The sequence below is a fragment of the Thamnophis elegans genome, chromosome 2 (genome assembly GCF_009769535.1).
Source record: "Thamnophis elegans isolate rThaEle1 chromosome 2, rThaEle1.pri, whole genome shotgun sequence".
NCBI lineage: Eukaryota > Metazoa > Chordata > Lepidosauria > Squamata > Colubridae > Thamnophis > Thamnophis elegans.
In genome coordinates, this window is record NC_045542.1 from 158,944,600 (window position 1) to 159,005,547 (window position 60,948).

Here is a 60,948-nt window from a genome sequence, read left to right on the forward strand (position 1 = left end):
GTGCAGTATAGCTGGTATGTTCCTCAACAGTAGTGTGAAAGGGATCTTGGAGTCCTAGTGGACAACCATTTAAATATGAGCCAGCAGTGTGCAGCAGCTGCCAAAAAAGCCAACAGTTCTAGGCTGCATAAACAGAGGGATAGAATCAAGATCATGTGAAGTGTTAATACCACTTTATAATGCCTTGGTAAGGCCACACTTGGAATACTGCATTCAGTTTTGATCACCATGATGTAGAAAAGATGTGGAGACTCTCAAAAGAGTGCAGAGAAGAGAAACAAAGATGATTAGGGGACTGGAGACTAAAACATGAAGAACAGTTGCAGGAAGTGGGTATGTCTAGTTTAATAGAAGGACTAGGGGAGGCATGATAGCAGTGTTCCAGTATCTCAGGGGTTGCCACAAAAAAGGAGTCAAACTATTTTCCAAGGCACCTGAGGGTAGAACAAGAAGCAATGGGTAGAAACTAATCAAGGAGAGAAGCAACTTAGAACTGAGGAGAAATTTGCTGACAGTTAGAACAATTAATCAGTGGAACAGTTTGCCTCCAGAAGTTGGGAATGCCCCAACAATGGAAGTCTTTAAGAAGATGTTGGATAGCCATTTGTCTGAAACGGTATAGGGTTTCCTGCCTCGGAAGCGGGTTGGACTAGAAGACCTCCAAGGTCCCTTCCAACTCTGCTATTGTATTGTATTGTATTATATTGTAATGTATTGTATTGTATTGTATAATCATGGGGGACAAGGGAGAAACTGATTTTTTGTATCTTAACACTTTAGACCACATTAAGGAATTGTGGGTGCACTGAAAATGTTGGCTGCCTCCAGGAGATCTTCAACAGGTGGGAGAGGTGAAAGGTGTGTGGTTAGTAGGCCCAAGGCCTAGGTAAAAAAGCAATGTAAAATTTCATATGTAAAGGGTGTTTCACCTTGCAGATCAATCTGATGGAGATGACCTCACTATTGAGTTGAGGAGAAAAGGGATCTTGGTTTTGATCACAGGGTTTCCAGCTTTATTAGCAACTCCTGTGTGCTCTTGATGATAACAAGACTAAGATGCTGGAATATTTGTGGCATCTCCCTGGTGGCGGCAATGTGAGGAAAGCAATATACAGTGGAAAATGCTTCATTTTTAAAAACACATTGTGTAAGAACCATCAATAACTTTCTACAAGGAAAAAATGAGTATTGTCAGGGTTGCTGTGATCATTATGGCAAGGCACAGTTGCCTCAAACTGTGTTTGAGCATATAGGTTTATTGATAATACTGCAATAATAAAAATTGTGCGCACTCTGAAACGGCAGTAATGCCGGCAGCAACCCACCCCTGCCCTGGGTATGTGTAATTCAATGCAGAGAACGGCTAGGAGATAGCAGTCTTTCATTAACTGAGGGTCTGACACAGAAAAGGGGTCGACCTATTCCCCAAAGTGCCTGGAATTAGGACAAACATTAACGGAGAATTACATATTTTTAAAAAATCCTTCCTAGAATTGAGAGGGTCCCTGTGGGTGAATCCAATCAATCAGTGGAACAGCTTTGCCTCCAGGAATTGTGGGAGCTCCAACAATGGGATTTTCTAAAGAGGAGACTGCACAGCTGTTTGTCCAGAACCGTATCGGGTCTCCTGCTTGGAGAGGTGGTCCTTCCAACTCCCATTCCGTAATTCTGTCCGAACTTCAGGATCCTTTAAGACTCCGCACGTAGCGAAACTTCACGTGCTAAATAGTTTTACATTGCATGTAATCAGTGGAAACATCTGGCAGATGCCTGAGGCAGAGACAGGACAAGCCTGTTTTTCGACCTCCGAGGACGAGACGGTGGCCAGATAGGCAGCATCCGCGATTAGAAAGCCAACACAAGAGCGGCATCTGTCGGAGCTAAAAGGAACTGAAACCATCGAGTACTGTGTTGCTAGACAGGATGGGGGGGAGAGGAAAGGAGACGCGCAGAGGAACTTCCTCTTCCGGATCTCTCATGGGAGGAAGGTGGCGTGCAGAGGGTTATTTCTGCTCTTCCAAGGATCAAAGCATCAGCTGGAAGGTGAGTTGAGCACAAGTCGGAGCAGAGTCCGGGGGAAAGTTGGCCTGTTTGGTTCGGGTGCTGCCAACCGGTGAACATTTATGATGGTCGCAGCATCTCACCATCATGACCCCCATTTGTGACCCTCCCATCTAGTTTCTCATAGGCAAAGTCAGTGGGGATACTGGCAAGAAGTCGTAGCCATGTGAAATTGCCTTTAACAACCCACGGGGATTCGCTTAACAACTGCAAAGGGACAGATGTAAGTTGGGACTGTCATGTGACATCATGCTTCCTCATCAGGCTGCTTAGTGAGACAAATGCCAGTCCCAAGCGTGAGGACTACTTTAATGGGGATGTCACCAGAGGGATTGTGGACAGTAGGACAGTATTTTCTGCCCTTATTTGGAGCTGAGGACTTCCATGGGTAAAACTGGTGCTTCAAATCTTGCAGATGTTTTAGGCATCATTTCATTAGTTAAAGCCCCCACATCTCTAAAGTTAGCTCAGAATGTTTGACTTTAACCATTTGGGGACATTTTTCAGGCTAAAAACATGGATTTTTCCACATATATACCTTTGTAGATCTGGGTAGAGCTGCAGATATCCCCTCTGTATGCTTATAGATATATAATTATCTATAATTTTACAATCATAGATATTCCAAAATATCCCCAGCACATCCAGATATGTTGTCATGTGAAAACAAAAGTCCACCCTCTTTGAGTTATATGGTTTTACATACAAAAATACAATAAAAATCATCTGGTCCTTAGAGGTAAATACAACCTCAAATGAACATATGACATATTATATCATGTCACCATTTATTCTACAAAAGAAAAGCCAAAATTGAGAAAAGTGTGAAAAGCTAACACTTTCTGATGTGATGTAAGGTTTCCTACCTAAGAAGGGGCGTTGCACTTGAAGACCTCCAAGGTCCCTTCCAACTCCTATTCTATTCTATTCTATTCTATTCTCACCTTTAGTAGCAGTAACTTTTCAGTAATTGTTTTCTGTATGACTTCATCAGTTTCTTGCTTGTTGTGGAGGGATTTTGGCCCACCCTTTACAACATGGCTTCAGTTCATTGAGGTTTGTGGGCATTTGTTTATGCGCAGATCTCTTGAGATCCCACTACAGCATTTCAATCAGATTGAGGTCTGGACTTTGACTGCCATTGCAACACCTTGATTCTTTCCTTTTCCAGCCATTCTGTTGTGGATTTGCTGTTGAGCTTGCAATCATTGTCCTATTGCATAATCCGATGTTGGCCAAGCTTTAGCTGTTGTTTAGCTGTTGGACAGATGGCCTCACAATTGGCTCTAGAATACTGTAGTATAGAGAAGAGTTTATAGTCAACCAGAAAACTCCTACAACTTTGGCTTTTATAGATGTAGTCACACTTGCTGATGATAATTTATCAAGAGCACTTGATTAGCAGCATTTGGCTGCTACTTCGCCTTTTCATACCTATGGAAGCAATAAGAGTGTCCTTAGTTTTTTATAGTTTTTCACTTCTCCATTTTGGCTTTCTTTTTGTAAACAAAAAAAATGACAGGTGTAATTTGCTGTTCATTTGAGATTACATTTACCCATTTTTAAGAACTGCTAAGGACCAGGTGATTTTTCCTATGTGATGATATGTAAAATCATAGAATCCGAAGAGGGTGTTCCTTCTTTTTCACCTGACCGTATTTGATGATAACCCTTTACAGGGCTCAGAATTTGTGACTGACCCAAGTCAACAAGTGAATTTAATGATTGAACAAATATTTGAATTTGGATCTTGGTAGTCAAATGAATCATAATTAATGTAAGAGGTTATTCTAGCATTGTGGCATTTTTACTTTTCATTCATACTTTTTTCTTTTTTCATACATTTTGCAACTGTTTATAAAGTTATATTTTCTTTGAAACTTATAGACAAAGAGGATGGCTATAACAGCACTCCGGATGACTGAGAATAACAAGCAACATTGAAAAGGAAAGCAAATCAAGCCAGAAATCAAAGTATTTTCCATTTCCAACTGATTAGGGGCAAAAGGCAGTTCCTCTTCCTCCCCACTGACTGGCTGCAGCTTCATGCTTTCCCCAAGCAAAGCCTCAGGACTCCTGCTGCAGCTGTGCTTCAGCCAAATCCTTGTCAGACAACTGACTGGAGCCATTGATCAACTCCCCTACAGATGTGCCAGGAAGTGGTTCATCTTCCTCTGAACTGACATCTGAAGAGTGATCTGGGAAAGCATCTGAAGGAGTCATAACAGGCAGACAGTAATACAGGTCTTGAACTGGGAGGAAGAAAACGGCTGCAATCAAAGCAAACTAAAGGGGATCACACACATTTTTGATCTCCTCAATAATTTCAGTGGTGGAAAAGCTCCATAGATGTGCCTGTTGTGTGGAAAGCACAGATTGCAAATCACAACTGATAATGCATAAGATGATCCACACTGGAAAAAAGCCATATTAATGCTACAAATGTGACAAAAGCTTTTGTCAGAATAGTTTTCTTGTGGTTCCTAGAAAGACCCATAGAGGACAGATGCCCTACATCTGCTCTCAATGTGGTAAATACTTTCACAAGCATGGCAATCTGGTGGTACATCAGAGGACTCACAACAGGGAGAAATCATGTGAGTGTCCAGTTTGTGGAAAATGTTTCATTGCAAATTCCCACCTGGTGAGACACCAGAGGACTCACACAGGAGACAAACCCTTTAAATGTCCTGATTGTGCAAAACATTTTTGTGACAATTATACCTTGGTGAGACACCAGAGAACTCACTCAGGAGAGAAACCCTTTGAATGTCCTGATTGTGCGAAACGTTTCAGTCAGAATTCCTACCTGGTGATACACCAGCGGATTCACACAGGAGAGAAACCTTATGAGTGTCCAGTTTGTGGAAAAAGTTTCCTTGAAAATTCCCACCTGGTGAGACACCAGAGGACTCACACAGGAGAGAAACCATATGAGTGTCCTGATTGTGGGAAACGTTTCCTTACAAATTTCCACCTGGTGATCCACCAGAGGACTCACACAGGAGAGAAACCATATGAGTGTCCACAGTGTGGGAAACGTTTCAGTCAGAATTCTGACCTGGTGATCCACCAGAGGACTCACACAGGAGAGAAACCATATGAGTGTCTGGAGTGTGGAAAAAGTTTCAATCAGAATTCCAACCTGGTGAGACACCAGAGGACTCACACAGGAGAGAAACCATATGAGTGTTCACAGTGTGGGAAATGTTTCAGTACCAATTCCAGTCTAGTAATACACCAGAGGACTCACACAGGAGAGAAACCTTATGAGTGTCCAGTTTGTGGAAGAAGTTTCATTTCAAATTCCCAATTGGTGAAACACCAGAGGACTCACACGGGAGAGAAACCATATGAGTGTCCACAGTGTGGGAAAAGTTTCAGTCAGAATTCCAACCTGGTGGACCACCAGAGAACTCACACTGGAGAGAAACCCTTTGAATGTCTTGATTGTGGGAAAAGTTTCAGTTACCAATCTAATCTTCTGATACATCAAAGGACTCATACTGGAGAGAAACCCTTTGAATGTCCTGATTGTGGGAAAAGTTTCAGTCACAATTCCAGTCTAGTAATACACCAGAGGACACACACTGGAGAGAAACCCTTTGAATGTCCTGACTGTGGGAAATGTTTCATTCAGTGTTACAGCCTGGTGATACATCAAAAGTATCACATTGGAGAGAAGCCATTTGAATGTCCTGAATGTGGGAAAAGTTTCATTCAGAATTCACACTTGTTGAGACACCAGAGGACTCATACTGGAGAGAAACCCTTTGAATGTCCTGATTGTGGGAAATGTTTCAGTCAGAATTTTGACCTGGTGAACCACCAGAGGACTCACACAGGAGAGAAACCTTACGAGTGTTCAGTTTGTGGAAGAAGTTTCATTTCAAATTCCGCCCTGGTGAAACACCAGAGGACTCACACAGGAGAGAAATCATATGAGTGTTCATAGTGTGGGAAAAGTTTCAGTCATAATTCCAACCTGATGAACCACCAGATGACTCATATTGGAGAGAAACCCTTTGAATGTCCTGATTGTGGGAAACGTTTCAGTCTCAATTCCAGTCTAGTAATACACCAGAGGACACACACTGGAGAGAAACCCTTTGAATGTCCTGACTGTGGGAAAAGTTTCATTCAGAATTCACACTTGGTGAAACACCAGAGGACTCACACAGGAGAGAAACCGTATGAATGTCCATAGTGTAAGAAAAGTTTCAGTTACTCTTCTGTGCTTGTGAAAAACTGGAGGACAGATGCAGGAGAGAAACTAACAAAGGATCCAGATTGTGGGAATGATTATAACATTATAAGCCATGTACCTTTATACACAAGGGAGAATTTTCAAATGTCCGTCTATAGTGTTTCAGAAGTAAATAGCAGTAGCAGTAGCAGTAGTAGACTTATATACCGCTTCATAGGCCTTTCAGGCCTCTCTAAGCGGTTTACAGAGAGTCAGCATATTGCCCCCAACAATCTGGGTCCTCATTTTACCCACCTCGGAAGGATGGAAGGCTGAGTCAACCCTGAGCCGGTGAGATTTGAACCGCTGACCTGCTGATCTAGCAGTAGCCTGCAGTGCTGCATTTAACCACTGCGCCACCTTGGCTCAGGGGTGGGTTCCTGCCAGTTCTAACCTCTTCTATAGAACAGGTTCCACAAATCTACCGTGCCGTTTAGAACCGGTTCCAGCTCCCTCCCCCTGCCCGTCTGCACCACTCTTGTCCCGCCCGTCTCTCACTGAATGGCTGCCCCGCCCGCCTCTAAGAGTCCTATCTAAACCTTAAAGTCTTAAAGCTGTCAAGTTTGAACATCCCTGTGATTTTTTTTCCAAAGGGTTAGAGGTGCCAGGATCTTGTAACTTGACAGCTTTAAGACTTGCATGCTTCAAATGCTAGAGTTTCTGAGCCAACATTTTGGTTGCTTAGCAAGAGCATTGTTAAATGAGTTTCACCACATTTTACAAGTTGGCCACGCCCACCCAGTCACATGATTGCCAAGCCACTCCCACTCAGTCACATGGCTCTCAAGCCTCTCCCACCCAGTCACATGGCAGGCAAGCCATTCCCACAGAGCATGCCACACCTACAGAAGAGGTTCTAAACAAATTTGAAACCCAGCACTGCTCTTATTGCACACATGAGGCAAAGGTTGATGAGGTTAGAGAAGGCTTGAATTTCATCTTTTTTTAAAATATATTTTATTATTTACATATCAGTGTGACTGTCCTGGTGTTTCATCCGCCATAGAAACTAAAGTGAAAGACAAATAACATATATACTACTTACCCAATGCTCGTCTTCTAAAATTATTATTGATCAATGAATTCATTCTAATAGATAAATATACATATATTTCAGGTCTACTTAGTCTATTTTTTTCATGTTCTGACTTTCACTTCATGTTTCCAGCCATTGATAAAATCTATTCCATGTGTCATAATATTCTGTCCCTCCTTTGTTTTTTTTAATTCTAACGTTAGTCTTATCCATTTCTGTGCATGTAAATATCTTCCTTATTATCCCCTTTTCTGAAGGGGTATTTTTCCTTTTCATTGCTGTGCATAGACCATTCTCGCTGCTCTTAGGACATGAAGTATTAGGTATATTGACTCTTTGCTATAGCCTTCTGTTATAATACTTAATAGAAATAATTCTGGCTTGAATTCCATGCGTTGTCCAACTATTTTTTCTAGCCACATCTGAATTTGTAACCAAAATCTTGCTTTTTTACAGGTCCAACACATGTGGTACTATGTGCCCGGTGATTGTTTACATTTCCAACATTTTGGAAATGTATTGCTAAACATTTTAGCCAATCTTGCCCGGGGAGGGGGGGGAGATGCCACCCATAGAACATTTTATAAAGATTCTCTTTGTATGATGTGGCTAATGTCAATTTCCGATTTCTTTCCCAGAGTTTTTGCCAAGGCACAAGGCAAGGCTGCCCAATATCTCCACTTTTGTTTATTCTAACGTTGTAAGGTGGAAAATGGTAGGCTGTTAAAAGCTAACTACCTGTTTCTGCTTATCAGCAGATGTTTCTTGGTATTTCCTTTTGTGAAATTACTGCAAAGAGGCTTTTGGGTGGTGTTTTTTGTACGTCGATTATGGAATTTCCACATTTCAGCCTTCTACCGTGGTGTCCTTGGATTTTGAGCCCCAAATTCCCTAGCCAGCATACAAGTAGTTCTTGAGATACAACTTCAATGGGGCCTTCCAGTGCCGGTTGAGATCCTGCTTTGCTTAATTAACCCCACCCCCTGCTCTTACTGATGTACTTACATGAATAGGCGAGTTATGAAGTGGAACACTGGCTACCTCAGGTGTGGGGAAACCCTTGGAGGAGGGACGCAGGGCCAGGCTTGCCGTCCAAAGGCCTCCTGTACACCAAGCCTTGGGTCCCTCCCTGACAGAGTCCCTTTAGGCCTATTATTCCCACACAGTGTACCCCAGGCTTTCCCAAATAGGACTCTCCAGCCCTCACCCACAGGGTCCCCACAGGCTTTTTCCTCTCCTCCTGGGTCCCTGCAGTCCTTACGAGTTTAATAAAATTTGTATGCCGCCCACTCCCATTGGGACTCTGGGCGGCTCACAGCAAGACAAAGGAAACATTTAAAATTTAAGAATAAAAAAATACAATTAAAAGTCCACATCATCTATTCCATCTAAGCAGGGCTGGATATCAATCAAGAGCCCCAGGCCTGCTGCAACAGCCAGGTCTTGACGGCTTTACGGAAGGCCGGAAGAGTGGTAAGGGTCCGGATCTCTACGGGTAGATCGTTCCACAGGGCCGGCGCAGCAACAGAGAAGGCTCTCCCCCGGGGGGCCGCCAGCTGGCATTGTCCATTTGACGGCACCTAGAGGAGGCCCAACCTGTGCGATCTTGTTGGTTATTGGGAGGTAAGTGGCAGGAGGCGGTCTCTCAGGTAGCCAGGTCCTAAACCATGCAGGGCTTTAAAAGTAACGACTAGCACCTTGAAGCGTGTCCGGAGACCAACGGGGAGCCAGTGCAGCTTGCGGAGGATAGGTGTAACATGGGTGTATCTAGATACACCCCATATCGCTCGTGCGGCTGCATTCTGGACCAACTGTAGTCTTCAAACACTCTTCAGGGGCAGCCCCATGTAGAGCACGTTACAGTAATCCAGTCTTGAGGTGATGAGGACATGAGTGACTATTTGAAGTGCCTCCCAGTCCAGGTAGGGCCACAACTGTTGCACCAGGCGAACCTGGGCGAAAGCCCCCCTGGTCACAGCCGACAGATGGTGCTCTAACGTTAGCTGTGGGTCCAGGAGGACACCCAAATTGCGTGCCCTCTCTGAGGGGTGTATAATTTCACCCCCCAGGTAAGAGGTGGAATGTCTGGACTAACCTTGGGAGGCAACATCAATAGCCACTCGGTCTTGTCTGGATTGAGTGCAAGCTTGTTCGCTCCCATCCAGACCCTGACAGCCTCCAGGCACTGGCACATCACTTCCAGTGCTTCGCTGAGTTGGCACAGGGCGGACTGATACAATTGAGTATCGTCCGCATATTGATAATATTTGATCCCGTGCCGGCGTATGATCTCACCCAGCGGCTTCATGTAGATGTTAAATAGGAGGGGGGACAGGACCGAACCCTGTGGCATCCCATATTTGAGGGGCCTAGGGGTCGACCTCTGTCCTCCAACCAACACCGACTGTGACCTGTCCGAGAGGTAGGAGGAGAACCACCTTAAGACGGTGCCTCCCACTCCCACCTCCTGTAACCATCGCAGAAGGATACCATGGTTGATGGTATTGAAGGCCGCTAAGAGGTCAAGGAGCACTAGGATAGAGGAATGTCCTCTATCCCTGGCCCGCCAGAGATCATCGATCAGCGCGACTACAGCAGTTTCTGTGCCGTAACCAGGCCTGAAACCCGACTGAAAGGGATCCAGATAATCTGCTTCATCCAAGGTCCACCGGAGTTGAAAGGCCACCACCTTCTCAACAACCTTCCTTACGAACGGGAGGTTGGAGACTAGGTGATAGTTGTTTAAAATGGCTGGATCCAGGGATGGTTTCTTAAGGAGGGGTCTCACCACCGCATCCTTTAGAGGATGCGTGAAGGATCCCTCCAGAAGAGAGGTGTTAACAATCCTCTGGAGCCAGCCACGTGTCCCCTCCCTGCTGGTCGAGACCAGCCAGGAGGGACATGGGTCCAGTAAACAGGTGGAGGCACTCACCGCTCCCATGGCCTTGTCCACTTCCTCAGGAGCGACAAGTTGAAACTCGCTCCATAAAATCCGATCAGGATCTTCCCCCGGCACCTCGGCTGGTACCGTCCAAGTGGAGTCCAGTCCGTCCAGATCCGAGCGATTTTATCCGACAGAAACTGAACAAATTCCTCAGCTCTACCCTGTAAGGGTTCGTCCGCATCCCTCCCTTTCAAGAGGGAATGGGCTATCCTAAACAGGGCAGCTAGGTGAGATTCTGCGGATGCAATAAGAGCAGAAAAATGCACACATTTTGCCGCCCGTATCGCCACTAGATAAGTCCTAATAAAGGCTCTTAATTGTGTTCGCTCGGATTCGGAGTTACTGGCCCTCCAGCATCGCTCTAGGCATCTCTTTTGGCACTTCATCTCCCGGAGTTCCTCGGTGAACCAAGGAGCCCTCCTGAATCCACTGCCGTGGAGAGGCCGTAAAGGCGCAATCCGGTTTAGAGCCTCCGCCACCACTATATTCCAAGCAGCGACCAAGGACTCCGCCGGACTGTGGGCCAGAGAGTCAGGCATCTCACCAAGTGCCGTCTGAAATCCCATAGGGTCCATCAGGTGCCTGGGGCGGAACCACCTAATTGGTCCCCCTCCCTACAATGGGGGATTGGTTTCCGAAAGTCGAGCCTCAGTAGGAAGTGATCTGACCATGACAAGGGCAAGATCTTAATGCCCTTCAAATCTAGATCACATCTCCACTGCTCCGAGAGAAACACGAGGTCGAGTGTGTGCCCTGCTGTATGAGTCGGACCCTGAATTACCTGGGTCAAGTCCATGGCTGTCATGGAAGCCATGAACTCCTGTGCTCCATCAGAGCGTTCACCGAGCGACAGCAGGTTGAAATCCCCCAGCACTATAAGCCTGGGGAACTCAACCGCCAGCTCGGCTACTGACTCAAGGAGCACAGGCAGGGCTGTTGTAATGCTGTTGGGAGGTAGGTATGTTAGCAACAAACCCATTTGACCCCCAAGGTCCAACTTCACCAGCAGGGACTCACACCCGACAATCTCCGGAGCAGGGATCCTATGAGGAGCTAGGGACTATCGGATAATGACTGCCACTCCCCCACCCCTTTTTCTGGTATTGCGGCTGATGTAGCACCTGAAACCCTTCTGGGCACATTTCAGTGAGGGGGACTCCTCCCTCATGGCCCAGCCAGCTCTCAGTAATACATGCCAGGTCTGCCCCCTCGTCTAATATTAGGTCCCGGACAAGGGGAGCTTTGTGAACCACAGACCTGGCATTTAGCAACAGCAGCCTGAGACCAGGGCCCTGACAACTCTCGCCATCTGGTCCTGGAGTGGAGCTAACAGGACCGGAAGGGAGGATCACTGTGACGTAGCGAACCCTCCTTCCCCGGTAATGGCTAGCACTATAACTCCCGTCAAACCTGCCTCTCCCAACTATGACCGGGATGCACCGGTCCATCCCCGCACCTGTAGGCCCCACTTCCCCTTCCATGGCTTCCGTTCTCCCCGGCAGGCCAGTCATGCCACACATTCTGGGACGAGGGGCAAATCCAGGCCCCCATCCACTTCTGCTTGTGCACTCAGTGGTGGGGGCTCCGGGCCGCACTCTCAGTCCCCCCATCCATACTGGCCAAGCACTCTGCACATGCATACCCCACTAATTAAATACAGCAATACAATAAAATGGCTAAGCAAAAATTCATTAAATTAAAACTGTGGGATCATTCAATCAAACACACGCATACCACATGCACTCACCATACCAAAGGAAAAATTGCGCTGTTGTTAAAAACAGTGCGAATTCAAATAGAGTTTGTGGGTGGGTTCGCCAAGAGTCCAGACAGGAGGGTTTCGCGAAGATATAAAGGGGAAGTAATTTTCTTCCTTGCACGGGAGATGATATAAGTGATATTGCAAAAGAGAGGTCCAGAAAGTTCCAGGAGGGCTATGATGGAATGCCTTAAGTCCAATGTCCAGTATCCAGTGTCGAACAGGCATGAGTAGAAAGCCAGTTAAAAGAGCCCCATCTGAGTAGGAGCAAACCGAGGACCAGAGAAGAAGGGAAAGGCTGCAGTGTAGAGAAGGCCTAGAGAGTATCCTAAGGAGCCAGGTCAACGGCCACAAGGCCAACTGCCAGGTCTTATGTTGCCCCATGACAAACCGCGGGATCCTCTATGAAGCCAGCCAGCAGAGTCAGACGTCAAAGGAGATAGGGGCGAAGCCAGCTGCCTCGTCTCATCCAGCGCAGATTCAAATCCACCTCCTTCAGCCACAATAGTTCTCCAATAGTTCTTTAATAGTCCTTTAATAGTCTCTTTATAATCCTTTAATGGTCCTTTAATAGTCTCTCTCCAAAGCAGACAGGCAACCAGGGCTCCTTCCGATCAGCGAGGAAAGTCGAGCTAGCGTTAAGCGAGTGATTAAAGCGCCGAAGGCTTAAAAAGCGCCGAAAACGCCAAAGGGAAGTCTTCAGCGCAGTGCCGCCATTCCTCTCCCATCTCGTCGAGCATTTCAGGTTACCACGGGGCCAGGGGACGTCTGGGAGTGGCATCCTTCTGAAGATCGTCCAGGGAACTGGCTATTCAGGTCCCCTGAGTCTTACTCGGTTTCAGGGACCTCTTTTTCAAACCTCCGAGCTAAAACTGCCAGTTTAATTCAATGTTTTTCTGCCCCGCCAAACGGAGCAGGGAAACCAGCGGCCATCCCCAACTCGCACATGCGCAGTAAATAGCCCGCCCCCCCCACCCTACCAGGCCTCACACTGTCCTCCGCTGTTTCTTTTAAAGACCTCTAATTCTCATGTTGGGAAAGGAAGGCATCTCTGGGCCTCGTGAGTCTGTCCTGGAAGCAACGGTTATTTTCAGTGTCCCTATGATTCATCCCTAGGCCACAGAGTGTACTTCTGGAAGCAGTTGCCATTTTGCCACACCAGCTTCCAGGCCAAAATGGCGGCTGCTTCTGGGACATAATATCATAATATAATATAATAACTGGCTGACCAACTGCACTCAACATGTAGCCCTCAATGGAACTGCATCTACATGGAGGGAAGTATGCAGTGGATTACTACAAGGCTCTGTTTTAGACCCAGTAATCTTCAACATCTTCATCAATGACTTGGATGAGGGAATAAATGGGGAACTCAACAAATTTGCAGATGACACCAAGCTGGCAGGAATAGCAACACTCCAGAAGATAGGCTTAAGACACAGAAGGATCTTGACAAACCTGAACATTGGGCACTATCTAATAAAATGAAATTCAATGGTGAAAAGAGTAAGGTTCTACATTTAGGCAACAAAACGAAATGCATAGGTGCAGTATAGGTGGTACCTTGCTCAACAGTAGTAACTGTGAAAGGGATCTTGGAGTCCTAGTGGACAACCATTTAAATATGAGCCAGCAGTGTGCAGCAGCTGCCAAAAAAGTCAACTGTTCTAGGCTGCATAATCAGAGGGATAGAATCAAGATCACGTGAAGTGTTAATACCACTTTATAATGCCTTGGTAAGGCCACACTTGGAATACTGCATTCAGTTTTGGTCACCACGATGTAGAAAAGATGTGGAGATTCTCGAAAGAGTGCAGAGAAGAGCAACGAAGATGATTAGGGGACTGGAGACTAAAACATGAAGAACGGTTGCAGGAAGTGGGTATGTCTAGTTTAATAGAAGGACTAGGGGAGGCATGATAGCAGTGTTCCAATATCTCAGGGGTTGCCACAAAAAAGGAGTCAAACTATTTTCAAAGGTACCTGAGGGTAGAACAAGAAGCAATGGGTGGAAACTAATCAAGGAGAGAAGCAACTTAGAACTGAGGAGAAATTTGCTGACAGTTAGAACAATTAATCAGTGGAACAGTTTGCCTCCAGAAGTTGGGAATGCCCCAACACTGGAAGTCTTTAAGAAGATGTTGGATAGCCATTTGTCTGAAAGGGTATAGGGTCTCCTGCCTCGGAAGCGGGTTGTACTAGAAGACCTCCAAGGTGCCTTCCAACTCTACTATTGTATTGTATTGTATTGTATTGTAATGTATTGTATTGTATTGTATTATATAATCATGGGGGACAAGGGAGAAACTGATTTTTGTACCTTAACACTTTAGACCACATTAAGGAATTGTGGGTGCACTGAAAATGTTGGCAGCCTCCAGGAGATCTTCAACAGGTGGGAGGGGTGAAAGGTGTGCGGTTAGTAGGCCCAAGGCCTAAGCAAAAAAGCAATGTAAAATTTCATATGTAAAGGGTGTTTCACCTTGCAGATCAGTCTGATGGAGATGACCTCACTATTGAGTTGAGGAGAAAAGGGATCTTGGTTTTGATCACAGGGTTTCCAGCTTTATTAGCAACTCCTGTGTGCTCTTGATGATAACAAGACTAAGATGCTGGCATATTTGTGGCATCTCCCTGGTGGCGGCAATGTGAGAAAAGCAATATACAGTGGGAAATGCTTCATTTTTAAAAACACATTGTGTAAGAACTAAATTTTTACAGGGAAAAAATGAGTATTGTCAGGGTTGCTGTGATCATTATGGCAAGGCAAGACACAGTTGCCTCAAAGTCTGTTTGAGCGTATAACTTTATTGATAAATTTACTGCAATAATAAAAATTGTGCGCACTCTGAAACGGCAGTAATGCCGGCAGCAACCCACCCCTGCCCTGGGTATGTGTAATTCAATGCAGAGAATGGCTAAGAGATAGGAGTCTTTGACTAACTGAGGGTCTGACACAGAAAAGAGGGGTCGACCTATTCCCCAAAGTGCCTGGAAGTAGGACAAAAAGTAACTGAGAATTATATATATATTTAAAAAATCCTTCCTAGAATTGAGAGAGTCCCTGTGGGTGAATCCAATCAATCAGTGGAACAGCTTTGCCTCCAGGAATTGTGGGAGCTCCAACAATGGGATTTTCTAAAGAGGAGACTGCACAGCTGTTTGTGCAGAACTGTATCGGGTCTCCTGCTTGGAGAGGTGGTCCTTCCAACTCCCATTCCGTAATTCTGTCCGAACTTCATAAACCTTTAAGAGTCCGCACGTAGCGAAACTTCACGTGCTAAATAGTTTCACATTGCATGTAATCAGTGGAAACATCTGGCAGATGCCTGAGGCAGAGACAGGACAAGCCTGAGTTTCGACCTCCGAGAACGAGACGGTGGCCAGATAGGCAGCATCCGCGATTAGAAAGCCAACACAAGAGCGGCATCTCTCGGAGCTAAAACTGAAACCATCGAGTACTGCGTTACTAGACAGGATGGGGGGGGTGAGCGAGGAGACGCGCAGAGGAACTTCCTCTTCCGGATCTCTCATGGGAGGAAGGTGGCGTGCAGAGTGTTATTTGTGCTCTTCCAAGGATCAAAGCATCAGCTGGAAGGTGAGTTGAGGACGAGTCGGAGCAGAGTCCGGGGGAAAGTTGGCCTGTTTGCTTCGGGTGCTGCCAACCGGTGAACATTTATGATGGTCGGAGCATCCCATCATCATGATCCCCATTTGTGACCCTCCCAGCTAGTTTCTCATAGGCAAAGTCAGTGGGGGATACTGGCAAGAAGTCGTAGCCGTGTGAAATTGCCTTTAACAACCCACGGGGATTCCCTTAACAACTGCAAAGGGATAGATGTAAGTTTGCACTGTCATGTGACATCATGCTTCCTCATCAGGCTGCTTAGTGACACAAATGCCAGTCCCAAGCGTGAGGACTACTTGAATGGGGATGTCACCAGAGGGATTGTGGACAGTAGGGCAGTGTTTTCTGCCCTTATTTGGAGCTGAGGACTTCCATGGGTAAAACTGGTGCTTCAAATCTTGCAGATGTTTTAGGCATCATTTCATTAGTTCAAGCCCCCACATCTCTAAAGTTAGCTCAGAAGGTTTGACTTTAACAAACTTGGGACATTTTTCAGGCTAAAAACATGGATTTTTCCACATATATACCTTTGTAGATCTGGGTAGAGCTGTAGGGTTCCCCTCTGTATGCTTATATATATATATATATAATTATAATTATACAATTATAGATATTCTAAAATATCCCCAGCACTTCCAGATATGTAGTCATGTGAAAAACAAAAGTCCACCTTCTTTGAGTTATATGGTTTTACATACAAAAATACAATAAAAATCATCTGGTCCTTAGAGGTAAATACAACTTCAAATGAACATATGACATATTACATCATTTCACCATTTATTCTACAAAAGAAAAGCCAAAATAGAGAAAAGTGTGAAAACCTAACACTTTCTGATGTGATGTAAGGTTTCCTACCTAAGCAACGGCGTTTCAGTTGAAGACCTCCAAGGTCCCTTCCAACTCCTATTCTATTCTATTCTATTCTATTCTCACCTTTAGTAGCAGTAACTTTTCAGTAATTGTTTTCTGTATGACTTCATCAGTTTCTTGCTTGTTGTGGAGGGATTTTGGCCCACCCTTTACAACATCGCTTCAGTTCATTGAGGTTTGGGGGCATTTCTTTATGCGCAGATCTCTTGAGATCCCACTACAGCATTTCAATCAGATTGAGGTCTGGACTTTGACTGCCATTGCAACACCTTGATTCTTTCCTTTTCCAGCCATTCTGTTGTGGATTTGCTCTTGAGCTTGCAATCACTGTTCTGTTGCATAACCCGATGTTGGCCAAGCTTTAGCTGTTGTTTAGCTGTTGGACAGATGGCCTCACAGTTGGCTCTAGAATACTGTAGTATAGAGAAGAGTTTATAGTCAACCAGAAAACTCCTACAACTTTGGCTTTTATAGAGGTAGTCACACTTGCTGATGATAATTTATCAAGAGCACTTGATTAGCAGCATTTGGCTGCTACTTCGCCTTTTCATACCTATGGAAGCAGTAAGAGTGTCCTTAGTTGTTTATAGTTTTTCACTTCTCCATTTTGGCTTTTTAAATAAAAAGGTTTTTGAAAAAAATGATATGAGTTCAATAGGTTGTTCATTTGAGGTTATATTTACCCATTTTTAAGAACTGTGTCAGGCCTGCAGCCGGTTCCTTTTGGGTTTTTTGGCCTGCCACACTAATATTCTGTTCTACTATGCTGTTTCATTAGTAGGGAATTGGGATGGGGAATAGTAAGGAGTAGAATGTGATGTTGCCAAAATAAAATTCCTTTCTAGAATCCAAGGTCATCCTTTGTTTCTACACCTCTGGGCCTGACCGGAACTGGATGGGTGGAACTGCCAGCATAGCAGTGGAAGATTGGACCATGTGATGGACTTGTGGGTGTGGGGGCAGGATCATGAACTTTCAGCTGGGTGGGGAAAACCCAGGAAGCTGAGATTTATGTCTTCCCAGATGTGCCAACACATCTCTTAATTAATTGGAACTTTGAGCAATACTTTGCCATGGACTCTGATTTAATTTTGGATGTTATTTGAAACCTTGACAAACTGCTAAGGACCAGATGATTTTTACTATGTGATGATATGTAAAATCATAGAACTCGAAGAGGGTGTTCCTTCTTTTTCACCTGACTGTATTTGATGATAACCCTTTTCAGGGCTCAGAATTTGTGACTGACCCAAGTCAACAAGTGAATTTAATGATTGAGTGAATATTTGAATTTGGATCTTGGTAGTCAAATGAATCATAATGAATGTCAGAGGTGGTTCTAGCATTGTGGCATTTTTGCTTTTCATTCATACTTTTTCTTTTTTTCACACATTTTGCAACCATTTATAAAGTTACATTTTCTTTGAAACTTATAGACAAAGAGGATGGCTATAACAGCACTCCGGATGACTGAGAATAACAAGCAACATTGAAAAGGAAAGCAAATCAAGCCAGAAATCAAAGTATTTTCCATTTCCCACTGATTAGGGGCAAAAGGCAGTTCCTCTTCCTCCTCACTGACTGGCTGCAGCTGCATGCTTTCCGCAACCAAAGCCTCAGGATTCCTGCTGCAGCTGTGCTTCAGCCAAATCCTTGTCAAACAACTGACTGGAGCCATTGATCTACTCCCCTCCAGATGTTGGCCAGAGGTGATTCATCTTCCTCTGAACTGACATCTGAAGAGTGATCGGGGAAAGCATCTGAAGGAGTCATCACAGGAAGATAGTAATACAGGCCTCGAATTGGGAGGAAGCAAACACCTGCAATCAAAGCAAAACTAAACGGGATCACACATATTTTTGACCTCCTCAATAATATCAGTGGTGGAAAAGCTCCATAGATGTGCCTGTTGTGGGGAAAGCACAGATTTCAAATCACAACTGATTATGCATAAGATGATCCACACTGGAAAAAAGCCATATTAATGCTACAAATGTGACAAAAGCTTTTGTCAGAATAGTTCTCTTGTGGTTCATAGAAAGACCCATAGAGGACAGATGCCCTTCAACTGCTCTCAATGTGGCAAATGCTTTCGCAAGCAGGGCAATCTGGTGATACATCAGAGGACTCACACCAGGGAGAAACCATGTGAGTGTACAGTTTGTGGAAAAAGATTCATTGCAAATTCCCACCTGGTGAGACACGAGAGGACTCACACAGGAGAGAAACCATATGACTGTCCACAGTGTGGGAAAAGTTTCAGTCAGAATTCCACCCTGGTGAACCACCAGAGGACTCACACAGGAGACAAACCCTTTGAATGTCCTGATTGTGTGAAACGTTTCAGTCAGAATTCTGACCTGGTGAACCACCAGAGGACTCACAAAGGAGAGAAACCATTTGAATGTCCTCAGTGTGGGAAAAGTTTCAGTCAGAATTCCAACCTGGTGAACCACCAGAGGACTCACACATTAGAGATTCCTTTTGAATGTCCTGATTGTGGGAAATGTTTTGGTTACCATTCTAATCTTGTGATGCACCAGAGGATTCACACAGGAGAGAAACCATTTGAATGTCTTGATTGTGGGAAAAGTTTCCTTGCAAATTCCCACCTGGTGAACCACCAAAGGACTCACACAGGAGAGAAACCATATGAGTGTCCCGACTGTGGGAAATGTTTCATTCAGTGTTCCAACCTGGTGATACATCAAAGGTCTCACACTGGAGAGAAGCCCTTTGAATGTCCTGATTGTGCAAAACGTTTCAGTCAGAATTCCAACCTGGTGAACCACCAGAGGACTCACACAGGAGAGAAACCTTATGAGTGTCCACTTTGTGGAAGAAGTTTCATTTCAAATTCCCACCTGGTGAAACACCAGAGGACTCACACAGGAGAGAACCCATATGACTGTCCACAGTGTGGGAAAAGTTTCAGTCAGAATTCCAACCTGATGAACCACCAGAGGACTCACACAGGAGAGAAACCATATGAGTGTCCACAGTGTGGGAAAAGTTTCAGTCAGAATTCCAACCTGATGAACCACCAGAGGACTCACACAGGAGAGAAACCATATGAGTGTCCACAGTGTGGGAAAAGTTTCAGTCAGAATTCCAACCTGGTGATCCACCAAAGGATTCACACAGGAGAGAAACCATATGAGTGTCCACAGTGTGGGAAAAGTTTCAGTCGGAATTCCAACCTGGTGATCCACCAAAGGATTCACACAGGAGAGAAACCATTTGAGTGTCCTCAGTGTGGGAAAAGTTTCAGTCAGAATTCCTACCTGGTGAGACACCAGAGGACTCACACAGGAGAGAAACCATATGAGTGTCCACAGTGCGGGAAAAGTTTCAGTCAGAATTCTGACCTGGTGAGACACCAGAGGACTCACACAGGAGATAAATCATATGAGTGTCCACAGTGTGGGAAAAGTTTCAGTCACAATTCCAACCTGGTGAACCACCAGAGGACTCACACAGGAGAGAAACCTTATAAGTGTCCAGTTTGTAGAAGAAGTTTCATTTCAAATTCCGACCTGGTGAACCACCAGAGGACTCACACAGGAGAGAAATCTTATAAGTGTCCAGTTTGTAGAAGAAGTTTTATTTCAAATTCCAACCTGGTGAAACACCAGAGGACTCACACAGGAGAGAAACCATATGAGTGTCCACAGTGTGGGAAAAGTTTCAGTCAGAATTCCAACCTGATGAATCACCAGAGCAGTCACACAGGAGAGAAACCCTTTGAATGTCCTGACTGTGGGAAATGTTTCATTCAGAATTCACACTTGGTGATACATCAAAGGTCTCACACTGGAGAGAAGCCCTTTGAATGTCCTGAATGTGGGAAAAGTTTCATTCACAATTCACACTTGGTGATACATCAAAGGTCTCACACTGGAGAGAAGCCCTTTGAATGTCCTGAATGTGGGAAAAGTTTCATTCAGAATTCACACTTGGTGAGACACCAGAGGACTCACACAGGAGAGAAACCGTATGAATGTCCAGAGTGTAAGAAAAGTTTCAGTTACTCTTCTGTCCTTGTGAGACACCGGAGGACACATACAGGAGAGAAACTATGAAAGGATCCAGATTGTGGGAATGATTTCCATATCAGGCCTAACATTATAAGCCATGTACCTTTATACACAAGGGAGAAATTTCAAATCACCTTCTATAGTGTTTCAGAAGTTTAATCGCCTCTTATTCAGGGGTGAGTTCCTGCCAGTTCTAACCTCTTCTATATAACAGGTTCCACAAATCTATCGTGCCGTTTAGAACCGGTTCCAGCTCCCTCCCCCTGCCCGTCTGCACCACGCTTGCCCCGCCCGTCTCTCACTGATTGGCTGCCCTGCCCGCCCGCTAAGAATCCTATCTAAAACTTAAACTCTTAATGCTATCAAGTTTGAACATCTCTGGGATTATTTTTCTAAAGGGTTAGGAGTGCAAGGATCTTGTAACTTGACAGCTTTAAGACTTGCGTGCTTCAAATGCCAGAGTTTCTGAGCCAACATTTTGGTTGCTTAGCAAGAGCATTTTTAAGTGAGTTTCACCACATTTTACAAGTTGGCCACGCCCACCCAGTCACATGATTGCCGAGCAACTCCCACTCAGTCACATGGCTGGCAAGCCACTCCCACAAAGCAGGCCACACCTACAGGAGAGGTTCTAAAAAAAAATGGAACCCAGCATTGCTCTTATTGCACACATGAGGCAAAAGTTGATGAGCTTAGAGAAGGCTTGAATTTCATTTCTATTTTTTAAATATATTTTATTATTTACTCGCCTTCATTTATTTTAATTCTAACATTAGTCTATCCATTTCTGTGCATGTTAATAACATCCTTTTCTGAAGGGGTATTTTCCCTTTTCATTGCTGTGCATAGACCATTCTCGCTGCTCTTAAACGTGAAGTATTAGGTATATTGAACCTTTGCTATAGCCTTCTGTTATAATACATAATAGAAATAATTCTTTCTTGAATTCTATGCGTTGTCCAACTAATTTTTTCAGCCACATCTGAATTTATAACCAAAATCTTGCTTTTTTACAGGTCCACCACATGTGGTATTATGTGCCCGGTGATTGTTTATATTTTCAACATTTTGGGAATATGTTGCTAAACATTTTAGCCAATCCTGCCGCGGGGCGGGGGGAGATGCCACCCATAGAATATTTTATAAAGATTCTCTTTGTATGGTGTGGCTAATGTCAATTTCCGATTTCTTTCCCAGAGTTTTTGCCAAGGCACAAGGCAAGGCTGCCCGACATCTCCACTTTTGTTTATTCTAACATTATAAGGTGGAAAATGGTAGGCTGTTAAAAGCTAACTACCTGTTTCTACTTATCAGCAGATGTTTCTTGGTATTTCCTTTTGTGAAATTACTGCAAAGAGGCTTTTGGGTGGTGTTTTTTGTACGTCGATTATGGAATTTCCACATTTCAGCCTTCTACCGTGGTGTCCTTGGGATTTTGAGCCCCAAATTCCCTAGCCAGCATACAAGTAGTTCTTGAGATACAACTGCAATGGGGCCTTCCAGTGACGGTTGAGATCCTGCTTTGCTTAATTAACTCAACCCCCTGCTCTTACTGATGTACTTACATGAATGGGCGAGTTATGAAGTGGAACACTGGCTACCTCAGGTGTGGGGAAACCCTTGGAGGAGGGACGCAGAGCCAGGCCTCCTCTACATAAGGTGACCAGACGTCCCGATTTCAACGGGACGGTCACGCTTTATAACAATTTGTCCCGTGTCCCGGGGCATTTTTAAAAAGTCCCGATTTTCTGGCTTCATGTTGAAAGCCCAGTGGATTTGCTTAAGAAATCCTAACCAGGGCAAGACAAAAGACATTCTGTCTAACCTGTCTGTCTCAGTACTTTCATTGAAGATATTAAAACTTTAAAGCAAGAAAACGGAACACCCCCCCCCCCAGTGCCCCTTTTACCTCATTTTATAAGAAAAAATGACCTAGTACCATAGAGCTCCAGGAAATACGTGGCTAGAGAGGTCGCGAGTGTTTCTTCCTGGATTTTCCAGAGTGGAGGGGCACGGAGGTTGGAGGGCTGCTCGTGTGGAAAAAAATGGTGGTTTCTTTGAAAAATATTTCCCTGACTAATTTCACCATTTCAATTTGCTCAGTTCTTTGTATTAACATCTACATCATTCTGGGTTGACTTGGAGTGCAAGCCTGCTGGTAAGTGAGCTGGGTTTTTTTCTTTTATTTTTTTAATGTATTTTAAAATAATATTTTATTTATTGTGCATAGGATTTTTTAAAAATTCTAATTTGGATTCTATCCAAAATAAATTGAAGTGAAACCATGTTTAAAAATTCTATGCACAATACTTTGAAATATATTGTGCATAGAAAGAATAGTTTGAAATGTTTTACTTCAATTTATTCTGTGTGGATTCTTTTTTTAAATTGTCTTAGGCTATTTAAAAAAAGATTCTATCCAAAATTCAAAATACCAGCTGCAGTTATTCACTTAAGAACTGTGGCAAGAAAGGTGGTATAATGGGCTTAGTGACCAAAGTTACAATGGCATTATAAAAAATGACTGATGAACATTTTTCACATTTAGCGACCATTTTCACACTTAGCGACCATTGCATCATCCCCATGGTCACGTGATCAAAATTTTGATGTTTGGCAACAGTTACAATTTATATTTATAAAGAGCCGAAGTGGTGCAGTGGGTAGAGTGCAGTACTGCAGGCCACTTCAGCTGACTGCTAGATCAGCAGTTCAGCGGTTCAAATCTCACCGGCTCAGGGTTGACTCAGCCTTCCATCCTTCCGAGGTAGGTAAAATGAGGACCTGGATTGTTGTTGGGGGCAATATGCTGACTCTGTAAACCGCTTAGAGAGGGCTGAAAGCCCTATGAAGCGGTATATAAAAAATCTGCTATTGCTATATTTGTAAATTGTAGTTATGTTGAAATAAAAAAAAACATTACAATACTATTTTTGCATTATATGAAAGTTTTTGTTGCTCTGTATAAAATTTTTAATCACCCCCCCCACCCCGGTCAAAGGTATCCCTCTTTACCAATCTCAAAATCTGGTCACCTTACCTCTACACCAAGCCTTGGGTCCCTCCCTGACAGGGTCCCTTTAGGCCTATTATTCCAACACAGTGTACCCCAGGATTTCCCAAATAGGACTCTCCAGGCCCCACCCACAGGGTCCCCATAGGCTTTTTTCCTCTCCTCCTGGGTCCCTGCAGTCCTTAGCCCAGACCCCCACCCTACCAGGCCTCACACTCTCCTCCTCTGTTTCTTTTAAAGACCTCTGATTCTCATATTGGGAAAGGAAGGCATCTCCAGGCCTCATGCCTCTGTCCTGGAAGCAACTGTTATTTTCAGTGTCCCTATGATTCATCCAGTGGGAAGTTTCAAAAAAAAAATTGAACCTACTCTGTGGGTGTGGCCTCCTTAGTGGGAGTGGCTTGCCTGCCATGTGATCGGGTGGGAGTGGCTGGCCAGCTCTCCCTCCCCCCCTCCCTCCCTCCCTCCCTCCCCCCCCCCCCCCTCTCTCTCTCAGCGTCAGGGCCAAAATGGTGCCTGCTACTGGGACATAATATCATAATATAGTAACTGGCTGACCAACCGCACTCAACGTGTAGCCCTCAATGGAACTGCATCTACATGGAGGGAAGTATACAGTGGAGTACTACAAGGCTCTGTTTTACACCCAGTACTCTTCAACATCTTCATCAATCACTTGGATGAGGGAATAAATGGGGAACTCATCAAATTTACATATGACTCCAAGCTGGCAGGAATAGCAACACTCCAGAAGATAGGCTTAAGACACAGAAGGACCTTGACAAACTTGAACTGTCACTATCTAATAAAATGAAATTCAATGGTGAAAAGAGTAAGGTTCTACATTTAGGCAACAAAAACAAAATGCATAGGTGCAGTATAGCTGGTACGTTCCTCAACCGTAGTAACTGTGAAAGGGATCTTGGAGTTCTAGTGGACAACCATTTAAATATGAGCCAGCAGTGTGCAGCAGCTGCCCAAAAAACCAACACAGTTCTAGGCTGCATAAACAGAGGAATAGAATCAAGATCACGTGAAGTGTTAATACCACTTTATAATGCCTTGGTAAGGCCACACTTGGAATACTGCATTCAGGTTTGATTGATTTTTTTTTTGATTTGTTTATTTATAGGCCGCCCTTTTCCCTGAGGGGACTCAGGGCGGCTTACAATCAAAAAAAGGAAGGGGAGTGTAGGACAATACCAAAAAGAAATGTGCACAAAGTAAATTAGACAGTAAAACTCAACATTCACTCTGCATTCGGGAGGGGCGAAAATAAGATTATCCCCAGGCCTGACGGGCTAGCCAGTTCTTGAGGGCTGTGCGGAAGGCCTGGACGGTGGTGAGGGTACGAATCTCCACGGGGAGATTGTTCCATAGTGTCGGAGCCGCAACAGAGAAGGCTCTCCTCCGAGTAGTCGCCAGTCGGCACTGACTGGCGGATGGAATACGGAGGAGGCCAACTCTATGCGATCTGATGGGACGCAGGGAGGTAATTGGCAGAAGGCGGTCTCTCAAATAGCCAGATCCACTACCATGGAGTGCTTTATAGGTGGTGAGTAAGACCTTGAAGTGCACCCGGAGACCAACAGGTAGCCAGTGCAGCTCACGGAGGATGGGTGTTATGTGGGCGAACCGTGGTGCGCCCACGATCACTCGCGCGGCCGCATTCTGGACTAGCTGAAGTCTTCGGATGCTCTTCAAGGGCAGCCCCATGTACAGCACATTACAGTATTCCAGCCTAGAGATCACAAGGGCTCGAGTGACTGTTGTGAGGGCCTCCCGATTCAGGTAGGGCCGCAACTGGCGCACCAGGCGAACCTGGGCAAATGCCCCCCTGGTCACAGCTGAGAGATGGTGGTCAAAAGTTAGCTGTGAATCCAGGAGGATTCCCAAGTTGCGGGCCCTTTCTGAGGGGTATAAATTTTGTCCCCCCAGCCTGAGTGATGGTATGTTGGTCAAATTTTTGGGAGGGAAACACAACAGCCACTCGGTCTTGTCTGGGTTGAGTATCAGCTTGTTTGCTCTCATCCAGTCTTTAACGGCTTCCAGTCCCCGGTTCATCACGTCCACCGCTTCATTGAGTTGGCACGGGGCGGACAGATACAACTGTGTATCGGCCGCATATTGGTGGTATTTTATCCCGTGCCTTCGGATGATCTCGCCCAGCGGTTTCATGTAAATGTTAAATAGTAGGGGGGATAGGACCGACCCCTGCGGCACCCCATAGGTTAGGGGCCTCAGGGACGATCTCTGCCCCCCCACTAACACCGACTGCGACCTGTCCGAGAGATAGGAGGAGAACCACTGCAAAACAGTGCCGCCCACCCCTATCTCCCACAGTCGTCGCAGAAAGATACCATGGTCGATGGTATCGAAAGCCGCTGAGAGGTCCAGGAGAACTAGGATGGAAGCATGGCCTCCATCTCTAGCTCTCCAGAGATCATCAGTCAATGCGACCAAAGCGGTTTCTGTGCTGTAACCGGGTCTGAAGCCAGACTGGAAGGGGTCAAGATAGTTAGCTTCCTCCAAGGTACGCTGAAGCTGGAGAGCCACCACCTTCTCCACAACCTTCCCTACAAAGGGGAGGTTGGAGACTGGACGATAGTTATTAAGAACAGCTGGATCCAGAGACGGCTTCTTCAGGAGGGGTCTTACCACCGCTGTCTTGAGCGCGGTGGGAAAGTACCCCTCCCGAAGAGAAGCGGTAACAACCGCCTGGATCCAGCCTCGTGTCATCTCACTGCTGTTGGCAACCAGCCAGGAGGGACACGGGTCCAGTATGCAGGTGGAGGCACTCACAGCTCGCATAGCCTTGTCCACATCCCCAGAGGCAACTTCCTGAAACTCAACCCAGAGATGGTTTGCCAAGTTTTCTCCTTGTGTCTCGGCTGGATCTACTGGGGTGGAGTCCAGGTCCGCTCGAAACCGGGCAATTTTGTCCGCCAAGAACTGGACATACTCCTCAGCCTTACCCTGTAAGGAGTCCCCCGTCTCCCTCCTATTTAGGAGGGAGCGGGTTATTCTAAACAGGGCGGCTGGGCGGGACTCGGCGGACGCTACTAAGGAGGCAATGTATGTTCTTTTTGTTGTTCTTAAAGTCCGAATATACTCCTTGGTGCATGCTGTTAAAAGTGCCCGTTTCGACTCGGACCTATCGGACCTCCACGAGTGCTCTAGGCGTCTCCTCCGGCGCTTTACCTCCCGGAGCTCCTCAGTGAACCAAGGAGGCCTCCGGGGGCTGCTGACCCGGAGGGGCCGTAGCGGTGCAATCCGGTCTAGAGACTCCGAAGCTGCCGAGTGCCAGGCAGCGACGAGGGTCTCCGCCGAACTGTGGGCGAGGGTATCAGGAATAACCCCAAGCTCCGTCTGGAACCTAACAGGATCCATCAGTCGCTTGGGGCGGAACCAGCTGGTCGGTTCCTCCTCCCTACGGTGGGGGTTTGGCCTCCGGAAGTCTAGCCTCAGTAGGTAGTGGTCTGACCACGACAGGGGTATGATCTCATTACCCCTCAGACCAAGATCGTAACTCCACTGCTCCGAGAGGAATACGAGGTCAAGCGTGTGACCCGCTGAGTGAGTTGGGCCTCGAATTACTTGAGTCAAGCCCATGGCTGTCATGGAAGCCATGAACTCCTGCGCTCCATCAGAGTGTTCACCGAGCGAAGGCAAGTTAAAGTCCCCCAGAACTATAAGTCTAGGGAACTCAACCGCTAGCTCGGCTACTGACTCGAGAGGTTTGGTCACCACGATGTAGAAAAGATATGGAGACTCTCAAAAGAGTGCAGAGAAGAGAAACAAAGATGATTAGGAGACTGAAGACTAAAACATGAACAGTTGCACGGAGTGGGTATGTCTAGTTTAATAGAAAGAAGGACTACGGGAGACATGATAGCAGTATTCCAATATCTCAGAAGTTGCCACAAAAAAGAAGGAGTCAAACTATTTTCCAAGGCACCTGAGGGTAGAACAAGAAGAAATGGGTGGAAACTAATCAAGGAGAGAAGCAACTTAGAACTGAGGAGAAATTTACTGACAGTTAGAACAATTAATCAGTGGAACAACTTGCCTCCAGAAGTTGTGAATGCCCCAACACTGGAAGTCTTTAAGAAGATGTTGGATAGCCATTTGTCTGAAAGGGTGTAGGGTTTCCTGCCTAGGAAGCAGGTTGGACTAGAAGACCTCCAAGGTCCCTTCCAACTCTGCTATTGTATTGTATTGTATTGTATTGTATTGTATTGTATTGTATTGTATTGTATAATCATGGGGGACAAGGGAGAAACTGATTTTTTGTATCTTAACACTTTAGACCACATTAAGGAATTGTGGGTGCACTGAAAATGTTGGCTGCCTCCAGGAGATCTTCAACAGGTGGGAGGGGTGAAAGGTGTGCGGTTAGTAGGCCCAAGGACTAGGTAAAAAAGCAATGTAAAATTTCACATGTAAAGGCTGTTTCACCTTGCAGATCAGTCTGATGGAGATGACCTCACTATTGAGTTGAGGAGAAAAGGGATCTTGGTTTTGATCACAGGGTTTCCAGTTTTATTAGCAACTCCTGTGTGCTCTTGATAGCAAGACTAAGATGCTGGCATATTTGTGGCATCTCCCTGGTGGCGGCAATGTGAGGAAAGCAATATACAGTGGAAAATGTTTCATTTTTAAAAACATTGTGTAAGAACCATCAATAACTTTTTACAAGGAAAAAATGAGTATTGTCAGGGTTGCTGTGATCATTATGGCAAGGCAAGACACAGTTGCCTCAAACTGTGCTTGAGCGTATAAGTTTATTGATAATACTGCAATAATAAAAATTGTGCGCACTCCGAAACGGCAGTAATGCCGGCAGCCACCCACCCCTGACCTGGGTATGTGTAATTCAATGCAGAGAATGGCTAAGAGATAGGAGTCTTTGACTAACTGAGGGTCTGACACAGAAAGAGGGGTCGACCTATTCCCCAAAGTGTCTGGAAGTAGGACAAAAAGTAACATATTACATATTTTTTAAAAATCCTTCCTAGAATTGAGAGGGTCCCTGTGGGTGAATCCAATCAATCAGTGGAACAGCTTTGCCTCCAGGAATTGTGGGAGCTCCAACAATGGGATTTTCTAAAGAGGAGACTGCACAGCTGTTTGTCCAGAACTGTATCGGGTCTCCTGCTTGGAGAGGTGGTCCTTCCAACTCCCATTCCGTAATTCTGTCCGAACTTCAGGATCCTTTAAGACTCCGCACGTAGCGAAACTTCACGTGCTAAATAGTTTCACATTGCATGTAATCAGTGGAAACATCTGGCAGATGCCTGAGGCAGAGACAGGACAAGCCTGTTTTTCGACCTCCGAGGACGAGACGGTGGCCAGATAGGCAGCATCCGCGATTAGAAAGCCAACACAAGAGCGGCATCTGTCGGAGCTAAAACTGAAACCATCGAGTAGTGCGTTGCTAGACAGGATGGGGGGGGTGAGCGAGGAGACGCGCAGAGGAACTTCCTCTTCCGGATCACTGATGGGAGGAAGGTGGCGTGCAGTGTTATTTGTGCCCTTCCAAGGATCAAAGCATCAGCTGGAAGGTGAGTTGAGGACGAGTCGGAGGAGAATCCGGGGGAAAGTTGGCCTGTTTGGTTCGGGTGCTGCCAACCGGTGAACATTTATGATCGTCGCAGCATCCCATCATCATGATCCCCAATTGTGACCCTCCCAGCTAGTTTCTCATAGGCAAAGTCAGTGGGGGATACTGGCAAGAAGTCGTAGCCGTGTGAAATTGCCTTTAACAACCCACGGGGATTCGCTTAACAACTGCAAAGGGATAGATGTAAGTTTCCACTGTCATGTGACATCATGCTTCCTGATCAGGCTGCTTAGTGACACAAATGCCAGTCCCAAGCGTGAGGACTACTTGAATGGGGATGTCACCAGAGGGATTGTGGACAGTAGGACAGTATTTTCTGCCCTTATTTGGAGCTGAGGACTTCCATGGGTATAACTGGTGCTTCAAATCTTGCGGAGGTTTTAGGTACCATTTCATTAGTTAAAGCCCCCACATCTCTAAAGTTAGCTCAGAAGGTTTGACTTTAACCATCTTGAGACATTTTTCAGGTTAAAAACATAGATTTTTCCACATATATACCTTTGTAGATCTGGGTAGAGCTGTAGGGTTCCCCGCTGTATGCTTATAGATATATAATTATCTATAATTATACAATTATAGATATTCTAAAATGTCCCCAGCACTTCCAGATATGTAGTCATGTGAAAAACAAAAGTCCACCTTCTTTGAGTTATATGGTTTTACATACAAAAATACAATAAAAATCATCTGGTCCTTAGAGGTAAATACAACCTCAGATGAACATATGACATATTACATCATGTCACCATTTATTCTACAAAAGAAAAGCCAAAATAGAGGAAACATGTGTGACAACCTAAGACTTTCTGATGTGATGTAAGGTTTCCTACCTAAACAGGGGCGTTGCAGTTGAAGACCTCCAAGGTCCCTTCCAACTTCTATTCTATTCTATTCTATTCTATTCTATTCTATTCTATTCTATTCTCACCTTTAGCAGCAGTAACTTTTCAGTAATTGTTTTCTGTATGACTTCATCAGTTTCTTGCATTGTTGTGGAGGGATTTTGGCCCTCCCTTTACAACATCGCTTCAGTTCATTGAGGATTGTGGGCATTTGTTTATGCGCAGATCTCTTGAGATCCCACTACAGCATTTCAATCAGATTGAGGTCTGGATTTTGACTGCCATTGCAACACCTTGATTCTTTCCTTTTTCAGCCATTCTGTTGTGGATTTGCTGGTGAGCTTGCAATCTTTGTCCTGTTGCATAACCCGATGTTGGCCAAGCTTTAGCTGTTGTTTAGCTGTTGGACAGATGGCCTCACATTTGGCTCTAGAATACTGTAGTATAGAGAAGAGTTTATAGTCAACCAGAAAACTCCTACAACTTTGGCTTTTATAGAGGTAGTCACACTTGCTGATGATAATTTATCAAGAGCACTTGATTAGCAGCATTTGGCTGCTACTTCGCCTTTTCATACCTATGGAAGCAGTAAGAGTGTCCTTAGTTTTTTACGTTTTTTCTCTTCTCCATTTTGGCTTTCTTTTTGTATACACAAAAATTGACAGGTGTAATTTGCTGTTCATTTGAGATTAAATTTACCCATTTTTAAGAACTGCTAAGGACCAGGTGATTTTTCCTATGTGATGATATGTAAAATCATAGAACTCAAAAAGGGTGTTCCTTCTTTTTCACCTGACCGTACTTGATGATAACCCTTTACAGGGCTCAGAATTTGTGACTGACTCAAGTCAGCAAGTTAATTTAATGATTGAATGAATATTTGAATTTGGATCTTGGTAGTCAAATGAATCATAATTAATGTCAGAGGTTATTCTAGCATTGTGGCATTTTTGCTTTTCATTCATACTTTTTCTTTTTTCACACATTTTGCAGCCGTTTATAAAGTTACATTTTCTTTGAAACTTATAGACAAACAGGATGGCTATAACAGCACTCCGGATGACTGAGACTAACAAGCAACATTGAAAAGGAAAGCCAATCAAGCCAGAACTCAAAGTATTTTCCATTTCCCACTGATTAGGGGCAAAAGGCAGTTCCTCTTCTTCCTCAGTGACTGGCTGCAGCTGCAAGCTTTCCCCAGGCAAAGCCTCAGGACGCCTGCTGCAGCTGTGCTTCAGCCAAATCCTTGTCAGGCAACTGACTGGCGCCATTGATCAACTCCCCTCCAGATGTGGCCGGGACTGGTTCATCTTCCTCTGAACTGACATCTGAAGAGTGATCTAGGAAAGCATCTGAAGGAGTCATCACAGGCAGACAGTAATACAGGCCTTGAACTGGGAGTAAGAAAACAGTAGCTGTCATCAAAGCAAAACTAAACAGGGGATCACACCTCAATAATATCAGTGGTGGAAAAGCTCCATAGATCTGCCTGTTGTGGGGAAAGCACAGATTGCAAATCACAACTGATTATGCATAAGATGATCCACACTGGAAAAAAGCCATATTAATGCTACAAATGTGACAAAAGCTTTTGTCAGAATAGTTCTCTAGTCGTTCATAGAAAGACCCATAGAGGACAGATGCCCTACAACTGCTCTCAATGTGGTAAATGCTTTCGGAAGCATGGCTATCTGGTGATACATCAGAGGACTCACACCAGGGAGAAACCATGTGAGTGTCCAGTTTGTGGAAAAAGATTCATTGCAAATTCCCACCTGGTGATACATCAGAGGACTCACACAGGAGACAAACCCTTTAAATGTACCGATTGTGGGAAACGTTTTGGTTACAATTTCACTTTGGTGAACCACCAGAGAACTCACTCAGGAGAGAAGCCCTTTGAATGTCCTGATTGTGCGAAATGTTTCAGTCAGAATTCCTACCTGGTGAGACACCAGAGGACTCACACAGGAGAGAAACCATATGAGTGTCCACAGTGTGGGAAAAGTTTCAGTCAGAATTCCAACCTGGTGAACCACCAGAGGACTCACACAGGAAAGAAACCTTATGAGTGTCCAGTTTGTGGAAAAAGTTTCATTTCAAATTCCCACCTGGTGAGACACCAGAGGACTCACACAGGAGAGAAACCATATGAGTGTCCTGATTGTGGGAAACGTTTCCTTACAAATTTCCAGCTGGTGATCCACCAGAGGACTCACACAGGAGAGAAACCATATGAGTGTCCACAGTGTGGGAAAAGTTTCAGTCAGAATTCCACCCTGGTGAACCACCAAAGGACTCACACAGGAGAGAAACCCTTTGAATGTCTTGATTGTGGGAAACGTTTTGGGTACCATTGTAATCTTTTGATGCACCAGATGATTCACACAGGAGAGAAACCATTTGAATGTCCTGCTTGTGGGAAAAGTTTCAGAAAGAATTCTGACCTGGTGATCCACCAGAGGACTCACACAGGAGAGAAACCTTACGAGTGTCCAGTTTGTGGAAGAAGTTTCAGAAGGAATTCTGACTTGGTGAGACACCAGAGGACTCACACAGGAGAGAAACCATATGAGTGTCCAGTTTGTGGAAGAAGTTTCATTTCAAATTCCCACCTGGTGAAACACGAGAGGACTCACACAGGAGAGAAACCTTACGAGTGTCCACTTTGTGGAAGAAGTTTCATTTCAAATTCCGATCTGGTGAAACACCAGAGGACTCACACAGGAGAGAAACCTTACGGGTGTCCAGTTTGTGGAAGAAGTTTCATTTCAAATTCCGACCTGGTGAAACACCAGAGGACTCACACAGGAGAGAAACCTTATGAGTGTCCAGTTTGTGGAAGAAGTTTCATTTCAAATTCCGACCTTGTGAGACACCAGAGGACTCACACAGGAGATAAACCATATGAGTGTCCACAGTGTGGGAAAGGTTTCAGTCAGAATTCCCACCTGGTGAACCACCAGAGGACTCACACAGGAGAGAAACACTTTGAATGTCTTGATTGTGGGGAAAGTTTTGGTTACCATTCTAATCTTGTGATACACCAGAGGACTCATACTGGAGAGAAACCCTTTGAATGTCCTGATTGTGGGAAATGTTTCAGTCTCAATTCCAGTCTAATAATACACCAGAGGACACACACTGGAGAGAAACCTTATGAGTGTCCACAGTGTGGGAAAAGTTTCAGTAAGAATTCCCACCTGGTGAGCCACCAGAGGACTCACACATGAGAGAAACCCTTTGAATGTCTTGATTGTGGGAAAAGTTTTGGTTACCATTCTAATCTTGTGATGCACCAGAGGATTCACACCAGAGAGAAGCCCTTTGAATGTCCTGAATGTGGGAAATGTTTCATTCAGTATTCCAACCTGGTGATACATCAAAGGTCTCACACCGAGAGAAGCCCTTTGAATGTCCTGAATGTGGGAAAAGTTTCATTCAGAATTCACACTTGGTGAGACACCAGAGGACTCACACAGGAGAGAAACGATATGAATGCCCAGAGTGTAAGGAAAGTTTCACTTCTGTGCTTCTGAAACACCGGATGACACATACAGAAGAGAAACTATAAAAGGATCCAGATTATGGGAATGATTTCGATATCAGGCCTAACATTATAAGCCATGTACCTTTATACACAAGGGAAAAATTTCAAATCTCCGTCTATAGTGTTTCAGAAGTAAGTCACCTCTTATTCAGGGGTGAGTTCCTGCCAGTTCTAACCTCTTCTATAGAACAGGTTCCACAAATCTACTGTGCCATTTAGAACAGGTTCCAGCTCCCTCCCCCTGCACCACGCTTGTCCCACCCATCTCTCACTGAATGGCTGCCCCGCCCGCCTCTAAGAGTCCTATCTAAACCTTAAAGTCTTAAAGCTGTCAAGTTTGAACATCCCTGGGATTTTTTTCCCAAAGGGTTAGGGGTGCAAGGATCTTGTAACTTGACAGCTTTAAGACTTGCGTGCTTCAAATGCCAGAGTTTCTGAGCCAACATTTTGGTTGCTAAGCAAGAGCATTGCTAAGTGAGTTTCAAATACTTTGAAATATATTGTGCATAGAAAGAATAGTTTGAAATGTTTTACTTCAATTTATTCTGTGTGGATTCTTTTTTTAAATTGTCTTAGGCTATTTAAAAAAAGATTCTATCCAAAATACAAAATACAAGCTGCAGTTATTCATTTAAGAACTGTGGCAAGAAAGGTGGAATAATGGGCTTAGTGACCAAAGTTACAATGGCATTATAAAAAGTGACTGATGACCATTTTTCACACTTAGCGACCATTTTCACACTTAGCGACCGTTGCAGCATTCTCATGGTCACGTGATCAAAATTTTGATGTTTGGCAACAGTTACAATTTACATTTGTAAATTGTAGTTATGTTGAAATAAAAAATATTACAATACTATTTTTGCGTTATATGAAAATTTTTCTTGCTCTGTATAAAATTTTTAATCACCCCCCACCCCGGTCAAAGGTGTCCCTCTTTACCAATCTCAAAATCTGGTCACCTTACCTCTACACCAAGCCTTGGGTCCCGCCCTGACAGAATCCCTTTAGGCCTATTATTTCCACACAGTGTACCCCAGGATTTCCCAAATAGGACTGTCCAGGCCCCACCCACTGGGTCCCCACAGGCTTTTTTCTCTCCTCCTGGGTCCCTGCAGTCCTTAGCCCGGACCCTCACCCTACCAGGCCTCACACTCTCCTCCTCTGTTTCTTTTAAAGACCTCTGATTCTCATGTTGGGAAAGGAAGGCATCTCTGGGCCTCACGCCTCTGTCCTGGAAGCAACGGTTATTTTCAGTGTCCCTATGATTCATCCAGTGGTATGTTTCAAAAAAAAATTGAACCTACTCTGTAGGTGTGGCCTCCTTTGTGGGAGTGGCTTGCCCGCCATGTGATCGGGTGGGAATGGCTTGCCAGCTCTCCCTACCTCCCTCCCACTCTCCCTCCCTCCCTCTCCCTCTCTCTCTCTCTCTCTCTCTCTCTCTCAGCGTCAGGGCCAAAATGGCGGCTGCTTCTGGGACATAATATCATAATATAATATAATAACTGGCTGACCAACCGCACTCAACGTGTAGCCACAGATTAGGCCTCCTCCGAGTTCCATCAGCCAGTCAATGTCGACTGGCAACCACGCGGAGGAGAGCCTTCTCTGTGGCAGCTCCGACCCTATGGAACGAACTCCCCATGGAGATTCGTACCCTCATCACCCTCCAGACCTTCCGCATAGCCCTTAAAACCTGGCTGTCCCGACAGGCCTGGGGCTAAAGACCTTAACCCTGCCCGAATAGTATGAATGTTGTGCTTTTAATGATGTATTGTCTTATATGTAACTTGGTTTGTCCTCCCCTCCCCCTGAACTGTGAGCCGCCCTGAGTCCCGCCAGGGAAATGGGCGGCATACAAATAAAGTATCTTATCTTATCTTATCTCAATGGAACTGCATCTACATGGAGGGAAGTATGCAGTGGAGTACCCCAAGGCTCTGTTTTACACCCAGTACTCTTCAACATCTTCATCAATCACTTGGATGAGGGAATAAATGGGAAACTCATCAAATTTGCAGATGACACCAAGCTGGCAGGAATAGCAACACTCCAGAAGATAGGCTTAAGACACAAGGATCTTGACAAACTTGAACTGTCACTATCTAATAAAATGAAATTCAATGGTGAAAAGAGTAAGGTTCTACATTTAGGCAACAAAAACGAAAAGCACAGGTACAGTATAGGTGGTACCTTGCTCAACAGTAGTAACTGTGAAAGGGATCTTGGAGTACTAGTGGACAACCATTTAAATATGAGCCAGCAGTGTGCAGAAGCTGCCAAAAAAGCCAACAGTTCTAGGCTGCATAAACACAGGGATAGAATCAAGATCACGTGAAGTGTTAATACCACTTTATAATGCCTTGGTAAGGCCACACTTGGAATACTGCATTCAGGTTTGCTCACCACGATGTAGAAAAGATGTGGAGACTCTCAAAAGAGTGCAGAGAAGAGAAACAAAGATGATTGGAGACTGGAGACTAAAACATGAACAGTTGCACGGAGTGGGTATGTCTGGTTTAATAGAAAGAAGGACTAGGGGAGACATGATAGCAGTATTCCAATATCTCAGGGGTTGCCACAAAAAAGGAGTCAAACTATTTTCCAAGGCACCTGAGGGTAGAACAAGAAGAAATGGGTGAAAACTAATCAAGGAGAGAAGCAACTTAGAACTGAGGAGAAATTTCCTGACAGTTGGAACAATTAATCAGTGGAACAACTTGCCTCCAGAAGTTGTGAATGCCCCAACACAGAAGTCTTTAAGAAGATGTTGGATAGCCATTTGTCTGAAAGGGTATAGGGTTTCCTGCCTAGGAAGCGGGTTGGACTAGAAGACCTCCAAGGTCCCTTCCAACTCTGCTATTGTATTGTATTGTATTGTATTATATTATATTGTATTGCATAATCATGGGGGACAAGGGAGAAACTGATTTTTTGTATCTTAACACTTTAGACCACATTAAGGAATTGTGGGTGCACTGAAAATGTTGGCTGCCTCCAGGAGATCTTCAACAGGTGGGAGGGGTGAAAGGTGTGCGGTTAGTAGGCCCAAGGACTAGGTAAAAAAGCAATGTAAAATTTCACATGTAAAGGCTGTTTCATCTTGCAGATCAGTCTGATGGAGATGACCTCACTATTGAGTTGAGGAGAAAAGGGATCTTGGTTATGATCACAGGGTTTCCAGCTTTATTAGCAACTCCTGTGTGTTCTTGATGATAGCAAGACTAAGATGCTGGCATATTTGTGGCATCTCCCTGGTGGCGGCAATGTGAGAAAAGCAATATACAGTGGAAAATGTTTCATTTTTAAAAATACATTGTGTAAGAACCATCAATAACTTTCTACAAGGAAAGAATGAGTATTGTCAGGGTTGCTGTGATCATTATGGCAAGGCAAGACACAGTTGCCTCAAACTGTGTTTGAGCGTATAAGTTTATTGATAATACTGCAATAATAAAAATTGTGCGCACTCCGAAACGGCAGTAATCCCGGCAGCAACCCACCCCTGACCTGGGTATGTGTAATTCAATGCAGAGAATGGCTAAGAGATAGCAGTCTTTCACTAACTGAGGGTCTGACACAGAAAAGAGGGGTCGACCTATTCCCCAAAGTGCCTGGAAGTAGGACAAAAAGTAACGGAGAATTATATATATTTTTAAAAAATCCTTCCTAGAATTGAGAGGGTCCCTGTGGGTGAATCCAATCAATCAGTGGAACAGCTTTGCCTCCAGGAATTGTGGGAGCTCCAACAATGGGATTTTCTAAAAAGGAGACTGCACAGCTGTTTGTCCAGAACGGTATCGGGTCTCCTGCTTGGAGAGGTGGTCCTTCCAACTCCCATTCCGTAATTCTGTCCGAACTTCAGAAACCTTTAAGACTCCGCACGTAGCGAAACTTCACGTGCTAAATAGTTTCACATTGCATGTAATCAGTGGAAACATCTGGCAGATGCCTGAGGCAGAGACAGGACAAGCCTGTTTTTCGACCTCCGAGGACGAGACGGTGGCCAGATAGGCAGCATCCGCGATTAGAAAGCCAACATAAGAGCGGCATCTGTCGGAGCTAAAACTGAAACCATCGAGTACTGCGTTACTAGACAGGATGGGGGGGTGAGCGAGGAGACGCGCAGAGTAACTTCCGCATCCGGATCACTCATGGGAGGAAGGTGGCGTGCAGGGGGTTATTTGTGCTCTTCCAAGGATCAAAGCATCAGCTGGAAGGTGAGTTGAAGACAAGTCGGAGCAGAGTCCGGGGGAAAGTTGGCCTGTTTGCTTCGGGTGCTGCCAACCGGTGAACATTTATGATGGTCGGAGCATCCCATCATCATGATCCCCATTTGTGACCCTCCCAGCTAGTTTCTCATAGGCAAAGTCAGTGGAGGATACTGGCAAGAAGTCGTAGCCATGTGAAATTGCCTTTAACAACCCACAGAGATTCGCCTAACAACTGCAAAGGGACAGATGTAAGTTGGGACTGTCATGTGACATCATGCTTCTTGATCAGGCTGCTTAGTGACACAAATGCCAGTCCCAAGCGTGAGGACTACTTGAATGGGGATGTCACCAGAGGGATTGTGGACAGTAGGACAGAATTTTCTGCCCTTATTTGGAGCTGAGGACTTCCATGGGTATAACTGGTGCTTCAAATCTTGTGGAGGTTTTAGGCATCATTTCATTAGTTAAAGCCCCCATATCTCTAAAGTTGGCTCAGAAGGTTTGACTTTAACCATTTTGGGACATTTTTCAGGCTAAAAACATGGATTTTTCCACATATATATCTTTGTAGATCTGGGTAGAGCTGTAGGGTTCTCCTCTGTATGCTTATAGATATATAATTATCTATAATTATACAATTATAGATATTCTAAAATGTCCACAGCACTTCCAGATATGTAGTCATGTGAAAAACAAAAGTCCACCCTCTTTATATGGTTTTACATAGAAAAATACAATAAAAATCATCTGGTCCTTAGAGGTAAATGCAACCTCAGATGAACATATGACATATTACATCATGTCACCATTTATTCTACAAAAAAAAAGCCAAAATAGAGAAACGTGTGAAAACCTAACACTTTCGGATGTGATGTAAGGTTTCCTACCTAAACAGGGGCGTTTCAGTTGAAGACCTCAAAGGTCCCTTCCAACTTCTATTCTATTCTATTCTATTCTATTCTATTCTATTCTATTCTCACCTTTAGCAGCAGTAACTTTTCAGTAATTGTTTTCTGTATGACCATCAGTTTCTTGCTTGTTGTGGAGGGATTTTGGCCCTCCCTTTACAACATGGCTTCAGTTCATTGAGGTTTGTGGGCATTTGTTTACGCGCAGATCTCTTGAGATCCCACTACAGCATTTCAATCAGATTGAGGTCTGGACTTTGACTGCCATTGCAACACCTTGATTCTTTCCTTTTTCAGCCATTCTGTTGTGGATTTGCTGGTGAGCTTGCAATCACTGTCCTGTTGCATAACCCGATGTTGGCCAAGCTTTAGCTGTTGTTTAGCTGTTGGACGGATGGCCTCACATTTGGCTCTAGAATACTGTAGTATAGAGAAGAGTTTATAGTCAACCAGAAAACTCCTACATCTTTGGCTTTTATAGATGTAGTCACACTTGCTGATGATAATTTATCAAGAGCACTTGATTAGCAGCATTTGGCTGCTACTTCGCCTTTTCATACCTATGGAAGCAGTAAGAGTGTCCTTAGTTTTTTATAGTTTTTCACTTCTCCATTTTGGCTTTTTAAACAAAAAGGTTTTTGAAAAAGATGATATGAGTCCAATAGGTTGTTCATTTGAGGTTATATTTACCCATTTTTAAGAACTGTGTCAGGCCTGAAGCCGGTCCCTTTTGGGTTTTTTGGCCTGCCACACTAATATTCTATTCTACTATGCTGTTTCATTAGTAGGGAATTGGGATGGGGAATAGTCCGGGACTTAATTTTAGACGAGAGGGCAGACCTGGCATGTATTACTGAGACCTGGCTGGGCCCAGAGGGAGGAGTCCCCCTTGTAGAACTGTGCCCAGAAGGATTTCAGGTGCTGCATCAGCCGAGAGCCCAGGGAAGGGGTGGGGGTGTGGCCGTTGTTATCCGGGAGTCGTTAGTTCCTCGTAGGGTCCCTGCTCCGGAGATTGTCGGGTGTGAGTCTTTGCTGTTAAAGTTGGACCTCAAGGGTCAAGTGGGTTTGCTGCTAACGTACCTGCCTCCCAACAGCGTTGCAGCAGCCCTCCCCTCGCTCCTCGAGTCAGTAGCCGAGCTGGCAGTTGAGTTCCCTAGGTTGATGGTCCTGGGGGACTTTAATCTGCCGACGCTCGGTGAAAACTCTGATGGGGCGCAGGAGTTCATGGCTTCCATGACAGCCATGGGCTTGACTCAAGTAATCCGAGGCCCAACCCACTCGGCGGGACACATGCTTGACCTTGTATTTCTCTCGGAGCAGTGGATGTGTGATCTTGGTCTGAGGGGGAGTGACATCATACCCCTGTCGTGGTCAGACCATTGCCTACTGAGGCTCGACTTCCGGAGGCCAAACCCCCACTGTAGGGAGGAGGAACCGACCGCAATGGTTGCGTCCGCTGAGTCCCGCCCAGCCGCCCTGTTTAGGATAACCCGCTCCCTGTTGAACAAAAGGGAGGCGGGGGAACCCTTGCAGGGCAGAGCTGAAGAATATGCCCAATTCTTAGCGGACAAAATTGCTCGGTTTCGGACGGACTTGGACTCCACATCTGCAGTTCCAGCCGAGACTCAGGGGGACCAAGTACAACAGCTCTGGGTTGAGTTTCAGGAGGTTACCCCCGGGGATGTGGACAAGGCCATGAGAGCTGTGAGTTCCTCCACCTGTGCTTTGGATCCGTGTCCCTCATGGCTGGTTTCTAACTGCAGTGAGGTGACACGAGGCTGGATCCAGGCGGTTGTAACCGCCTCCCTTCGGGAGGGGAACTTCCCCGCCGCACTGAAGGCGGCGGTGGTGAGACCCCTCCTGAAGAAGCCATCCCTAGATCCAGCTGTCCTTAATAACTACCGCCCGGTCTCCAACCTCCCCTTTCTGGGGAAGGTTGTTGAGAAGGTGGTGGCCTTCCAGCTCCAACGGTCCTTGGAGGAAGCAGACTACCTAGACCCCTTCCAGTCAGGCTTCAGACCCGGTTACAGCACTGAAACCGCCTTGGTCGCATTGATGGATGATCTCTGGAGAGCCAGAGATGAAGGACATCCCTCCATCCTGGTCCTCCTTGACCTCTCAGCGGCTTTCGATACCATCGACCATGGTATCCTTCTGCGAAGACTGCGGGAGGTGGGAGTGGGAGGCACCGTGTTACGGTGGTTCTCCTCCTACCTCTCGGACAGGTCGCAGTCGGTGTTAGTGGGAGGGCAGAGATCGTCCCCAAGGCCCCTGAAATATGGGGTGCCGCAGGGTTCGGTCTTATCCCCCCTACTATTTAACATTTACATGAAACCGCTGGGAGAGATCATCCGTAGGCACGGGATTAGATACCATCAATATGCGGACGATACTCAATTGTATCTGTCCGCCCCGTGCCAAATCAATGAAGCGGTTGACGTAATGGACCGGGGGCTCGAAGCCGTCATGGACTGGATGAGGATTAACAAGCTTGTGCTCAACCCAGAAAAGACCGAGTGGCTGTTGTGTTTTCCTCCCAAAAATTCGGCCACTAATCCAACACTCAGGCTGGGGGGTAAAATTCTACACCCCTCAGAGAGGGTTCGCAACTTGGGAGTCCTCCTGGATTCACAGCTGTCATTCGACCATCATATAGCGGCTGTGACCAGGGGGGCATTCGCCCAGGTACGCCTGGTGCGCCAGTTGCGACCCTACCTGAACCGGGAGGCCCTCACAACAGTCACTCGGGCCCTCGTGATTTCTAGGCTGGAATACTGCAATGTGCTCTACATGGGGCTGCCCTTGAAGAGCATCCGGCGACTTCAGCTAGTGCAGAACGCAGCCGCGCGAGTGATTGCGGGTGCACCCCGATTCACCCGCATTACACCTATCCTCCGCGAGCTGCGCTGGCTACCTGTCGATCTCCGGATGCGCTTCAAGGTGCTATTGACCACCCATAAAGCCCTACATGGCAGTGGATCTGGATACTTGAGAGACCGCCTTCTGCCAATTACCTCCCTACGGCCTATAAGATCTCATAGGTTAGGCCTCCTCCGCATCCCATCGGCCAGCCAATGTCGGCTGGCAACCACAAGGAGGAGGGCCTTCTCAGTAGCGGCCCCGACCCTTTGGAACGAGCTCCCCGTAGAGATTCGTACCCTCTCCACCGTCCAGGCCTTCCGCACAGCCTTGAAGAACTGGCTCGCCCGTCAGGCCTGGGGATAAGGACCATTACCCCGCCCGAATGTTGTATGCATGTTGCGCATTATTTTTTATTATGTGTTGTTGTCTTAGTATTGTATTGTATTGTATTCCCCTCTCCCTGGTTTCTGTGAGCCGCCCTGAGTCCCCTCAGGGAAAAGGGCGGCCTACAAATAAAATCAATTCCAATAGTAAGGAGTAGAATGTGATGTTGCCAAAATAACATTCCTTTCTAGAATCCAAGGTCATCCTTTATTTCTACACCTCTGGGCCTGACCGGAACTGGATGGGTGGAACTGCCAGCATAGCAGTGGAAGATTGGACCATGTGATGGACTTGTGGGTGTGGGGGCAGGATCATGAACTTTCACCTGGGTGGGGAAAACCCAGGAAGCTGAGATTTATGTCTTTCCAGATGTGCCAACACATCTCTTAATAAATTGGAACTTTGAGCAATACTTTGCCATGGACTATGATTTAATTTTGGATGTTATTTGAAACCCTGACAAACTGCTAAGGACCAGATGATTTTTTCCTATGTGATGATATGTAAAATCATAGAACTCGAAGAGGGTGTTCCTTCTTTTTCACCTGACTGTATTTGATGATAACCCTTTTCAGGGCTCAGAATTTGTGACTGACCCAAGTCAACAAGTGAATTTAATGATTGAATGAATATTTGAATTTGGATCTTGGTAGTCAAATGAATCATAATGAATGTCAGAGGTTATTCTAGCATTGTGGCATTTTTGCTTTTCATTCATACTTTTTCTTTTTTCACACATTTTGCAACCGTTTATAAAATTACATTTTCTTTGAAACTTATAGACAAAGAGGATGGCTATAACAGCACTCCGGATGACTGAGAATAACAAGCAACATTGAAAAGGAAAGCAAATCAAGCCAGAAATCAAAGTTTTTTCCATTTCCCACTGATTAGGGGCAAAAGGCAGTTCCTCTTCCTCCTCACTGACTGGCTGCAGCTGCATGCTTTCCGCAACCAAAGCCTCAGGATTCCTGCTGCAGCTGTGCTTCAGCCAAATCCTTGTCAGACAACTGACTGGAGCCATTGATCAACTCCCCTCCAGATGTAGGCCGGAGGTGATTCATCTTCCTTTCAACTGACATGTGAAGAGTGATCTGGGAAAGCATCTGAAGGAGTGATCACAAGCAGATAGCAATACAGGCCTCGAATTGGGAGGAAGCAAACAGCTGCAATCAAAGCAAAACTAAACGGGATCACACATATTTTTGACCTCCTCAATAATATCAGTGGTGGAAAAGCTCCATAGATGTGCCTGTTGTGGGGAAAGCACAGATTGCAAATCACAACTGATTATGCATAAGATGATCCACACTGGAAAAAAGCCATATTAATGCCACAAATGTGACAAAAGCTTTTGTCAGAATAGTTGTCTTGTGGTTCATAGAAAGACCCATAGAGGACAGATGCCCTACTACTGCTCTCAATGTGGTAAATGCTTTCGCAAGCATGGCAATCTGGTGATACATCAGAGGACTCACACCAGGGAGAAACCATGTGAGTGTACAGTTTGTGGAAAAAGATTCATTGCAAATTCCCACCTGGTGAGACACCAGAGGACTCACACAGGAGAGAAACCCTTTAAATGTACCGATTGTGGGAAACGTTTTAGTCAGAATTCTGACCTGGTGAACCACCAGAGGACTCACAAAGGAGAGAAACCATTTGAGTGTCCTCAGTGTGGGAAAAGTTTCAGTCAGAATTCTGAACTGGTGAACCACCAGAGGACTCACAAAGGAGAGAAACCCTTTGAATGTCCTGCTTGTGGGAAAAGTTTCAGAAAGAATTCTCACCTGGTGATCCACCAGAGGACTCACACAGGAGAGAAACCTTATAAGTGTCCAGTTTGTGGAAGAAGTTTCATTTCAAATTCCGACCTTGTGAAACACCAGAGGACTCACACAGGAGAGAAACCATATGAGTGTCCACAGTGTGGGAAAGGTTTCAGTCAGAATTCCAACCTGGTGAACCACCAGGGGACTCACACAGGAGAGAAACCCTTTGAATGTCTTGATTGTGGGAAAAGTTTCATTCAGAATTCACACTTGGTGAGACACCAGAGGACTCACACTGGAGAGAAACCTTATGAGTGTCCAGTTTGTGGAAGAAGTTTCATTTCAAATTCCAACCTTGTGAAACACCAGAGGACTCACACAGGAGAGAAACCATATGAGTGTCCACTGTGTGGGAAAAGTTTCAGTCAGAATTCTGACCTAGTGAACCACCAGAGGACTCACACAGGAGAGAAACCTTACGAGTGTCCAGTTTGTGGAAGAAGTTTCAGAAGGAATTCTGACTTGGTGGGACACCAGAGGACTCACACAGGAGAGAAACCATATGAGTGTCCACTTTGTGGAAGAAGTTTCATTTCAAATTCCCACCTGGTGAAACACCAGAGGACTCACACAGGAGAGAAACCCTTTGAATGTCTTGATTGTGGGAAAAGTTTCATTCATAATTCACACTTGGTGAGACATCAGAGGACTCACACAGGAGAGAAACCATATGTGTGTCCACAGTGTGGGAAATGTTTCAGTCAGAATTCCAACCTGATGAATCACCAGAGCACTCACACAGGAGAGAAACCCTTTGAATGTCTTGATTGTGGGAAAAGTTTCAGAAAGAATTCTGACCTAGTGAACCACCAGAGGACTCACACAGGAGAGAAACCTTTTGAATGTCTTGATTGTGGGAAAAGTTTCATTCAGAATTCACACTTGGTGAGACACCAGATGACTCACACAGGAGAGAAACCATATGAGTGTCCACAGTGTGGGAAAAGTTTCAGTCAGAATTCTGACCTAGTGAACCACCAGAGGACTCACACAGGAGAGACACCTTATGAGTGTCCAGTTTGTGGAAGAAGTTTCATTTCAAATTCCGATCTTGTGAAACACCAGAGGACTCACACAGGAGAGAAACCTTACGAGTGTCCAGTTTGTGGGAGAAGTTTCAGAAGGAATTCTGACTTGGTGGGACACCAGAGGACTCACACCGGAGAGAAATCTTACGAGTTTCTACTTTGTGGTAGAAGTTTCATTTCAAATTCTGACCTGGTGATACACCAGAGGACTCACACAGGAGAGAAACCTTATAAGTGTCCAGTTTGTGGAAGAAGTTTCATTTCAAATTCCGACCTGGTGAAACACCGGAGGACTCACACAGGAGAGAAACCTTACGAGTGTCCAGTTTGTGGAAAAAGTTTCAGAAGGAATTCCCACCTGGTGAACCACCAGAGGACTCACACAGGAGAGAAACCTTATGGGTGTCCAGTTTGTGGAAGAAGTTTTATTTCAAATTCCGACCTGGTGATACACCAGAGGACTCACACAGGAGAGAAACCTTATGAGTGTCCAGTTTGTGGAAGAAGTTTCATTTCAAATTCCAGCCTTGTGAGACACCAGAGGACTCACACAGGAGAGAAACCATATGAGTGTCCACAGTGTGGGAAAGGTTTCAGTCAGAATTCCCACCTGGTGAAACACCAGAGGACTCACACAGGAGAGAAACCCTTTGAATGTCTTGATTGTGGGAAAAGTTTCAGTCAGAATTCCAGTCTAATAATACACCAGAGGACACACACTGGGGAGAAACCTTATGAGTGTCCACAGTGTGGGAAAAGTATCTGTCAGAATTCCCACCTGGTGAGCCACCAGAGGACTCACACATGAGAGAAACCCTTTGAATGTCTTGATTGTGGGAAAAGTTTTGGTTACCATTCTTATCTTGTGACGCACCAGAGGATTCACACTGGAGAGAAGCCCTTTGAATGTCCTGACTGTGGGAAATGTTTCATTCAGTATTCCAACCTGGTGATACATCAAAGGTCTCACACCGGAGAGAAGCCCTTTGAATGTCCTGAATGTGGGAAAAGTTTCATTCAGAATTCACACTTGGTGAGACACCAGAGGACTCCCCCTCCAACTTTCCTTTCTCCCCTCCAACATTCCCCTCTGCCCTACTTCCCCTCCCCCTCTATTACTCCTCTCTCCCAATAGACTTCCTCCCTTCCATCTCACCCTCCCTCCGATCCTCTCTCCCACCCTCTCTACCCCTCTTGCTTCTTTCCTTCTGCTCCTCCCTTCGGTGTATTTCTACTATCAATCAATATATTCAGCTTCCTATTTTTACACTAGAATTAAAAATTCAACAGTATACAAGTGCAATCATATTACTTTAAAATCCAGCACATACTATATTTTCCCCGTCCCCCCCTCCCCCCTAGGACCCTACCTCCCTCCGCCCCCCCGACTTCCCAGAGCCCGTACACGGTATATTATTGTCCTGTTGCATAACCCGATGTTGGCCAAACTTTAGCTGTTGTTTAGCTATTGGACAGATGGCCTCACATTTGGCTCTAGAATACTGTAGTATAGAGAAGAGTTTATAGTCAACCAGAAAACTCCTACAACTTTGGCTTTTATATAGTCACACTTGCTGATGATAATTTATCAAGAGCACTTGATTAGCAGTATTTGGCTGCTACCTCGCCTTTTCATACCTATGGAAGCAGTAAGAGTGTCCTTAGTTTTTTATAGTTTTTAACTTCTCCATTTTGGCTTTTTTAACAAAAAGGTTTTTGAAAAAGATGATTTGAGTCCAATAGGTTGTTCATTTGAGGTTATATTTACCCATTTTTAAGAACTGTGTCAGGCCTGCAGCTGGTTCCTTTTGGGTTTTTTGGCCTGCCACACTAATGTTCTATTCTACTATGCTGTTTCATTAGTAGGGAATTGGGATGGGGAATAGTAAGGAGTAGAATGTGATGTTGCCAAAATAACATTCCTTTCTAGAATCCAAGGTCATCCTTTGTTTCTACACCTCTGCGCCTGACCGGAACTGGATCTGGGTGGAACTGCCAGCATAACAGTGGAAGATTGGACCATGTGATGGACGTGTGGGTGTGGGGGCAAGATCATGAACTTTCACCTGGGTGGGGACTTCCGGGGAGGGGCTTGCCGTTGTCGGCAGCTTAATGGAGCTGCCCCCAGATTCCTGGTTCGTTATCTATTTAATATCTATTAGATATCTCTTTTTTCAGGCAAGAAAAAAGCAGAGAGCGACTCAGTCGGCAAGAGTCTTCTTTGAAGTTCGCAGGTTTTTTTTGTGGGGGCTGCGAACGGAGGGGAAGAGTCAGCCAAGGCTGAGTCATCTACTTCGGCCAGAAAATCTCAGCTGTTTTTTTTACAGCACAAGGCGAGAAACCGCCCCCCCCCTCCCTTGGACAATTTTTATAACTATGTTATTGAAATTAATACAGGCAGAGACTGAACTTGAGAACTTTATTTTTTTTCCCCCTACCAAAAATCCCAGTTTCAATGTGATAAAAAAAAAAACCTTTGTGTAATTGGTTCTAAGATGGCGATCTTGTAGCTTTCGCATTTGTATATTTTTAGCTTCCTGGCACAGCCGACAGAGAGCAAAATCAAAGGTATTGCCTGAGAGCATTCTCCGACTAATTAACATTGTTTCCTTGAAGACCTACCAAGAATTTCTTTTTCTTTTTCTTATCAATTCTTAAAAGCTGTTAAGCCTCCTTGACAATATAGAGATATTTTAAACACAGATGAATATGAACTGTTACACTACAATGCTAATTTTTTTGAGACGTGCTTTGTTACAACGCTCTTTTTTGAAATCTTTTGAAAAACCTCTATGAACAAATAAAGGGGGGACTCAACACTTTCTTCTCTTACAAGTTACATAATGGGCCAGCAGAGTTCGAGTAATTCTTGACTAATTGTTTGAAATAATGGCACCAAAATCAAAGTCGGGGAGACGTCCTTTTAGCAATACACCTCATGCATTTGGCATGAAGTCGCAGCCTTTACCTTCTACGCCCCCTACTGGAGATTTGCTAACGAAAGAATTTCTTTTTGAGACACTTAGAGAATTCAGAGAGGAGATAAAGCAACTTATTACAGACTTTTGTGACAAGTTTGACACTAGGATTGCTAATACAAAGGAAGACATGATTGGACTTGTAACTGTAGTGACAGAGTATGTTGCTGGAATGGAAGATAAGCTAGAGCTTCTGGAGGAAGCCAATACCAACTTGACATCCAAAATCGAAGTGATGCAACAAAAAATTGAAAAAGCTGGAATGGAAGATAAGCTAGAGCTTCTGGAAGAAGCCAATACCAACTTGACATCCAAAATCGAAGTGATGCAACAAAAAGTTGAAAAAGCTGGAATGGAAGATAAGTTAGAGCTTCTGGAGGAAGCCAATACCAACTTGACATCCAAAATCGAAGTGATGCAACAAAAAGTTGAATATACAGAAAAACAAGTCGTTATGATAAATTATAAAAAGATGGAGCTTGCATTAAGAATCGGGACTGCGTGAAAGGGAACAGGAGGACCTGAAACAGATTTTCTCAGAGGCCTTCAGTCATCTGGTGGGAAGACCGGGAATCAACTTTGATTGGCAGATTGAAAAAATTTACCGCCATAATTCTTGGACGGCAAAACAGAGACAGCTCCCTCGAGATGTAATCATATATTTTGCTACAAGAGAGTCTAGAAATCAGATACTACAAAGTCTTATAATACCAAGCTACAAATTGGCGGACAGGATTTGATTGTCTTCAAAGAAATACCACCCCAAATGTTAAGAGCCAGGAGAGATTACGCTTTTCTAGTGGAAGAACTCAGAAACTGTCAGATACAGTATAGATGGGATGTGCCATTTGGTATTATAATTACACTTGGTGAGCAAAAATATCGTCTCAACTCTGTATGGGAAGCCCGAGATTTCTATTATAAGACCCTGAAGGTGGGACATTCTGAATCATCTGGATCCGGAGAAAGACAACGAGAAGGACAAGATAAACAACAAATTATACAACCAGAAGATAGAAAGCATCATCTTTCCTTCCCGGTAGGGCAAGGGATCAGAGAACAAGGACCTAGCGGTACGACTACCAGACGAATGGGGAAATAAGGCAGACTGCAACAACTTTAATAGTTATTGGCCATTGATTAAGGAGTTATGTCCGAACTTTTTATAAAAGAGAAAGAAAATATTTTGCTATTTCAAACAGCCTCAATCTCGAACATGGTCAATACTTTGTGACTTCTGTCATGCAAAAGAAAAATGACATAGTTGCATACTGAAGAAAAGATATTGACTTGATGGATAATTATGAACTTTTATATAAATTACTGATGATTTATTTTCTGGGGCGAAGAGGACGGAGATTGTGGTGGGGGTTCTTTTGGATCATGGCCCAGTTTGGATGGAATTGGGAAGGGTAGTGTAGGTAAGAAGATCTTGGAGGTCGAATGGGAGCTATTTTGATATGAAAAGTATATTAATGATTGTAAAAATTGCTATTTGAATGTCATGTTCGGAATATGAATAAGGGCATATTTAGGGAATTTCTAGGAGACCCAAGAAAAGCATATATGAGAGGAGTAATAATGAATATAAAAATATATATGTATATATATGTACGTACATATATATACATATATATGTGTGTGAAGGTGTGTATGTGTGTGTGTGTGTGTATATATATATATGTGTGTGTGTGTGTGTTTCTTTTTGTGCTGATAAATAAATAAAGAGAGACTAGTATAGATCTATTTCAAGCTATTTAGCTCTCATCAGCTAGCCATACTCTTACTGGGATTCGAACCTGTGCTGTATTGCATCTTAGGCAAACGTCTTAGCCATCAAGCCACAGGTCCCCTCCTTATCAGCTGAAGCCAGGGAAGAAGGTATATATTAGTGTCACAACCCCTGGTAAGCCCCAATTAAAGGCAACAGTAAAAATATTGGGTTTCTGTCGTGATGGACTCTTGTGACGAGCCGATTGACAGATGTTGGAGGCAGTTAGCTTCCTCCCATAATTGGGGTTTACCAGGGGTTGTGACACTAATAAATATATATATATAGTTGTTCGGGTTTTCTCCCGCGTAGAATTGGAGATGTCTTGGTGACGTTTCAACGAAGTCACATTCGTCATCTTCAGGCTGCTGCTGACTACTTCATGTTTGGTGTTTCCAGGAGTAGGAATATATATATATATATATACACACACACATATATAGAGATATAAATAAAGGCAAAAAAAAGTTGGAAGAGGAAATCAAAAGAAAAATTCGAAATGTATCTAAATTGTGTTATAGAGGAAGGAGGCGCAAAGGGAACAAAATTAATGGGTTTGGAAATAGACAGAACAAAGCAAACTGTTTAAATTTGTGTAATGGTGAGAAGCTGAGTTTAATGTATACGAACAATGTAAACTGCTCATTATGGGACTAAGAAACTCCAGATAGTTTATGTTTAACATTAGTAATAACTTAAACTGTTTAAAATTTGGGTAACAGTAAGAAGCTGAGCTCAATGTTGAGATATTTTAGACTGTGATTGTTAAAATGCTATACCGTGTACGGGCTCTGGGAAGTCGGGGGGAGGGAAGGGAGGGGGGGTTCTGGGGGGAGGGGGGAAATACAATATGTGTTAAATTCTAAAGTACATGATTCCACTTGTATACTGTGGCTTTTTAATGTTAGTGTTAAAATAGAACAAGCTGAATATATTGGAAGGTAATAGAAGTACACCGAAGGGAGGAGTTGAGTGAAAGAAGAAGGAGAGTGGAGAGGTTGAGAGAGAGGAGGAAGAGAAGGAAGGGAGGGAATGGATTAAGAGGGGGAGTGATAGAGGGGGGGAAAGTAGGTAGTAGAGGGGTATGTAAGAAGGAAGAATGAAAATTGGAGGGGGTTGAAAGAGGGTGTATGGTGGGCCAAGGAGGTATATTGGGCTTGTATTGTAGAGGGCAATTTCTATATAAGTGAGGGCTGTGTTTACTATTCAATGTTATATGCCCCGGTTATGCACAGTAAACATGTGATTGTATAGAATGGAATGGAAATAAAATTTTAAAAAAAAAATCATGAATTTTCAACTGGGTGGGGAAAACCCAGGAAGCTGAGATTTATGTCTTCCCAGATGTGCCAACACATCTCTTAATAAATCGGAACTTTGAGCAATACTTTGCCATGGACTCTGATTTAATTTTGGATGTTATTTGAAACCCTGACAAACTGCTAAGGACCAGGTGATTTTTAGTATGTGATGATATGTAAAATCATAGAACTCGAAGAGGGTGTTCCTTCTTTTTCACCTGACTGTATTTGATGATAACCCTTTTCAGGGCTCAGAATTTGTGACTGACCCAAGTCAACAAGTGAATTTAATGATTGAATGAATATTTGAATTTGGATCTTGGTAGTCAAATGAATCATAATGAATGTCAGAGGTTATTCTAGCATTGTGGCATTTTTGCTTTTCATTCATACTTTTTCTTTTTTCACACGTTTTGCAACTGTTTATAAAATTACATTTTTTAATTAAACTTATAGACAAAGAGGATGGCTATAACAGCACTCCGGATGACTGAGAATAACAAGCACATTGAAAAGGAAAGCCAATCAAGCCAGAAATCAAAGTATTTTCCATTTCCCACTGATTAGGGGCAAAAGGCAGTTCCTCTTCCTCCTCACTGACTGGCTGCAGCTGCATGATTTCCCCAAGCAAAGCCTCAGGACTCCTGCTGCAGCTGTGCTTCAGCCAAATCCTTGTCAGACAACTGACTGGAGCCATTGATCAACTCCCCTCCAGATGTGCCAGGAGGTGATTCATCTTCCTCTGAACTGACATCTGAAGCGTGATCTGGGAAAGCATCTGAAGGAGTCATCACAGGCAGACAGTAATACAGGCCTGGAACTGGGAGGAAGCAAACAGCTGCAATCAAAGCAAAACTAAACAGGGGATCACACATATTTTTGACCTCCTCAATAATATCAGTGGTGGAAAAGCTCCATAGATGTGCCTGTTGTGGGGAAAGCACAGATTGCAAATCACAACTGATTATGCATAAGATGATCCACACTGGAAAAAAGCCATATTAATGCTACAAATGTGACAAAAGCTTTTGTCAGAATAGTTCTCTTGTGGTTCATAGAAAGACCCATAGAAGACAGATGCCCTACTACTGCTCTCAATGTGGTAAATGCTTTCGCAAGCATGGCAATCTGGTGATATATCAGAGCAGTCACACCAGGGAGAAACCATGTGAGTGTACAGTTTGTGGAAAAAGATTCATTGCAAATTCCCACCTGGTGAGACACCAGAGGACTCACACAGGAGAGAAACCATATGAGTGTGCACAGTGTGGGAAAAGTTTCAGTCAGAATTCCGACCTGGTGAAACACCAGAGGACTCACACAGGAGAGAAACCTTATGAATGTCCAGAGTGTAAGAAAAGTTTCAGTTACTCTTCTGTGCTTGTGAAACACCAGAGGACACATACAGGAAAGAAACTATGAAAGGATCCAGATTGCAGGAATGATTTCCATATCAGGCCTTTATACCTTTATACACAAGGGAGAAACTTCAAATGTCCATCTATAGGGTTTCAGAAGTAAATCACCTCTTATTCAGGGGTGGGTTCCTGCCATTTCTAACCTCTTCTATAGAACAGGTTCCACAAATCTACCGTGCCATTTAGAACCGGTTCCAGCTGCCTCCCCCTGCACCATGCTTGCCCCGCCCATCACTCACTGGTTTTTTGGCAGCTGTCAAAAAAGCCACACAGTTCTAGGCTACATAAACAGAGGGATAGAACCAAGATCACGTGAAGTGTTAATAGTACTTTATAATGCATTGGGGAGGGCCACACTTGGAATACTGCATTCAGTTTCGGTCACCACGATGTAGAAAAGATGTGGAGACTCTACAAGAGTCGAGCAACAAAGAGAAGAGCTACAGAGAAGAGCAACAAAGGTGATTAGGGGACTAGAGACTAAAAACATATGAAGAACGGGTTGCAGGAACAGGATATGTCTAGTTTAATAGAAGGACTAGGGGACAGCAGTGTTCAATATCTCAGGGGTTGCCACAAAGAAGAGGGAGTCAAACTATCTCCAAGGCACCTGAGGGTAGAACAGAGCAATGGGTGGAAACTAATCAAGGAGAGAAGCAACTTAGAACTCAGGAAAATTCCTGACAGTTAGAACAATAAATCAGTGGAACAGCTTGCCTCCAGAAGTTGTGAGTGCCCCAACACTGGAAGTCTTTAAGAAGATGTTGGGTAGCCATTTGGCTGAAACGGTATAAAGTTTCCTGCCTAGGCAGGGGGTTGGACTAGAAGAGAAGACCTCCAAGGTGCCTTCGAACTCGGCTATTTTATTGTATAATCATGCAGGACAAGGGAGTGTGGGAAATTATCCAGCCCACTCCCAGAAAATTAGATATCCTAGGAAATATTGAAAAGGCAGAATATTTCTCTGGATGTGAAAAGAAAGAAACATGTTTTAAGAGAGAGAATAGTTGCCTGTAGTTTCCTGTCCATCCCCACGTTGTCAATGGGCATTGAGAAGGCCAGGCTAGTCACTTTACATAATAAAGACTTCACCAGCAGCTACAGCAGGAAAGCATGATAATATTGGCCCTTTACTCAACTGGCCACATGGCATCTGAGAACTCATCCATACCTGGATTCAAAACACAGCCTAGAGAGTAGCTCCTGCATGGTCCCATGGGTGTCTGACAATCAATCAGAATACATTTCTTACACAGTAACAGGAAACAGAGAGGTGGACTAAACAGGGTATAAAAAGCCTAGCAAGCCCCTTCTTCAGCCCTTCTCTTCTTCTCCACCAATATTAAAGCATGTGATCACCTTTTCTGTTCAGGGCTCAAGCCATGTTGCCCTGTCCACCAATAAACCATCTTTCCAAGCAGCCTCCATTTCTCCAGTGTCTTTTAGCAATAGCAATAGCAGTTAGACTTATATACCGCTTCATAGGGCTTTCAGCCCTCTCTAAGCGGTTTATAGAGTCAGCATATTGCCCCCAACAATCCGGGTCCTCATTTTACCCACCTAGGAAGGATGGAAGGCTGAATCAAACTTGAGCCGGTGAGATTGAACTGCAGAACTGCAGTCAGCTGAAGTAGCCTGCAGTGCTGCACTCTAACCGCTGCGCCACCTCGGCTAGTTTTTCCCCACTTGAAGTCCCAGAAGGACATTTCTTTGCTCAGGAGAAACTGCTTTTTTTGTACCTTAACGCTTTAGACCACATTAAGGAATTGTGGGTGCACTGAAAATGTTGGCAGCCTCCAGGAGATCTTCAACAGGTGGGAGGGGTGAAAGGTGTGCGGTAGTAGGCCCAAGGCTTAGGTAAAAAGCAATGTAAAATTTCACATGTAAAGGGTGTTTCCACCTTGCAGATCAATCTGATGGAGATGACCTCACTAGTGAGTGAGGAGGAAAAGGGATCTTGGTTTTGATCACAGGGTTTCCAGCTTTATTAGCAACTCCTGTGTGCTCTTGATGATAGCAAGACTAAGATGCTGGAATATTTGTGGCATATTCCTGGTGGCGGCAATGTGAGGAAAGCAATATACAGTGGGAAATGCTTCATTTTTAAAAACACATTGTGTAAGACCATCAATAACTTTTTACAAGGAAAAAATGAGTATTGTCAGGGTTTGCTGTGATCATTATGGCAAGGCAAGACACAGTTGCCTCAAACTGTGTTTGAGCGTATAGGTTTATTAATACTGTAATAATAAAAATTGTGCGCACTCTGAAACGGCAGTAATGCCAGCAGCAACCCGCCCTGCCTGGGTATGTGTAATTCAATGCAGAGAACGGCTAAGAGATAGAAGTGTTTCACTAACTGAGGGTCTGACACAGAAAAAGAGGGGTCGACCTATTCCCCCAAAGTGCCTGGAAGTAGGACAAAAAGTAACGGAGAATTATATATATATTTTTAAAAATCCTTCCTAGAATTGAGAGGGTCCCTGTGGGTGAATCCAATCAATCAGTGGAACAGCTTTGCCTCCAGGAATTGTGGGAGCTCCAACAATGGGATTTTCTAAAGAGGAGACTGCACAGCTGTTTGTCCAGAACGGTATCGGGTCTCCTGCTTGGAGAGGTGGTCCTTCCAACTCTCATTCCGTAATTCTGTCCGAACTTCAGGATCCTTTAAGACTCCGCACGTAGCGAAACTTCACGTGCCTAAATAGTTTCACATTGCATGTAATCAGTGGAAACATCTGGCAGATGCCTGAGGCAGAGACAGGACAAGCCTGTTTTTCGACCTCCGAGGACGAGACGGTGGCCAGATAGGCAGCATCCGCCATTAGAAAGCCAACCACAAGAGCGGCATCTGTCGGAGCTAAAACTGAAACCATCGAGTACTGCGTTGCTAGTCAGCATGGGGGGGGGGGAGGTGACGCGCAGAGGAACTTCCTCTTCCGGATCACTCATGGGAGGAAGGTGGCGTGCAGAGGGTTATTTGTGCTCTTCCAAGGATTAAAGCATCAGCTGGAAGGTGAGTTGAGGACGAGTCGGAGGAGAGTCCGGGGGAAAGTTGGCCTGTTTGGTTCCGGTGCTGCCAACCGGTGAACATTTATGATCGTCGCAGCATCCCACCATCATGATCCCCATTTGTGACCCTCCCATCTAGTTTCTCATAGGCAAAGTCAGTGGGGGATACTGGCAAGAAGTCGTAGCCATGTGAAATTGCCTTAACAAGCCACGGGGGATTCGCTTAACAACTGCAAAGGGATAAATGTAAGTTGGGACTGTCATGTGACATCATGCTTCCAGGTCATGCTTCCTCCTTGGTGACACAAAGGCCAGTCCCAAGCGTGAGGACTACTTGAATGGGATGTCACCAAAGGGATTGTGGACAGTAGGACAGTATTTTCTGCCCTTATTTGGAGCTGAGACTTCCATGGGGTATAACTGGTGCTTCAAATCTTGCAGATGTTTTAGGCATCATTTCATTAGTTAAAGCCTCCAGATCTCTAAAGTAGCTCAGAAGGTTTGACTTTAACCATCTTGGGACTTTTTCAGGCTAAAACATGATATTCCCACATAATACCTTTGTAGATCTGTGTAGAGCTGCAAATATCCCCTCTGTATGTTTATAGATATATAATTATCTATAATTTATACAATTATAGATATTCTAAAATATCCCCAGCACTTCCACATATGTAGTCATTGAAAAACAAAAGTACCCTCTTTGAGTCATATGGTTTTACATACCAAAATACAATAAAAATCGTCCGGTCCTTATAAATTCTTAAAAGTAGATAAATACAACCTCAGATGAACATATGACATATTACATGTCACCATTTATTCTGCAAAAGAAAAGCCAAAATAGAGGAAACATGTGTGAACAACCTAAGACTTTATGATGTGGTGTAAGGTTTCCTACCTAAGGCAGGGGCGTTGCACTTAGAGACCTCCAAGGTCCCTTCCAACTCCTATTCTATTCTTATTCCATTCTATTATATTCTCGCCCTTTAGCAGCAGTAACTTTTCAGTAATTGTTTTCTGTATGACTTCATCAGTTCTTGCTTGTTGTGGAGGGATTTTGGCCCTCCCTTTACAACGTCGCTTCAGTTCATTGAGGTTTGTGGGCATTTGTTTATGCGCAGATCTCTTGAAATCCCACTACAGCATTTCAATCAGATTGAGGTCTGGATTTTGACTGCCATTGCAACACCTTGATTCTTTCCTTTTTCAGCCATTCTGTTGGTGGATTTGCTGGTGAGCTTGCAATCACTGTCCTGTTGCATAACCTGATGTTGGCCAAGCTTTAGCTGTTGTTTAGCTGTTGGACAGATGGCCTCACATTTGGCTCTAGAATACTGTAGTATAGAGAAGAGTTTATAGTCAACCAGAAAACTCCTACAACTTTGGCTTTTATAGATGTAGTCACACTTGCTGATGATAATTTATCAAGAACACTCTGATTAGCAGCATTTGGCTGCTACCTCGCCTTTTCATACCTATGGAAGCAATAAGAGTGTCCTTAGTTTTTTATAGTTTTTCACTTCTCCATTTGGCTTTTTTTAACAAAAAGTTTTTGAAAAAGATGATATGAGTCCAATAGGTTGTTCATTTGAGGTTATATTTACCCATTTTTAAGAACTGTATCAGGCCTGCAACCGGTTCCTTTTGGTTTTTTTGGCCTGCCACACTAATATTCTGTTCTACTATGCTGTTTCATTAGTAGGGAATTGGGATGGGGAATAGTAAGGAGTAGAATGTGATGTTGCCAAAATAAATTCCTTTCTAGAATCCAAGGTCATCCTTTGTTTCTTACAACTCTGGACCTGACCGAGAACTGATGGGTGGAACTGCCAGCATAACAGTGGAGATTGGACCATGTGATGTACTTGTGGGTGTGGGGCAAGATCATGAACTATTCAACTGGGTGGGGAAACCCAGGAAGCTGAGATTTATGTCTTCCCAGATGTGCCAACACATCTCTTAATAAATTGGAACTTTGAGCATACTTTGCCATGGACTCTGATTTAATTTGGATGTTATTTGAAACCCGGACAAACTGCTAAGGACCAGATGATTTTTCCTATGTGATGATATGTAAAATCATAGAACTCGAAGAGGGTGTTCCTTCTTTTTCACCTGACTGTATTTGATGATAAGCCTTTTCAGGGCTCAGAATTTGTGACTGACCCAAGTCAACAAGTGAATTTAATGATTGAATGAATATTTGAATTTGGATCTTGGTAGTCAAATGAATCATAATGAATGTCAGAGGTTATTCTAGCATTGTGGCATTTTTGCTTTTCATTCATACTTTTTCTTTTTTCACACATTTGCAACCCGTTTATAAAATTACATTTTCTTTGAAACTTATAGACAAAAGAGGATGGCTATAACAGCACTCCGGATGACTGAGATAACAAGCAACATTGAAAAGGAAAGCAAATCAAGCCAGAAATCAAAGTATTTTCCATTTCCCAATGATTAGGGGCAAAAGGCAGTTCCTCTTCCTCCTCACTGACTGGCTGCAGCTGCATGCTTTCCGCAACCAAAGCATCAGGATTCCTGCTGCAGCTGTGCTTCAGCCAAATCCTTGTCAGACAACTGACTGGAGCCATTGATCAACTCCCTCCAGATGTTGGCTGGAGGTGATCATCTTCCTCTGAACTGACATCTGAAGAGTGGATCGGGGAAGCATCTGAAGGAGTCATCACAGGCAGATAGTAATACAGGCCTCGAATTGGGAGGAAGCAAACAGCTGCAATCAAAGCAAAACAAAACGGGATCACACTATTTTTGACCTCCTCAATAATATCAGTGGTGGAAAAGCTCCATAGATTGTGCCTGTTGTGGGAAAGCACAGATTTCAAATCACAACTGATTATGCATAAGACGATCCACACTGGAAAAAAGCCATAATTAATGCTACAAATGTGACAAAAGCTTTTGTCAGAATAGTTCTCTTGTGGTTCATAGAAAGGACTCATAGAGGACAGATGCCCTACTACTGCTCTCAATGTGGCAAATGCTTTCGCAAGCATGGCAATCTGGTGATACATCAGAGGACTCACACCAGGGAGAAACCATGCTGAGTGTACAGTTTGTGGAAAAAGATTCATTGCAAATTCCCACCTGGTGAGACACCAGAGGACTCACACAGGAGAGAAACCATATGACTGTCCACAGTGTGGGAAAAGTTTCAGTCAGAATTCCACCCTGGTGAACCACCAGAGGACTCACACAGGACAAACCCTTTGAATGTCCTGATTGTGCGAAACGTTTCAGTCAGAATTCTGACCTGGTGAACCACCAGAGGACTCACAAAGGAGAGAAACCATTTGAGTGTCCTCAGTGTGGGAAAAGTTTCAGTCAGAATTCCAACCTGGTGAACCACCAGAGGACTCACACATTAGAGATTCCCTTTGAATGTCCTGATTCTGGGAAATGTTTTGGTTACCATTCTAATCTTGTGATGCACCAGAGGATTCACACAGGAGAGAAACCATTTGAATGTCTTGATTGGGGAAAAGTTTCCTTGCAAATTCCCACCTGGTGAACCACCAAAGGACTCACACAGGAGAGAAACATATGAGTGTCCCGACTGTGGTAAATGTTTCATTCAGTGTTCCAACCTGGTGATACATCAAAGGTCTCACACTGGAGAGAAGCCCTTTGAATGTCCTGATTGTGCAAAACGTTTCACTCAGAATTCCAACCTGGTGAACCACCAGAGGACTCACACAGGAGAAACCTTATGAGTGTCCACTTTGTGGAAGAAGTTTCATTTCAAATTCCCACCTGATGAAACACCAGAGGACTCACACAGGAGAGAACCTATATGACTGTCCACACTGTGGGAAAAGTTTCAGTCAGAATTCCAACCTGATGAACCACCAGAGGACTCACACAGGAGAGAAACCATATGAGTGTCCACAGTGTGGGAAAAGTTTCAGTCAGAATTCCAACCTGATGAACCACCAGAGGACTCACACAGGAGAGAAACCATATGAGTGTCCACAGTGTGGGAAAAGTTTCAGTCAGAATTCCAACCTGGTGAACCACCAGAGGACTCACACAGGAGAGAAACCATATGAGTGTCCACAGTGTGGGAAAAGTTTCAGTCGGAATTCCAACCTGGTGATCCACCAAAGGATTCACACAGGAGAGAAACCATTTGAGTGTCCTCAGTGTGGGAAAAGTTTCAGTCAGAATTCCTACCTGGTGAGACACCAGAGGACTCACACAGGAGAGAAACCATATGAGTGTCCACAGTGCGGGAAAAGTTTCAGTCAGAATTCTGACCTGGTGAGACACCAGAGGACTCACACAGGAGATAAATCATATGAGTGTCCAGAGTGTGGGAAAAGTTTCAGTCACAATTCCAACCTGGTGAACCACCAGAGGACTCACACAGGAGAGAAACCTTATAAGTGTCCAGTTTGTAGAAGAAGTTTCATTTCAAATTCCGACCTGGTGAACCACCAGAGGACTCACACAGGAGAGAAACCTTATAAGTGTCCAGTTTGTAGAAGAAGTTTTATTTCAAATTCCGACCTGGTGAACCACCAGAGGACTCACACAGGAGAGAAACCATATGAGTGTCCACAGTGTGGGAAAAGTTTCAGTCAGAATTCCAACCTGATGAATCACCAGAGCAGTCACACAGGAGAGAAACCCTTTGAATGTCCTGACTGTGGGAAATGTTTCATTCAGAATTCACACTTAGTGATACATAAGGTCCACACTGGAGAGAAGCCCTTTGAATGTCCTGAATGTGGGAAAAGTTTCATTCACAATTCACACTTAGTGATACATTAAAGGTCTCACACTGGAGAGAAGCCCTTTGAATGTCCTGAATGTGGGAAAAGTTTCATTCAGAATTCACACTTGGTGAGACACCAGAGGACTCACACAGGAGAGAAACCATATGAATGTCCAGAGTGTAAGAAAAGTTTCAGTTACTCTTTGTGCTTGTGAGACACCGGAGGACACATACAGGAGAGAAACTATGAAAGGATCCAGATTGTGGGAATGATTTCCATATCAGGCCTAACATTATAAGCCATGTACCTTTATACACAAGGGAAAAATTTCAAATCACCTTCTATAGTGTTTCCGAAGTTTAATCTCCTCTTATTCAGGGGTGAGTTCCTGCCAGTTCTAACCTCTTCTATAAACAGGTTCCACAAATCTATCGTGCCGTTTAGAACCGGTTCCAGCTCCCTCCCCGCCCGTCTGCACCACGCTTGCCACGCCCGTCTCTCACTGATTGGCTGCCCAGCCCGCCCGCTAAGAATCCTATCTAAAACTTAAACTCTTAATGCTGTCAAGTTTGAACATCTCTGGGATTATTTTTCTAAAGGGTTAGGAGTGCAACGATCTTATAACTTGACAGCTTTAAGACTTGCGTGCTTCAAATGCCAGAGTTTCTGAGCCAACATTTTGGTTGCTTAGCAAGAGCATTGTTAAGTGAGTTTCACCACATTTTACAAGTTGGCCACGCCCACCCAGTCACATGATTGCCGAGCCACTCCCACTCGGTCACATGGCTGGCAAGCCACTCCCACAAAGCAGGCCACACCTACAGGAGAGGTTCTAAAAAAAATTGGAACCCAGCACTGCTCTTATTGCACACATGAGGCAAAAGTT

At 44.5% G+C, this 60,948-nt stretch overlaps 2 protein-coding genes and 2 pseudogenes across 2 annotated transcripts; all 4 read left to right on the plus strand.

The window, feature by feature from the left end:
* Positions 1-1,442: 1,442 nt before the first annotated feature.
* Positions 1,443-6,326, plus strand: LOC116523839 (zinc finger protein 271-like). Its single transcript, XM_032238926.1, has 2 exons — positions 1,443-2,043; positions 3,949-6,326. Exon 2 carries the CDS (start codon positions 4,568-4,570, stop codon positions 6,014-6,016), a length of 1,449 nt encoding a protein of 482 aa, XP_032094817.1. The 5' UTR covers positions 1,443-2,043; positions 3,949-4,567; the 3' UTR covers positions 6,017-6,326.
* Positions 6,327-15,567: 9,241 nt separating this feature from the next.
* LOC116523824 (zinc finger protein 271-like) lies at positions 15,568-33,966 on the plus strand. Its single transcript, XM_032238911.1, has 4 exons — positions 15,568-15,644; positions 17,984-20,573; positions 21,075-21,093; positions 32,014-33,966. The coding sequence occupies exons 2-4, from the start codon at positions 18,605-18,607 to the stop codon at positions 33,293-33,295; spliced, it is 3,270 nt and encodes a 1,089-aa protein (XP_032094802.1). The 5' UTR covers positions 15,568-15,644; positions 17,984-18,604; the 3' UTR covers positions 33,296-33,966.
* Positions 33,967-37,159: 3,193 nt separating this feature from the next.
* Positions 37,160-52,434, plus strand: LOC116523826 (annotated as a pseudogene).
* Positions 52,435-58,338: 5,904 nt separating this feature from the next.
* Positions 58,339-60,276, plus strand: LOC116502462 (annotated as a pseudogene).
* Positions 60,277-60,948: the final 672 nt, after the last annotated feature.

Coding starts and splice junctions, on each gene's coding strand:
- LOC116523839 (XM_032238926.1), top strand. CDS start 4,568: ATGCCCTACATCTGCTCTCAATGTGGTAAATACTTTCACAAGCATGGC.
- LOC116523824 (XM_032238911.1), top strand. CDS start 18,605: ATGCCCTTCAACTGCTCTCAATGTGGCAAATGCTTTCGCAAGCAGGGC.